The 72,089-nt window shown below is 43.5% G+C and overlaps 1 protein-coding gene and 2 long non-coding RNA genes across 6 annotated transcripts; 2 read left to right on the forward strand and 1 right to left on the reverse strand.

Annotated features, from left to right (window-relative positions):
- Nucleotides 1-12,708: 12,708 nt before the first annotated feature.
- On the reverse strand, nucleotides 12,709-21,033 carry LOC124966822 (zinc finger protein 480-like). 4 transcript variants are annotated; one of them, XM_047528554.1, is made up of 5 exons: nucleotides 21,009-21,033; nucleotides 17,585-17,672; nucleotides 14,677-14,803; nucleotides 14,144-14,272; nucleotides 12,709-13,679 (listed from the first exon to the last, which is right to left on the reverse strand). In XM_047528554.1, exons 2-5 carry the CDS (start codon nucleotides 17,651-17,653, stop codon nucleotides 12,721-12,723), a joined length of 1,284 nt encoding a protein of 427 aa, XP_047384510.1. In that variant the 5' UTR covers nucleotides 17,654-17,672; nucleotides 21,009-21,033; the 3' UTR covers nucleotides 12,709-12,720. The 4 variants fall into 4 exon arrangements, with proteins under 4 accessions (XP_047384510.1, XP_047384511.1, XP_047384509.1 ...); XM_047528555.1 differs by lacking the exon at nucleotides 21,009-21,033 and adding an exon at nucleotides 20,550-20,742 and having other exon boundaries at nucleotides 12,709-13,592; XM_047528553.1 differs by lacking the exon at nucleotides 21,009-21,033 and adding an exon at nucleotides 20,550-20,742.
- Nucleotides 21,034-27,840: 6,807 nt separating this feature from the next.
- LOC124966825 (uncharacterized) lies at nucleotides 27,841-33,032 on the forward strand. Its single transcript, XR_007105418.1, has 3 exons — nucleotides 27,841-27,979; nucleotides 31,597-31,778; nucleotides 32,685-33,032. It is a non-coding gene; the product is annotated as an uncharacterized LOC124966825 (long non-coding RNA).
- A 1,397-nt stretch (nucleotides 33,033-34,429) lies between these two features.
- On the forward strand, nucleotides 34,430-41,020 carry LOC124966826 (uncharacterized). The gene is made up of 3 exons (XR_007105419.1): nucleotides 34,430-34,706; nucleotides 39,030-39,333; nucleotides 40,973-41,020. It is a non-coding gene; the product is annotated as an uncharacterized LOC124966826 (long non-coding RNA).
- Nucleotides 41,021-72,089: the final 31,069 nt, after the last annotated feature.

Raw genomic sequence — 72,089 nt, forward strand, 5'->3', positions numbered from 1 at the left:
ACTGGTATTCCACCTTTGCGGATGCAGCCTGGCAGCAGGAGGGAGCCCGTGACCATGGGAGACACCAGAGAGAAACAGTAAAGAGGAAGAGCAGTGCTTTGTGAGCCTCGGGAGGGCTTTTCTTAAACGCAGGTCCATATTCTCATTCTCTAAGCTCAAGAACCTTGAGTTTCTACTTCACTCCAAAGGACCCAGCAGCTAGGTGAGCGGGGGATGACATCACAGCACAAAGTTTCCATTGATTATCCAGAACTCACATCAAAACAAACAAAAAAAAGTCATAAGGCATAAGACAAATGGAGGAGGAATGTTTACTCTAGGCAAAGAGAAAGAATTAATACCTGGTCAACAGATTCTTCACAAAGTGGCCTCAGACTTGCTTCAGGTAGGAGTTCAGTCTCTGACCTTGATCCAACCCCCACATGCACCATGACAGTCCTCAGGCATGCAGCAAGCTCACCAAGGTCTACCTCACAGATGACTCAGGCCACAAAGCAAGCACCAGCAGGCTAGTACAAATACATGAATGCATGTGTAAAAACTACCATTCCCATGTGATACAACCATATGTATTTGTGCTACAGAGTTGATTGGATAGAATGAATATACAAAAGATAATTGTGCAAAAATTTTCAATTTGTATGTTTTTCATAAGATTAGGGGGTTTACTATTCTGTATGCAGGCAAAACAGAACCTGGATGCACTGCAGTCTTGACTCAGGAACAGAAAGGGTGACAGCTGGGAAACACCCAGAGACTATTGCAGTCTTGTTCAACAGAAAACAATTGGGATTATAAACAAAAGCAAAACTAGCATGAAAGATGTAGGAAATTGTGTAAGAGGAGACAAAGGAGCTCACTAAGACAAGGATGGATTTGGTGACTCTTGACTCAGGACAGGACATGAAGGAGCTGCTCTTTTGGACGTGCTGCATTCTCTCCTTTTGCCTGTACAGGAAGAACACCAAGGAGCTGCTGGCCCACAGCATGAGCCCCCGCACCCCCACAGAATCAGGAAATGACACCAATGCTGCAAACAGTGAGCCTGCGGTTATGTCAGGATGAACAGCAGAACAGTATCCAAAATCCTTAAGATTGGTCATGGTTGTGTTGCTCCATTTTCCAGTCATATATATAAGATAATATTTATTAGCATATAGAGGATACAGCTCAGGAACATGGAGGAGACAACGTACTTGAGAGACTTTAATCTCTGGCTAGCTGGATTCATTGGGGCTGATGGTGAGAGCCTATAAGACACTCAGGATGCACATGGTTACAATGGACACACCCTTGACAAAACCAAAAAAATAGAAAAGCAACTTGCATCCAAAATTACTGAGAAAAAATTTCAAACTTAAGTTGTTACAGTCTGGGGAACTCCTCTACACAGAAGAGTTAACAAATTGGTCACAATCAAGTGACTAGGATTCAAGTCTTCTGGCCTTACCAAGAACCAGTGCAGGAAAGGACCAGGTAATGTAAGAGAAGAGAGGAAATGCCCAGAGCTCCAGCCACAGTCTGTGACAGAAAGATGATTCCTCTGGACACATCACTGACTGCCATCTTGTCAATTCCCTGCTGTCCCATTCAGAGGTTCCTGCAGGGGAACAGAAGGATGAGGCTGCACTTGTCCTGAAAACTAAAACCCAGCATTGTCCACTCTCCAGAGTTTCCATGGTGAAAATTTACTTCTTGTTTCTTATTTGGAAGCTGTTTATAAAAGGTTTTTATGAATATATAAAACAAGAAATAATGAATAAATGCCTGCGGAGATGGCCGCACATGGTGACTACTTGAATCTTCACAACATGAGGCAGGCATGCAGATGACTTTGCATGTGAGAAGAACTTGGACACACACAGGTAACGTGCCTGTCTATCACATATTCTCATTAAGGGCAGAGAGGGGTCTTGAAACGGGCTGAGTGGAAACAGAATACAGTAAAGCCCCAGGCTGCCCTAAAACCTACCTATCTGGGCTCTTGAAACAATCCAATTCTGTGTTTACTTTGGTTTTTCTACATACGCCATCTTATAAACTGGAGGTATTGTATAACTTCTTCCTATAATGGGATTGCATTCACATGTATTATCAATTATGAGGGAACATTTAGATATTGCAATAGCTGCAGATGCACTGAGGGAGCTGTAGTGCTGCAGGCACCTGTCCCATGGTGAGTTATGTGCAATGAGACAGGACTGGTTCCACTTCTGGAGAGCTAACCCATGACTCACATGCTGTGTGTTAGGAACAGAGTGCAATGACTCCTATCACAGGAGCTGGTCACAATCACATGCCATGTCCTAAGCCTTGGGGAACAAAGTACCAACACTGAGAGAGGAGGACATGGTAGAACCAAATTAATGCTGGTTTCTGGTGGCACATTTTAGGGTTAATCAATACCTGAGTTAAGTGAAATTCTTAGCAAGAACCAATATTGGTAAGTGACATTGCAACAAGAGTGATATGCACAACTTGCATATGCACAGGATGAAATCATAAGCATTTAAAAAATGAGAGTAGGTTTTCATTGTGATTCAGAAATAGACATTTACTAGATTTTATTCTTTAGGACAGATTTAGGTTCACAGAAAAATGGAGCAGAAGGTGAAGAGATTGCCCATGTGCCTTGACCTTACCCTAAGTCTGCTCCATGATCTTTCCTTAGCCAGATGGTGCATTCTTTACCCTAGGAGAATATTTTTAAAGGAAGGCATGGTGATAGTCATCTCAGCAGTGATTGTGGAAAATCTGTCATGATTATGATCACTTTTCCACACATGTTCCTTACTACTTTAAGGGTGAAGTAGCCTCACCATAAGCATGAACCACGGAGGGTTTCAGACTTGGTACAATTACTGTCTCCATTAACTGCACCACACCCAAGGTTAGAAACACTTTCTGCTCAAACCCTCACCATCAGATCACTGTCTACACAGGACAAGAGGGTTCATGTAAGCTCTTCCTACTCCCTACAACAAACATGGAGAGATTGTAAATCCAGCTCTAGAAACCCTGAAGACTTAGGCTAGGATTCCTGTCATGGAGGCTGAACTGCAGATTGATCCTTTTCAGTTTTGAACTTATTAGGGCACTATAGTTACTGTTACTGTTGAGATTCGTTTTGACATAATCACACATGCATGGAATACACATGCTCCACTTCAGTCCCCATAAGCTCCCTTTACCTCCACTCCTTCCTTCCCATTCTCCTCATTCTACTAGTTTTCCCCATTTTTATTTATAGTGTTTTATTTAGGGCTTTACAGATATATGGAAAAGTACAATCTATGTGGTGCATGCACATAAACCCTCCTCCTCATGCACACTGAAAACCACGTTCATTTTCACTAGGATTAAACCACAGCAACCACTGTCAGTGAGGATCACATTGAGTCAGTACAGAGCCACCATGCTCTGGCACTGAGGCAGGGACCCCATTTACCTTTACTACCTAGAGCCCAGTCATCAGCAACTCTTCCTCTGCCCATATGGCTCAGGGTTCAATCCACATCCCTATTCTCATGTGATCACACCCCAGACTCTTGACATGGCTTTACTCTCACAGATGCTGCTCTCAGAACAACATCACATTATTCACAGGCTCTTTCTCTTTGCCAGGATGGTGATCTCAGTGTAGAGGCCTCTAGACCAGGACACGTGATGAAGGGAAGCAGCAGGTCCTGAGATAGGGGTGTGTGACTCTGTGACCGCACTTCCCATTGGACCTGCACTTAGCACTGTGCCTGTAGCAGCAATGGGCTTGCAGGCTTGGGGAGCTGAGGACACTGCTGAAAACTTTCTCCCCAGGTGACACTAACCAAACCAAATATAGATTCTTGTTGGCATCTCTAGGGGAACACTGGAGCGTTTCGGGATCTTCTTTCTTATTCATGATTCCTGGAGGCAGACTGGGTCTCTCACAGAGGTGGCAGGAAATACTGAGGTCTGTCAGGTGAAGGACTGGCAGTGAGCTACGCATGTCCCATTGTATTCCTTGCTTCCCTGAGAAGTTTTCTACATCAAATGTAGTTGCTTCCCATTCTTCCATTTCTTAAGCAACACCATCGTTTAAGGTATTAGCAGATGAATGGAATGAGACAAAGTATCTGGGAAGCATTTTTAAGCCTACACACATGCACACACACACAAAGAATGTGATGCTAATGATTCACCTTGATGTCATTGGACTCACCTGCACAAATAAGAGTCAATTATCTTGGAAACATTTGAACAACTCAATGACAATGTCTAAATTTTGTAGGAAAATATACTCTCCCACCTTTGACTCTCATCAGTAACTGAAAAGAGACTAACCATAGAAGAAACAGAGTGTTGGGGGCTGTGCCATGTGGACGGCGCCAGAATGGCGCCTGATCACATCAGCATGAGGAGGTTAATTAACATAAGGACACTCAGGTGATTTATCACTGGCCATATTCAGTTAAGTCCACATGCACAACGCGTGCTCAGGTGTTCCGATTGTGCCTGCTCAGGCCTGCTCATTTTAACCCTTGCCATGATAGGGCAGCTGCCTCCTCACCTGATCGCAACTGGCGTGGCCCCGCCCTCTGCCTCCTGGAGGAAATATGAGCGGGCATTAGGTGGGGGCACGACAGTAAGGAGTAGCAGCAAGCAGAGAAGAGCAGCGCACCTTCAGCACATACTCCTAGCACGCACTTTTAGTTCACAGGATGCAGGATGCACCTTTAAGAAGAAGCTGCAGAAGCCTAAGAAGAAATAGATCTCTGATAAACGTAGAAGCCTTTCTTTCTCTATGTTTCTCTCAGTCTCTCTCCCCTCAGAGATTCTTTCTTATGCAAAGCCTTTCTCTCTCTCCCCAAGAAAAGCCTTTCTTCCTCTATAGTCCAGGGAACAAGCAAATAAGCGAGAAAGCAGCCCACTAAAGAAAGATAGTAAAAGTAGTTCGTCCCAGTCCACCACCCATAAAGACCCGCACAATAATTGTTGCCGCGGGCAGTAATAAATATCCGCTGATGGCAACACAGAGAAAGCTCTAGAAGGATCCCACATGAATGAAAGTGTGAACCAGACTTGTCGGATATCTTGGTTTTCATGGGTATCCTAAAGTTAGCAGTGAAAAATAGGCAAATTAGATTGAGTACAAATGGGATTGTTAGAGAAGACATCTGATAAATTGACACGGTTAAGAAAACATCAAATGCTAAATACAATTCAAGCACTCTAGGCTTTTTTTCCATATTTGGTGCATTGACTATGTTCTTTTATAGTGCTGGTAAATGAGAAAAACAGTTTAAGTTTTCTTTGATTTTGGGTCTTCACTAAAGTCAGCTCACTAACAGTTAAGATTCCAACCAAAGTGTATCTCTATTTGTAAGGAGTACAGAGGGTTCCAGCTGTGCTTTGATTAAAGTTCTGTAAAATGCATCCAGTGTTTTAGCTTGTACAAAGGAGTCAAACTATGGAACCAGCCAAAGTGTCCATCAACAGATGAAAGGATAAAGAAAGTGCGGTGTATATACAATGGAGATTAATTCAGGCATAAAAATTAATGAAATTATGTCATCGCAGGAAAATAGATAGCACTTGAGAACATTATATTAAGTGAAATAAGCCAAATTCAGAAGAGGGTCTTTGGCTTTCTCTCATAGATGGAAGTAGAGAAAAAAATGGAAAAGAAAGGTGGGGGGCATGAATCTCATAAAAAGTGAAACACACTTATAGAGGAGACCAGGGGAGGGAGAAGATGGAGATAGACATGGCCTCTGGGCCTGATTGAAGTTAAGATGGCCAAAAACTTTATGATTATGAGGAGACACATTAATAGATGGGAGATCCATATACATCTTCAGTTCCACTACACACCAAGTAGATCTCCCATACTGACACTGAACACTACACCAGAGGGCAGCACAAAACATGACTCATAAAATACATGATCTATCACAATGTACACACGCATTCTACTATCATGTACAACTAATAAGAACAAAGGAATGAGAAAAATAAAAATTAAAAAAATTCACAAGCAACACCTACATGATGTTCCAGAGATTATGTCACAAATATTAAAATTTAGTTTTAGAAGCTTGAAAGCACCTGAATTTTCTTCATGTGCACAATGGAATAAATACAGAAGTCAAGGCAGAAGAAAAATTAACACCTCCAAATATGGTGCAATAAAACGCCTCATTATTAAACATTCAATGGTAACAACAGGAAAAAGATTCAGAAAACATCTGAAACAAAAGCAAAATGAAAATGAATATAACAAAACCCATGCAATGCTGTAAAGAACAAAACAAAAGGAGGACACTCGGGTAGTGAAACTTTACAAGGACAAAGAAACCCAGGTTAACTATCTACACACCTCAAGGGGAAAAGAGCCAACTGAGGACAACAGAAGCAAAAGGAAGGAAAAAGTGAGCTCTAGAGCAGAGAAGTGGTGTAGAGGACAGAACACCCGCCACACAACAGGCTCACTTTTGAAAAGGTCAGCACCAATGACAGAGAATCCCCAGGACTTTGCCCAGTGGCACCTCCTGTTGGGTTCCCTGCCAAGGTGCACAGTAGGATGGAATCTCAGTGGATAGGAGAGGGGCTGAGAAAGGCCCAGGAAGGTGCAGACACACCTGTCAGACAGGAGGCTGCAGTCACCTGAGGCCAGCAGCTCCCTGGACCAGTAGTGCAGAAGGTGAAGCCAGAATTAAAGGCAGGCAGTTAGTGTGGGATAGATAATAGGGTTGAATGCAGAAAATGGATGCTGATCTGAACATGGGAAGTTGGAGACCACCCCTGGGAGAATGGAATGTCAATGTCTCCAGAGGGCTTTGATTACCAAGATTACCTGTCTATACTACCCTCCCAAATGTTGCAGACAGGGAGTTGATAATTCATGCCCCCTGGGCTGCTACCTGCCTGGATCACTCCATTTGGCCTTTCCCCCTGCCCATCTGCTTCCCACCTTTGGTGACCACCAGCATCTCCTGGGCCTAGTCACGGTGGCAGGAAGGAGAAAGATAATTGGAGAGAGAGCAAGAGAACAAAGGAAACTTTAGTCTATGAAAGAGGCAGGACCATGCTGGGATACCAGAACACCAGCCATGGCCTCCTTTTGCCTCCCAGGAGAAATCTGTGTTGCTACCTTTAAATAAAGTCTGCTTCATATGCTTGCCTCAGCATGCCTCTCTAATGTTCAAACTTCAACATTCAGGGAGTAGAACTTGTCACCAATGGTATCAAAGGGTCTCAGGACCACCTGAGAACATCACTTTACCTCAGTGACAGCTATCCCTGTCTCCTTTTCTTTCCTCCTGCTCCTCAGGGCTGCTTCCAAAGGTAACATGGGTCTTTAGAAGTCAGTCCTGGGTGCTAGAGACACACCTTTAAGGCTCAGAATAAACACACTCCCTTGCTGTGCCACAACACACACACACACAGGGAGGACCTCAGCATGGGGAAGACCATTGGTTCATCCCTGGCTGCCCACCACCACAAGAAGACACAGGCACAGTAAACTCCTACAGGGAGGCCCACAGCAGACTTCTCTGACTCCTTTCTTTGGAACTCATTTATTTGCTGGTGAAGCACACACACAGGCTGCAGCAGTGGGGATCTGGACAGCACTGGGCTCCCCTTCAGAGCATAGCCTGGCCCTGACCAAACTGAACCACAGCATTGTCCCCCTCATGTCTCCTGGGATCTCAGGCTAATCTTAGCCTTCAGAGTGGAGGACGAATCTCCAGGAACTCCATGCTGCACACAGAAGAGAATTATCCATAAATATTTTAAAGCCTGGACACTAGCCTGACTCCATCAATGGAGTGTCCAGGGAGTGGACAGACTTACAGCGAAATGCCTCAGCACTCTCATGGAGCAGGGCTGAACACCTTACCAGAAGTCAAGGATCATGCCACCCCACCCATGCCCTTCCACCATGAGCAGAACATCATGGGCCTTGCCTCTGGCCCAAAGCAAGGCAGCTAGCCAACCATGTGCTGGAACCCATGAGTCTGAAACTGAGTTAAAATAAATCTTTCATCCTTTTTCTCAGGTATTTTGTCACAGCAACAAAAAACTGACTAACACAATGATCTGGTAAAATTGTTTAATCCTATTTATTGTCTACAGGACATTTCCAAACAATAATTTTCATGGAACTTCCATAAAAATGGGAGGTTATCTGTCTATAAACAGTATTTCAGACACATTTTCAACATACTTTAGAATACAAACTACATGTGCATCAGGAAATATAGTATATTATTGGCATACAAAAGTTGTAAGTTGCTCCATGACAACTGAGAGGCTAGGAGTATCAGGAATGAGCACTCAGGGTTGTGCTGTAGCTGACCATTCTCATGTTTACCATTGACACTGTTCAAGTCTCACTACTCCCTTTCCGCTGTGCCCATCTGGGCAAGCTGATGACAAACCCTAATTGGCCCCTTCTTTTCACAGCAGCTGGGTATTCTGAGGGCCAGGTTCCCTCAACAGCACCTCCCAGGACCCCCTCACATGAGGCAGTCACTTCTGGACAAGTGTAGGAAGTCCACCCTGCTTCTCAGGAAGGCCTCCTCATGCTGTGGACCTTCTGTGATCACCTCAATGTACAGCACAATCATTCCCGAGAAACCAGCAATCTGGGTGGGGTTCAATCCTGAACTGGGAGGGGTGCAAATTAGCAAAAATGTTAGGGACAAATACATGAGTTTCTAGTTTTTTTACAAGAAAAATTCCATTGAGGATGTTCATTGTGAACAGGAAACTCATGAACGTTATTCAGGAAGTCTCACAAGCACTTCAAGGACAAAAGTGTATTTTTATCCTTATTCACTGGGTTTTCTTATATTTTACATTCTTACTGTAGTTCAATTTTCACTTCATGTGAATTACGATTCGTTCTATGTGTGCAAATTTCGCTCAAAATGTATCACAAATCTCATGTAATGAAATTTACTCTCCTTTTTACAATAGTAAATTAATAATTTCCTTTCAACAACAATCATGTCCTCTCTTCATCGGCACAGAAGAAAGAGGCATTTAGAAACATGACACAGGGCATGTTCCTTAACAGTGAAGGCAGGAGGTCAGGATGAAACTGCACTGTGTGTTTTCATTATACACAGTAAGGATCCTAGTTAGACTGCAGAGAGGACAGATAACACAGCATTTCTACCAGGGATTGCACCTCTGTAAGTGGTAGAAAGAAAAATAACTGTGAACATGAACAATCACTCCATGAAGGGAAATACCAGGTATTCCCAGATGGATAGATGAAGGGGAGAAAATCAGTGTCGTGTGCACAGTGAGAGGAGCACGAATGTCATCTGACCCTGCCAGGGACTCTGCATGAGCAGGAACCCCAACCTCCAGAGTGGCAGCAGAACCACCTGGGACTGGCCACAGATCGCCTCCTGTCATAAACTCCAGCTGGAACCTCACACCCTCCTCTCCAACTACCATTGTGTACACATGACTTCTCCAGATGCTGGTTAAGTTTGCAGGCTGACACTCAGTCATCCCACACAGAGATGCCAGCTCATCATCCAGCACCATCTCAGCCCTCTCAAATCTGTGCAGGGGTGAGCAGGCCCTCCTCCGTCACTGTAGCGCTCCTACTGACTCCTAGTAATCACCTCCATGTCATGAAATCTACTTATGATAAAGCACCTTCATTTGTACCCTTCAACATTTCACTGGAATGCAAATACAGGAAGTACGCACTGTAGAATGTGCATTACAGTGATGGGGAAAAGGGTGGGAAAAATACATATATGAAACAATTATTTTAGACTTAAAAATAAGCCATATAACGTATTGTCTCATATCATTTTCTGAAAGTGAGAACTTATCCCTCAGGAAAAGTATTCTTGTAAACATCTTTAATCACATGGATTACTCATCATTTCCAAACATTTTCACTGAAGTAGTATGAACATGGGTTAGGTGATTGATCTAAGCAGTATTTCTAAAGCATTTCCAAAAAACTCACTATGAAATGGGAGCTAGGTGTGTGAAAGGAGAAGGAATATGGTAAACCAGGAGCATGAAGAAAAATGGAGCCTCCCAAACCAACAGGTGAGGAGAATCAAGACCAAACATTCAGGGACCACAGAGCTTGACTCTCCTTTGATACGGGACTGTGTACACCCGTCCTCACCATGGCCGCTCTTCTTCTCACAGGGTAAGGGGTTGTTACAGCTGAAGTCTGATGCAAACCCAGGTGCCCACACTACATCCTGTCACAACATAAGCCAGTCTGCATTCCCTGTCTACTTCACTTCCTCACAAAGCCTCATTGTGTGGTGGGCACTTCAGGCTATGGCGTGAGCATCCTTGACAAAACAACAAGAAAGTGGATGCTGTTTAGAAAGTTCTAGTCAGGAGATCAGAAGTACAAGATAACAATCCTGTTAAGAGGATGAGAGGGCAAACCTAACAAATCCCATGATGTATGCTCTCTATGAAGTTTGGTGACATTCATCTTGGCAAATTATTCAAGAGAACTCCAAGACAGACGGACAGAGAGAGAGGATGCTATTTTATCTTTAGTGCCCACGTTAGTACAAACCCTTACTATATTTTTATTTTTGCTTTATGGAAAAAGGTGCCTTCTATGTGTTTTGCTGGGAAAACAAGAGAGGCATTTAGAAACACATTAACAATGGTGGTGTATGCTAGAAATCCCAAGGACTGGTGAGATTGAGGGTGGAGGATCTACGTTGAAGACCAGGCTGTGCAACTCAGCAAGGACCTGTCCCAAAATTGAAATAAATAAAACAAAATAACATAAATAAAGGGGATAAGAATGTCCCCCAATGTTAAGGCAGCTTGGACTCAAAGCCCAGTACCTTGGGAAGGGGGAGAGGAAACGGAAGTATGAGATACACATTCATCAACAATGATGCAAGAGCTCAGGTGTCCAGGTCGCAAGCAGCACTTCTCTGGGACATTCATCCTTCCACATACTTACCTAGGGCAGAGCACAGAATAACTCAGGTACTAAGCATGGTTACCTGTTCCCAAGGTTATATGTTATTCAATCTACCATGGAAGAAAAATCTGTTAGAAATCTCTTTGAACCATAAGTAATTAATGGTGCATGGTAAGTTTCCAGTATGAAGAATCCCACTGAGGCAGAACAAAACTGTGTTGTAGAAGAAACATGATTCACAATTTCACAGTTTTGTGAAAACATTAAATTTTATTAATTACCTTATGAAACATATGGTATATTCTAAATAACTCAGAAGTAAACATAATATCAACAGGTAAAGGTGATTCTTCCATAAGAACATGATATTGTGGTTCTTTTCGTTAATCTCTTCTGATACTTTTTCAATTCTGAGAATAAGATCAATTACTCACCAATTGTGCTAAACAACATCTGTGGCCATTAAATGCAGCAGGTGGCCACCATTTCCCTGCATTCTTCCTGGACATAGTCAGTCCCAAAGAACACAGTCCTCTCCTCCAATACAAAGCCAGTCCCTAAGGACCTGGCAGCCCTTCTTCAGGCAGTTGGTAGAGCATTTCTTACCCGCATCCAATAGTGGACAAGGGTGCACTGACCACAACTATCAGGACTACCAACATCCTAATTCTACATCCTGCTCAGTCCCTTCCAAATGCTCCTTGGTGCAGACACTACTGAATTCAAATAGGCAGTGTCCTCCTCCTCCAGTGCAAGGACAGCAGCGATCCTCCTCTCATGAAGTAAGGCCTTGGCTCCTGTGGTCCTTTCTGGACACAGCTGTGAAAGCCTGTAAGGAAGGCACAGACCCAAGGCGAGCAAGGCAGCTTTCCAAGTCATCTCTACAAATGAAACACTTTACAACCTGAAGGGAACTGGTGCTTTACAAATGTCCCTGCACCTTTGACATATCGTGAGTTTTAACAGGTTCTGACCTGTAATTCTTCCATAGTATGCAAGACCAGAAGCTAATCTTGGAGACACAGAGACCTTTATTCTTCCTAAAAATTCTCAGACATGAAGTATTGTGTGAGATTGGGAGAAATAATGTATACACCAGTACATCTGTTAGAGTCCTTTCTATTATGGATTTGTTGGTGAATGCTAAAGGACACTCTCTTGGTGAATGAAATATCCAGGGTCACAATGTCTGTCTGATTTCTCGCCAGAACAAATCTTCTAAGGACAACAAAATCACAAAAAAATTTGACTAAAAAAAAGCTTATTCCTTAAACTTGGATGGCCGCTCTCTGGGTCAAGTGCTCTGTTCCAGGTTTTGAGGAAAAGTCACGCACATGACTTTTGCTCAGCTTCCGCAAAGATGTCCCTCTGATACCTACTGGATTCTGAGGCCTGGAAGTCTCTGTCCTATGTGCTGTGATTTTTACAGATGCTGCTCGTACCCTCCCTGCTTGTACTCATGATATGGGGATGCCACCCTCCTTGCATTCAAGTTCTACCTCCAGCAGATCTTCTTGAATGTTGTGCAACCTGTGAACTGTGCCAGACCTTGGTACATGCAGACATATCCATGATTTCTCTCCAGCGAGGATCAACGATGTCCACTGAGATGGGAGCACTGAAGAAAGTCTTGGCCAAAATCATTATGCTTCTGTGCCTTGCCTGATGTGTACAGAAGACGAGTGCCTGCTGATGATTTTCCACCCTCAGTACATTTGTGAAGTTTATCTCCAGTTGTGAATTCTCTGTTGTGCAAGGTTTGAAATGTGACTGAACTCCGTCACACACTTAATAGATTTCTAAAGTTTTTCTCTAGTATGAATTCTACAATGAGTTGTAAGGTTTGATTTTTGACGGAAGACCTTTCCACATTGATTGCATTGGAAAGGTTTCTCTCCAGTGTGCAATCTCACATGATTCGTAAGGCATGATTTTAAACGGAACACCTTGCCACACTCAATGCACTTGAAAGGTTTCTCTCCAGTGTGGATACTCCGATGCTGTGTAACCTGTGCACTCTGTTTGAAGAACTTTCCACATTCATCACATTTGTAAGGTTTCTCTGCAGTGTGAATTCTACGATGACTTGTAAGGATCGATTCTTTATTGAAGACCTTGCCACACTCGTTGCATTTGTATGGTTTTTCTCCAGTGTGGATTATCACATGTTGAATGAGGTATGAGTTGCGGCTAAAGACCTTTCCACACTCATTACATTTGAAAGGTTTCTCTCCAGTATGGATTCTACGATGACTTGCCAGGTGTGAAGTCTGACTGAAGCCCTTGCCACATGCATCACACTTGTAAGGTTTCTCCCCAGTGTGAACTCTCCTGTGGGTTTCTAGGTAGGACTTGTAACGGAAGACCTTGCCACACTCATCACATCTGAAAGGTTTCTCTCCAGTGTGGATTCTCGAGTGCTGTGTAAGGTGCGAACTGTCATTGAAAACCTTGCCACACTCGTTACATTTGTACGGTTTCTCTCCAGTATGAATTATATGATGATATGTAAGGTTTGATTTTTTATTAAAGAGCTTGCCACATATATCACACATAAATTGTTTTTTTCCGGCATTAATTACCTGATGTCTAGTACAGTGTGAGCCTTGAATAAAGGATTTTTCAACCTCATTAGATTTGTCAGATGCTGGAGGAATGTCTGTTGCTGGTTCTGGTACAAATAATAAGGAATCTTTAAAATCACGTTCATATTTATGACAAATGTCTGCTTTGACATTACAAGGAATTCTTTGGTGGGCTGGAAGCAAAGAAATATTGAAATAAGTGAAATAAGCCAGATAAAAATTAAGGGTCAAATGGTTGTTCAAACATATACAAACTAGAACAAAATAAAGCAGAAAAGGTCATTGAGGAGGTGACCAGTATCATAAAGATACAGGGAATATCAGTGGAGGAGGAGGAGAACCAGAGGGAAGGAGGAAGAAAGTGGGGGGAAAATGGAATGAATTTAACAAAATCATGTTACATTCCCATGTAAAGATACCAAAAAGGATTTCACCTGTATATACATACATAGAAGAAAATGTAGTACGCAGAGGAGGGTGGGAGGAAAGGAGGAAAAGGGGCAAATGGAGTTGAAATCAAAGTCCTTGCATATAAACCTCAGGCAATCAATTCACCTTCTCTCTGACCCCTCCTACTGCCAAAGTTCCCCAACACTACTTGATGGGCAGCTGCCCCTCTGCCCACGTGAGCTCTTACCTGATTTCACACCTGCCACACATGCCCACCCATTTGCTGTGCTGGATATTTCCACTCTGCCATCCACAGGACAGGGCTCCCTTCCTTGCTCCAACAAGGACACGATACTCAGGTCTACAGGACACATTCCTGCTTGTAAAGAGAAAAGAAGGTGACGCACTCTGGCTTTTCCAGAATCCAGCCCTATCTGTACATGAGAAGGAAAACCTTACAGAGCGATACAGAGAATATTTCACGTATAGCTATCTACCTGTCCTCCAAGACCCACTGAATCACAGCACAAGGACAGAAAATGGGGAACTGGGTACTTTAACAGTTGGCCATGGGCTTTATGCTGTACTTCAGCCCTGGAACCACCACTGCAGGACCATGAAGGGGGCAGAACCTCTGAAGAAAGGGGACAGACCAGGTACAGAGGCCACACTGTGGAGCTTTCAATTCACAGGCAGCAGGGCTTCAGTCACCAATGCAGAGCATCCCAAAGACAAAGGGGTGACAGGGCAGACCCAGCCTCAGGGGGAAGTCCAGTTCACCTAGGGAGACCACGTTCCTGTAGGTCTCCAGCATCACCTCCCTGTACAGCTCCCTCTGGGCAGGAACCAGGCACTTCCACTCCTCCTGGGAGAATTCAATGGCCACATCCCTGAATGTCAGCAGACCCTGAAATGAAAACAGGCTTCACAATGGGGCAGTGGGGACAGATATAGTCTTCATGTGAAATGTGAACCAGAGCAGCCAGGCATGGTGGCACATGCTTGTAACCCAGCTGGAACCCAGGCTGAGGTGGGAACATTGTAAGTTGCAGGCCAGACTGGGACACACAGCAAGATCCTGAGAATGAAGAGCTTAAGGAGGAGGGATGTAATGGTGGAGGGGTCCTAGGTTCAATCCCATTACTGTGAATAAGTAAATTAAGAATAAATGAGAAATATGGTGATTCCTAAGCATCCAACTGATTGAAGTGAGCGAGATCTGCACTGTGAGGTTATAGAACACACATTTGGTAATTGTCTGCTTGGTGATATGTAGCTTACCTGGAATTCCTGGAGTGCTAAGAAAGATTTCTATGCCAGTGGGAAGACAGGTGACTGGAGGCTCCTAGAGAACTACAGGAAGGGGCTGCTCCCCAGAAAGACTCAGGCAGGAGAGGCAGTTGTAACACTCAGTCCTGCCACCTAACCTCCAAGGAAGGGAGAGGGACTCAAGTCCCACTTGATCACCCACACCCTAGATATAATCAATCCTGCCTACGTAATGAGGCCTCCCTAAAAACTCAAGAGGATGGAGTTGAAGGGATGTTCGGAGGAACACAGGGGTTGAGGTTCGTGGAGGGAGACCCACCCAGAAACATCGCATGAGCTCCACGTCCTTTGCCACACACCTCAGCCTACACATCTCTTCCATCCTTGGCTCAACTGCAGGCTTCTAAACATGAGTTACAACAAAGGCCAATGCAAGTAAATTGCTTCATGGTTTCATGAAAGCTCTTTACCCACTTTTTGAATATGAAGATGGGATGAAGGACACCCCTATTTACAGCAGGTCATTCAGAATCACAGGCCATACTTTTGCCTAATATTGGCAAATACTGAACAGGGGGCACTGTTGTGGGACAGAGACCTTAGCTGGTGGGATCCACCACACAGCTTCATGGACAGTGTCAGGATGTGAAATGACAAGGTGTCCTCTGAAGAGCTGCTTGCCTGGTGTATAGGAAATCCCCTAACTCATCTGGGATCACAGAAGCTTTCTGTGTGTGGTGCATAAACAAGGAGAAACTGAGCTCACTTTTCCTGTGGTCTCACATGTTCTGGTATTTTTGAGCATGTTATAGCTCCTGAGTTGTGTTTTCTTACACTTTTCCTTTAGACATGGTTCTCCACAAATCTGTATAGATTTCTCCCTTGTGGACAACACAAGAAACATAGTAGCTGAACGTAGCGATACACACTTGTAATCCCAGACCCGGGAGGCTGAGGTAGGATCTGAAGCAACCTCAGTAATGCATCAAGGCCCTGATTACTATTTAAAAAAAAAAAAGAAAGAAAGAAAGAAACAGGGATTGGGAATGTAACTTGATGGTAGATGGTAGATGGGCCTGGGTTCACTTCCACTTATAAAAGAAAACAAGAAACACACAAATGGAGGCAAACACAGGCTGTGTCTGTGAATTGAGACCCAGTGTTAAACTCAGCAGGTAATGGTCAGCATCTAGGTGAGCCAGACTATGACCTGTGTCCTGAGAAGACCAGTCCACCCTGGCTGGACAACAGCAGAATCTCAACAGCACAGTGACAATTGCAAGGTTAGTGACGTAGGTGGTGACAATCCTGCGTGCATGAGTTTAGGAAACTCACCTTGGTCCACAGAGTGCAAAATGGCAGAGAAAAGCCCAACCCAGGTGTCCTGGAATCAGAGCTGAACCTGAGCAATCAGAGACTTAGGGACAGGGACTGTGCAGTGAAAACTGACAGCAGGTTTCCTAAGTGAGATGTGGAACAGGTCAGGGCACCATCATGGATCTGAAGGTGCACAGGCAGGGGCAGGAACAGGAAGGTGCCCCCATTACTGCCAGCACATTCCTAGCCCAGCACAGAACCAACCAGAGGCCTGGGGCAAGGCTGAAGGTACACACCTAACCTTAAAAAAGCATAAAATGGATTTCCATTTTCAATGGGGCTGAACATGGGTACTTCACCACTGAGTGACACGGACAGCAATTTTTTTTTACTACTGGGATTGAAACCAGGATGCTTGACCATCTACCCAGCTCTATTTTTTTTCTTTTGAGACAGATTCAGTCACAAATCTCAAAATTCAGTTTCAGAAGCTTGAAAAGATCCCAGTTGTGTTCCTGTGGACAATGGATTAAATACAGAAGTCAAGGCAGAAGAAAAATTAACGCCCCAAATATGGGGAAAGGAAACACCTTATTCTTAACCAACCAATTGTAACAACAGAAAAAGGGTTCAAAAATATCTGATGCAAAAGAAAGTAAAAATGAATACACCAAAACTCATGGAATGCAGTGAAGGAAAAGTCAAAAAGAGGACATTAGGGTAGTACAATGAGGACAAAGAATCTCAGGTCAACTAACTGCGCACCTCAAGGGGAAAAGAGCCAACTAAAGACAACAGAAGCAAAAGGAAGGAAAAAGTGAGCTCTAGAGCAGAGAGATGTGGTGTAGAGGACAGAACACCCACCACGCAGCATGCTCACCTGACAGAGGATTCTCAGGACCACACCCAGGGCACCTCCTCAGGGGTTCCCTGACACTGGGTCACAGTGGGATGGAAACTGGGTGCACAGGAGAGGGGCTGAGGGAGGCCCAGGAGGTGCAGACACACCTGTCAGGTGGGAGGCTGCAGTCACATGAGGCCAGCAGCTCCCACGCCCAGCAATGCAGAAGGGACTAAGGACCACCTGAGAACATCACTTTACCTCAGTGACAGTCTTTCCTGATTCCTTTGCTTTCCTACTCTTCCTCAGAGCTTCTTTCTCAGGCAACATGAGTCTTTAGAAGTCAATCCTGGATGGTGGAAACAAACTGTTTAAGGCTCTCATCAGCACACCCACTTCTTCTGCCATAGACACACACACACATGAGGATCTCAGCATGTGCAAAGATGGTTCCAGGTTTCAAACTGCACCAGAGAGACCCAGCATAGACAGCTCCTGCAGGAAGGCTCACAGGAGACTTCTGACTCCTTTCTTTGGACCTTATTTTCCTGCTGGTGAAGGCCACACACAGGCTGAGGCAGTGGGAAGCTGGGCAGCACTGGGCTCCCCCTCAGGGCACAGCCTGGTCCTGACCAATCTGAACCACAGCCTGGCCCAGTCACCTCTTTCCAGATCTCAGGCTAATCTAAGCCCTTGGGATGGAAGACACAGAGCAGGTACTCAGTGCTGCACCAAGAAGAGAATCAACCTTAAGTATTATTAAGGCCGGGCACCAGCCTCACTCCATCAGTGGGATGTCCAGTTAGGGGACAGACTCATCGCAAAAGGCCTCAGCACACTCATGGGAAGCCAGGATTGAGTACCTCACAGAAGGGCAAGCCCAGCCCACTATACACCTTCTGGCTCTGGCCCTCTTGGAGCCTTGTTCTCACCAGGATCTAGACAGTGGACAGCGAAGGAGCAGAAGGAAACAGGCAGAGCGGGCTGCATGGACCAGAGGTGGGGCAGGGTGAGGCTGGAGTGTTCCAGGAGCTGGGGAGGTCACAGGAGTCTCCATGGAGCAGGTGATGTCATAATAAAGACCCTAGGTGTTGGCCACCTGCACTCAAGGGCCAAGGAGGGCTAGGCAGAGGGACAGAACCCAGTGAAGGCCCAGAGGTAGGAGCAACCTTGTGCCAGGAAAAGGAAAGAGGCCTGTGTGGCTGAAGGTGAGTGAGCAGAGGACACAGCAGGAATGAGGGCAGAGGCCCTGGGGAAGCAGAGCAACCAGGACCCAGGTCTTCCCACGTCTTTCTCACAAGCCTCAAGAGTAGTGTGAACTCTAGTATTCTTGCCCCTTCAAAAACGTCATTTTTTTCTTTCTCCTCTAAGGTGTAAAACTAACCAATATCATAATATACAGTATACTTTCAATGTATGTGGAGGTGTCCAGTCAAGCCCCCTCAAGTACAGGATCACCCTGTCTGAGATGTCCACGACCATGGGGAGAGCATCTGGGGTGGGTGCCTCCCCACCATGAACGTGGGCCTGCCTGCAGAGGAACCGCCTAGTGGTCGGGGAGGAGACACAATGAACACAAGCAGAGTTTTCAGATCAGTATGATGTCCTCAAAGCCAAGAAAAAAGAAGGGGGAGTCAACAACCATGCAATGTGCTACTGACAGGAAAAGAGATATGAAGACAAGACATTTAAAATGGATTTAGATATGGTGAATCACAAAAGACTGTGAAAATTAAACTATTAGATTAGGCTGGATGAGAAAGCTTGATTGGAAGATGTCACTCCAGACTGAGAATACAGCATATAAAGAAATTTTCAGAATATAAATGTACTCTAAAAGGGGAATACATATTACAGAGAAAAATGTAATCAATAAAGTATTTCATGTTTTAGAGACAGAATGGGAAACAAAAGAAAGCTTTATTTCCTGTGTTTGGAAATGTTTAATGGTAGTGTTCTGGGGACAATGACCAAATAATTCTGTGTGTGGAAAACTGATCACACACACGGTAAGCATGCCACACCATTTTCAGACTGTGTGACAGGATGGTAGGTGCATGATCAAAGGGTCAGCGCCAGCCAGGGGCAAGGACATACCCACTTCAGGCAGCAGAGAGACACAAGCTTTAAGAAGGGAGGACAGGTTGGACAAGATCTCTTCCTTTTACTGTCTAATACAGGAAAAATCCACCCTGTTTCGTCTGCTTTGACATTCAACACACAGTACTTCCTCTCTATTCATCAAAATATAGAATTATGTGGTTTTTCCAATAATGACCAGTTCTCTGGCAGACTCCTCCCTGATAACTCATGGTTCCCTAAACACCCTTCTTGCATTCAGTTAATCTTTAGCTGGGCTCTTCCTAACTGCCTGTTCCTCTGTACCTGTGTGTCACTTTCTTCATAACAAGCACACAAACAAAAGTGCAATGTTTCCTTCAGGGCTGTGAACTCCTCTAGCCAAATAACAGGGCCCGAGCAGGGGGTCCCAATGGCTTAAGGTGACTGGCATGCCAAGTGGGGAGCACTGTAGGAGAAAGCTCTGTGGCATCTGAAGCTAACTCCAGGTTATAACTGCCAGATCTGAATATAATTCCAGAACGCTAATTTGGCAAGTGACACAGAAATCCTTTGTTGATGGGAGAATCCCCAGACATTTGGGAGATGGGGTGTGAAGAATTGTGTGCCCAGTGGTCACAGTTGCATTCAGTGTGAGAAAAGGAAAAACAGGTTGTGCTTTCTATCTCATACATTCCCTACATGACATCACAAATCAGGCAAGGAAGGAGGGTGACCCTCAACACAGTTCACTCACTCTCTTTGGGCTGGATCAGGGGGCTATCCTGTTACCCCCAGTAACTTTAAAATAACAAGCCTCATAGACAGTAGTTTGCAGTTTCTTTCCTCACCTCTATTCTGTTCCTTTACCAACTCCCACTGGGGGTTCCTACTCACTCTGCTTCCCTCCCCCCTCCTGCTTTCTCCCCCTCTTACTCTATTCCTTCTCTCCACCTGGTCGTCCCCATTCCTGCTACTCCCTTCACCTCTTGTCAGTCTTTCTCCCCAGGCTCCTGCTTGTCCCCAACCTCCATGTATTTCTGCCTCTTTCTTCCCCACCCACACTCTCCCCCTCCCCTGCCTGCAGCAGGCCCCTGTCCCCATGCTCTGGACACTCACATCCCTAGGCTCCTCCCTGAACTGCTCCTCCCTGGGCTCCCCTTGTCACCTGTTATGCCTCTTCTTGTCCCAGCACCACCGCTGCCCTCTGCCATGCCTGCTGATAGTCTGTCCTCTGCTCCCAGGCTCTGCCTGAGGTCCCAGGTAGCAGGCCAAGGTGGGGTAAGAACAGGGCAGGTAAGAGGACATGGCTGGGCGAGGAAAGGATCGAGTGAGGACTCGCCCAGGTGAAGAAGGACTTGACTGAGGAGGACAGGGCCAGGTGGGGAGGACAGGGCCAGGTGGGGAGGACAGGACTGAGGAGGACAGGACCAGGTGGGGAGCAGGGCTTGGCCTGCAGAGCAGAGGCCAGCGAGCTCCGGAACGCTGCCCAGGCCGGGGAGGGAGCGGCGCCGAGCGGGGCGTCCACGCGGCCGAGCCCCAAACCCGGCGGGTCCGTGCCGGGCGCCGGGGCCGCAGTCCGACCCGACTGTCCCGAGGAGACGGGGCCACTGAACAGGGAACTCACTCGCTGCGCTGCCACCCGGGCTCCGCGAACCGCTTCCGGGTCCAGAGAAGCAGAGCGCCCGCGAGAAGAGGGGTTAGAGACCCCGAGGGTGGGCGGGGCCGCGGGGGCGGAGTAAGGGGCGCGGCCAGAGGGACGCGAGGCGCGAGTACCGCCCCGCGGTGGGTGGGGCGACACGCGCAGGGGCGGGACCTGGGGAGATTTGGCTCCTGGGACCTGGAGCCCCTGCTTCTGGAGCCACAGACAGGTGAAAGGGACGCAAAGTAATGCGAAACTGTCTCAGTGGATGCGCAGTCTTCGCTGTTTCCCTAAAGCCAAGCACAAATTTTCTTTCCACTCCCAGTGCACCTGAAGGTGACCACTCACCTGTGCTCAGCTTCAGAGACCCTCCCAGGACCACATCTGGGTTGCGAGGCGAGCAGGGCTAAGGCCAGTGGTCACTCACATCACCATGTGCTGCTTAACCACAAAATAAAAGACTGTGCTTTAAAACAGTAGATGTTTTAAAATGAAAGTTACTGGAGATCATTGCTATAGAAAAGGCACATGCAGGGGGCCCCAAAGTCAAGATGAAACATTAAAACGGAGTCTCCAGCTGGGGCTGATTGTTCTGCTTTCGCATTCCTCAAATCTCTTGGATGCCTGTGGAGCGGGTTGACTTCTCTAGGTTGGAACTTAATAGTTCAGCAAGTTCTGGTGAGGGATTAAAGGTGGCTGTGAAGGTCACTTGTGTTGGGAGCTGATACCATTTTCCTCCCAACTAGATGAAAACTGATGAGTGCACACTCTTTTTGTCAATGGGTGGCGTTCGCAAATACAGTTAAAAACAATTTTTTCTCATAACTCAGAAATCCCCCTTGTAGAGACATGTTTTAGCAGCTCTAAGATGGCGTTGGGCCAAGAGGTGGTGCATAATTAGTGTTCACATGGCATGATCTACCTTTGCCTGATTGGTTAATGTCTCTTCTGCGCTAGTGGTCAACAGATGTTCCTCATTCTTTCTTGATTGGTACCATGGTAAGTGCTCCAATCGTTCTACTTAATCCTAAGCTGATTGGCTGCTTGAGTGTAACACACCTCTAGATCCCAGGACGGAGGACTAAGCAGACACCTCCAGATCGCAGAATGAAGGACGCAGGACGCACCACGCAGGACGCACCACTAAGAAGCACTTCTGATATCATGCACTTGTAGCATGCACCTCTAGCACGCACTTCTAGGACATGCCTCTAGCATGCACCTCTAGGACGCAGGATGCAGGACGCACCTCTAAGAAGCAGCAGCAGAACTCTAAGAAATAGTTTCTCTGAAAGCGTAGCCTCTCTGATAGGCGGAGCCTCTCTGAAAGCTTAGTACCTCTGAAAGCGTAGCAAGCCTCTTCCTCTAAAAGCAAGCAAGCCTCTGTTCCTCTATAAACTAGCCAACAAGCAGGCAAGCAAGAAAGCAGCCCACTAAAGAAAGATAATAGAAGTAGTTCATTCCCAGTCCACCTCGGATTCTTTCCCTTCCCGCGGGATTGTTGCTGTGGGCGACAACACCCCCTCAACAGGGTAGGAGAGATAAAAGAAAATTTGTAACTGAATAAAGAATTAAACTGGAATGTTGTGGGTAACACAGACAATGCACTAAGAGATTCCAAAGTCCAGCAAGATGCCTGAAGAGTCAGGTACCTACCCTGCCACAGTTACTGGAATTTTCCAAGAGATGGCTTTTAGGTTCTTGAAAGCAGACAACACTCCTATTCAGTGTTCAAAAGAATTTATGTACATTTTAAACACAGGAGAAGATAGTTTAAACTTCAAATTTTCAACGTGAAAATCAAAATTGGAGGAGCAGAGAATTCCTTTCCTTGTGTTTAACAGGAAAAATTAATTTTTATTTGTCTTGCTATTGAAGTCCTAGTGATACCGACAGTTACTGGTGATGAGTTCTACTTCCTCAAATGTTGAAGTTTGAAAATGAAGATGCATGCTGAGGCAAGCACATAAACTAGGTTGTATTTAAAGTTAGTAACAGACTTCTCCAGGGAGAGAGAAGGGGGGCCATGGCTGGTATTCCAGTATCCTAGAAGTGCAAGCACCCTTCCCTCTTTATAGATGGAAGTTTCCTTTGTTCTCCTGCTCTCCCCGCTTTTCTCTCTCCTTCCTGCCTGCATGACTAGGCTCAGGAGATACCAGGGAGATGATAAAAATGTGAGAAGCAGATGAGTGCAGGGAAGGGTCAAATGGAGTGATCCAGGCAGGTACGAGCCCAGGGGGCATGAATTGCCAATTCCCTGCTGCAGCCTTTTGGGAGGGGTAGTGTAAGCAGGTAAACTTAGTGACCAAAGGGCTCTGGAGACATTGATGTTCCATTCTCACAGTGGCTATCTCCATCTTTCCAAACTCAGATGGCTTCCCTTTTCTGGATTTGACCCAATTCCCTCTTTTACACTAACTGCCTGACCTCAATTGTGGCTGCACTAGGCCAGAGGTTTGACTTGGGAATTCAACAAATCAGGTCAGGACAATACCCCAAAAAACAAAAAGAAAAATAAATAGTGAAAACATGAAAGGAACTTAATCACCCCAGCTACATTGGGAATAGAAGAGTACCCACTTCCTTAGCCCTCTCTTCAAGAGGCTGACAATGACTTTGAGGTTTTATAGAAATGGGAAATGAAGGGATTGGAGTTATAATTTAGGTGGTGGAGCTAGGATTCCACTAGCACATGTGCAAGGCGCTGAGCTCCATCCCCAGTGGCAAGCACATGCCAACACACACACACACACACACACACACACACACACACAAAATAAAGAAAAGGATAATGAGGGCAAGGGTTGGGGTTTGCACACTGGAAGACTTTTTACTGCTACCAAGGCAGGTAATCTTCTGTAGCTGTGGTCTTGTCACAGGGGAAGAGATGTCTTCAAAGTAGGGTCTGAGGAGGTCCCAGAGAGAAGGAGAAACTTGAATCAGGTGTGTTCTTGACATACATGATTGAAAAGAATTTCAGCACATGCCAAAGGTATACACAGAGGTTGATTTAGAAAGTAGATACATATTCAAGAAAGAGTAGGAGACTTCTCCAGAGGACCTTCCTCTGAGATACAGCAAGGCATATGCATATAAGGGAGAAGGCTGGATATTTCTGGAGGAAGGGACTAACCCCTGGATTGAGGGTGGTAATACTTATAGTGGGACAGTTGCTAGCTGCTGGACTAGAGGTGGAGCCAGGTCGGAGTTACCCAATTCCATGTTTTTTCCTTGTGCTCGAGTATTGCCTTTCTGTTACAAGGGTTAAGGGCATTGGCCAAGGGCATGTCACTGCTGTAAGCTCATGGCCCACAAATGGCAGGAGATGGGAAGCAAGCCTCTAATCAGCAAACTTCCCTTTTTCTGCAGTGAAGTCCATTGATCAGTCATGGGAGCACCCATTTTCTGGGTATGGAGATGCCCCCCTCTGGTTACAGAAGGAGTCTAGGTTTTTATACTTTCATTGGAGACTGCGGACAGGCAATTTGGACAGTCAGGGGCTAGTTGTTCAGGTTAGAACTTTAACTTAGGAAGGTAGTTGTAAAAAGGTTGAAACTCATTATTATCTGGGGAGATAGGAGTCCAGATCCTGAGGGATGAGTTCTCAAATCTCACCCATTGATTTTCTTTCTCTGGGATCCATTGTTTCCAGAGTTTCAATATTTGCTGTGCCTCCATTTAGGGCTAATTTGCAATGGGGGAAAGTCAAAGTCCAGGGCCCAGCATTTCAGTATTTGCCTCCTTCCTTCAAGATGCAGTGGGGTTGGGAAGGGGTAAATGTTTGCTTTGGGTGGGGATGAACCTGGGAGGGGATGAAAGTTTGCTTTTCCCCCTCAGGGCCCATTGTTATTGAGAAAGGGTGCACTGAGAGAGGTTTAATGTTTGGCCAATTTCCTCTCCCTCCTCCTGAACTACATAGTCCTTCTGTTTTTCTTGGGGAACTGTCTTGTAGGAATATTATTTTCCATAATCCTTCATCTGGGAATTGTAATTTGTTTCACAGGTGCTTTATGCATTTCAGGGGTTCTGAGGTTGCAAAGCCAGGTCCCGTTGTAAAATGAAATTGAAAAAATGTTATCCTGATGAACCAATGCTTGGGGGAAGGGTCTGTGCCCCTCCCCTTCTGCATCCCTTCTTCAGGAAACCTAATTAACTATGGATCCTTACCTTTTGGATGCTAAATAACTATCTCTAGGAGTCTGACTTCTCCCCTTTTGAAATGGCAACACTCTTTGGAGTCTACAAACAAGGCTAGTGATTTATGGGAGGCCTGTGAAAAGTGAAATGAGCCAGTTTCTCTTATCACTTTTTGCTTCTGCAAATACACTTTCAGCTAGAAAACTCCATGCAAGACCTTCTGTCATGTAGACCAGAAATTTTATGGCACCAAATTGACTGTGGATCAGTGCTCAGAATATGGAGTTTGTTCTCCTCTGGGCCTGCTGGTGCAAAGTAAAGTTGTAGTTCTCCTTCTCCCTGAGTGCTGCTTGCTGCTTCTCAACCTGTTCCATAACAGTTCACAACCTTTGAGACTAGTGTCTTTCCCTTTATTTTCAAATCCCATCTCAATGTGGTCCATCTTTATCTCAAGATTAGCCAGGTGGAGCCTGGTCCTGAATAACAAAGTTGCCCTTGCCTGGTGGGCAGGGTGGGGTCAAGACAAGATGTTTGTCTGGTCAGACCTTATTTGTGGAATCCAAGGTGACTTGGAGCAAAGGAGCTAGATATAAAATGGAGGCAGAGATGCCAAGCCTTTACTCCTGCTGTTAGCCACCTATTGGACATTTGCAGGTCAAAGTGAAGAGTCTAAATTCTTGTTACATTTTTGCAGTGCACATGTATATCCTGCAAGTGATTCTGGTAAAACTCAGATGTATGAACTGGGACTTAGTGCTGGGGGGCAGCTGATGGCCCATTGTGTTTGAGGTCAGGAATTTCTGAGTCTTAGAACATATTAGGATTTCATATATAGCTGGGTATGTTGATGCACGCCTATAATCCCAGTGGCTCAGGAGGCTGAGGCAGGATAGAAAGTTCAAAACCAGCCTCAGTAACTTAGTGAGGCCCTAATTCACTTACTCATTGTCTCAAAAAAAAAAAAAAATTAAAAAAGGCCTGAGGGTGTGGCTCAGTAGTGAAGTGTCCCTGGTTTCAATATATCATTACAAAAAAAAAAAAAAATATATATATATATATGGTCTGGGGACACACTATCTAATTCTATCATCTTAAAATGCAAAAGAACCAAAGTAACACCATTTTGTTCTGATCTGACTCCATTGTGTGCAGGCTTGTAATGTTTTCCTTTCAACCTTCTGAAGCTGTATCTATGTTGAGAGTACAATGGGATCTTCCTGCGTCCCTGACTATGGGCCTGATATTATTGGGGTTCAATATCGACCGATCCCCAGAGAGTCAAAGTGCACACTCGGCAATGCAAATCACACAACAAGGTTTTATTGCAAGCTCCAGCCTGGACCCCAACCACCCTCTCAGACCACTACCATGGCTGAGTGGGGAGCGGCCCCGAGGGACAAGAAAGCTCTCTACTTAAGAAATTTCCACTCATTCACATACAAAGATCTGTACATTATTGGTTAACATTGGAACAGCTAAACATTTGTTCTCTTTTGGTTGGGTTCCGCCAATTTATTTGAATCTCATTGGGTCCTGCCAAAACTGAACAGTGCTGGAGGAAGAAGGGAGGAGGGAGGGGGTGAACTATGCAGGAGATGGATGGGGCTAGGCCCCCTCCCCTGTCCTTGATAGATAAGGTTTCCTGGCAGCTGCCCATTTCTTGGACAGATATCTCCTAACAGCCTTGATAAACCCCGGGGGCCCAGTACGTCCTGTTTATCCTATATTGGCTCTTGAGGGTAGTACCTGTGCGCCGTTTCCTGGGGGGATGTTTTACGGGCCAGTTCGCGAAATGGCCTGTTCATACAACATGGCTGCATAGATGTCACCTTGTTCTCAACAATGTATAACAAAAATGACTCTGAAATGTGTAATCAAAACTATTCTCTAATGTAATCTTCCGAGAGCCAGTCACAGCAACTCGAAGGGTCCCTGGAGGATGGGTGGAGTCAGCGCAGAGGAAGGACAGGAACCCCTGGAGCAACTTGAAGCAAGTGCTGCTCAGATTTATTTTAGCTCTTCTTTAATAGTATTAAGTAAAGCAGGATTAAACAAGATACAAGTTATAGAGAAATAACCACAAGATTCGTCATTAAACACACTTTCCTTTTTCTCTTTCCAGCAGGTTTCCAGCACATAGAGGGTACGTTAAGGTCGACTGTCTATATTTACTTAAAATCACTTACATAAGCATATTACAGTGAAAGGTATTTTCCTCTCTTCATCCTCTTTACTGGTCTTTGCTCTTTGGTGTCAGACCTATCATCAGCATAATGACTCTAATTTGTTTTAAGCTAATTTTACTGAACTGCTCATATTATTATGTTTTTTATTTAACCTTAAAGGTCTACTCTATTACATAAAAAAGCTCATTTAAAACTAAGTTAGGTAATTTACTGCCAAACAACCCAGCATCGCAGGAAGTCTCAACTCCCTCGGTCATGGAAAGCGGGACATCAGGATAATCGAACCACGGGCCTTGCCAGGAGCTTGCCCACTAGGACCCTGCGCCTTTGGGTCATGCCCAGGTCCTGGACCACCGCACTCCCATGCAGGACCGCCTCAACCCCACTCAGCTGCTAGCAAGTCTCTCCCCAGCACCGGCTCTCCATTCCCAGCACATCGGAAACCCCCTCCCACCCGTCCCTGGGCCAGAGTTTCCCCGCCCAACCGGGTCTCCCCAACCTCCCGCCCCTGCCCGTCTATCCTTTCCGAGCCCGCCCGCCAGCTCCAGTTCCCGGCTCAGGCCTGACCTCTCAGTGCGCCCGCAGCCACCTGGAGACCAGAAGCGGATCTCGGAGAGAGGGTCCGAGCGGCGCGTGAGTTCCCTCGCTCTGGGTTTCTGCGCCGCACAGTCGCTGGAGAGTCCATAGCAGAGACCCGGGTCCCAACAGACCTCCGTGTCCCTGTACCGCGCCCTCTACCCTTAGTTCAGTGGCCGCGGTGGAGGGGGTCGGCCCAAAGCCCCGGCGCGGAGGTCAGTCGGTGTGCGGCTGGGCCGCGTGGACGCCCCGCTCGGCGCCGCTCCCTCCCCGCCGACCGCCGCCTCCCGGAGCGCGCGGGTTCTCCGAGGAGGCGCATACTGGCCGCCCTGGTCTGCAGTCCAGCCTGCGCCATCCCTGAGCTCCCCTGGCCCTGTCCTCCTCACCCGACGATGTCCAACCTGCAGGGCCCTGTCCTCACCCATCCCTGTCTTCCCCGGCTGGCCCTGCCCTCACCTGGCCTTGCCCTGCCAACTGGACCTCACTGAGCCATGTCTCCTTGCCTGACCCTGTGTCCTGAGCGTCTTATTGACCAGGAGTCGGTTGGCGAGTTTAACTCATTTTATTACTCATCACAGAAGGTCACTTCAAACCTATTCTAAGCTTTACCTATTCTCCTAGTCCTGATCCAGAGCACGCTTCCCTCGACATGTCTTCCTCTAAGAGCTGTAGTACAGTTCCTCCTGGGCCATGGCGGGGATCTCAGGGGAGCAGACCCTCAGGAGTTCTCTCATATTGTCCGGTTCTGCTGCTCCAAAGGTTTGGGGTTTAGCGCAGTTTATAAGTTCTGGTTGTGGGTTTCCAACCCATGGTTACACCCATCTTGTGTAAGTTGGACTTAGCCTGGCCTTGCCCATTCAATCAAACCCGTGCTCTCCATAGTGTCCAGCATAGGAGTAGATGATAAGCATGCTCTGGCCTAACACTATTTCTAACATGCTCACTGCATCCTGTCCCCACGCAGCCATGTCCTCCCACCCATCCCTATCTTCCCCAGCTGGCCCTGCCTCAGGGCTGAGTCCTCAACTGTGTTGCCTGCACTGGGTGTGTTCCTGCCCCAGCTGTTACTGACTTTGGGATCCTGTTCTTGCCAGCCCCACCCAGTGTTTTAGGGTTCCTTATTCCTCTGCATCACCAGTTTAACCACAGGGAGTTGTTTTGGTCATTGTCCCCAGACAGGTACCTCTTGAACATTCATACACACACACACACACACACACACACAAACTAAAGTCTTCTTTTGCTTTCCTCTCTTCCATCTTTCATCTTTTTATTGACTGAATGTCGTGGCACTTGAGTGTAATCCCAGCAACTCAGGGGACTGAGGCCCAAGAATCCCAAATTCAAGGCCCCTCATAGCAGTTCATTGAGGTCCTAAACAACTTAATAGAGACCCATCTCAAAAAATAAAAAGGACTGGGGTGCTGCTGAGTGGTAGAGTGCCCTTGGATTTAGTCACTAGTACCAAAACAAAATAAAGCAACACAAAATACTGTGTTAATTATATTTCTCCTCATAGTATAGAACCCTCTTTTATTTTACATTTAAGAACTGAAAACTTGTTAATATATTCTGCAGTTTGTTTCTAATTTTGGAGTGACCCCTTTAATCAAACTTTGACATCTGCCTTCTCTGGTACTTTGGTTTCAGAGTTATCTTTGACCTGATTTCTGCCTTCAGGGTTCTGATTGTGGTGGTGGTGTTTTGTAGTCCTGCAGTTTCAACCCAGGCCCTCACACATGCTAGACAAACACTCTACCTCTGACTACATCTCCTGTTCTTTATAAAACTTTCTCTTTCTTTAGTATTGGTCCTGGGATGAACCCAGGCTCCATCTGCCACTGAGCTACATCCCCAGCCCTTTTTATTTTTATTTTGAGAGAGTCTGGCTAAGTTTCCCGTGTTGGCCTTGAAGTTTCCATCCTCCTGCCCAACCTGAGTAGGTGGAATTGCAGGTGTACACCACTGTGCCTGCTTAAGTGCACTATTAAATTTTCCCTTTTTACTTCTCTTTTCTTGTGGGTAGCACATTGTGCAGTTGATGACTCCCTCTTCTTTTTTCTTAAAACTCTGCTTATATTTGTTCTGTCCTCCTCCCTGACCACATTGACAATCCTCTGCAGGCAGGCCCACACCCGGTTCTCAGACCGTGGGCTGCACCCCAGTTGACCCTTGCTCTCTGCTCAGCCTGTCTGTGCCCACTGTCTCCTCATCATTTCACTCCACAGCTTTGACACCATTCCGGTCTCCAGTTCTCCTGGAAACCTCTCCCTTGAACCCTAGAGTCTCATGGCCAGTGGTCTCAAGTCCATGCTGGGATGTCCAGTGGGCCTTTCCACCGTCATGGACCACCTGTGAGCTTATGAGCTCCCCAGTTGCCTCTCCCCGTAGTCCTCAACATCTCAGATAGGGTGATCCTGTACTTGTGGGGGGATGTGACTGAAGACCTCCACATATATTGAAAGTGTGCAATACACAATGACATTGGTAAGTTTTATACTTTAGAGGAGAAAGAGAGAGATCATAAGACTTTTTCAGTCAGGCCAGGAAAACAGAGCCCACGCTGTGCTTGAGGCTTGTGAGAAAGACGTGGGAAGACCTGGGTCCTGGTTGCTCTGCTTCCCCAGGGCCTCTGCCCTCATTCCTGCTGTGTCTTCTGCTCACTCACCACTAGCCACACTGGCCTCTTGTCCTGCCATGAGATTGCTGCAGCCTCTGGGCCTTCACTGGGTCCTGTGCCTCTGCCTAGCCCTCTGTGGCCCTGGGTTGCAGCGGTCACACCTAGGTTCTTTTTTCTGATATCAGCTGCTCTGTGGAGACTCCTGTGACCTCCCCAGTTCCTATTACAGTCCAGCCTCACCCTGCCCCACCTCTGGTCCATGCAGCCTGCTCTGCCTGTTTCTTTCTGCTCCTTCACTGTCCAGTGTCTGGATCCTGGTGAGAACAAGACTCCAAGAGAGGGGCAGAGCCAGAAGGTGGGCAGTGGCTGGGCTTGCTCTTCGGGAAGGTACTCAGCCTTGGCTTCCATGAGAGTGCTGAGGCATTTTGCAATAAGTCTTGCAGTAAGTGATGGAGTAAGGCTGGTGTCCAGCCTTAATGGTACTTCGGATTGATTCTCTTCTGTGTGCAGCATTGAGAACCTGGCTCTGTGTCTTCCATCCTGAAAACTGACATTAGCCTGAGATCCCAGTTGAGGGGAGGGGGGCCATGCTGTGGCTTAGTTTGGTCAGGGCCAAGCTGTGCTCTGAGGGGGAGCCCAGTGCTGCCCAGCTCCCCACTGCAGCACTGTTTGTGTGTGCTTCGCTACAGTGAAACAAGGCCCAAAGAAAGGACTCAGAGAACTCTCCTGTGGGCCTTTCTCCAGGAGTTACTGTGCCTGAGTTTTTAAGCATGGTAGGCAGCCAGGGACTTCCCAGGCTCCCTGTGTGTGTGACTGTGACATAGGAAGAGGGTGTTGACTGCGATCCTGTTTTTGTAATGTTTGTTCTATTTAGTTATACATGATAGCAGAATTCATTGTGATTCATTGAACACAAATGGGATACAACTTTTCATTTCTCTGGATGTACAGATGGCCACACCATTCATGTAATCTTGCATGTACATAGGGTAATGATGTTTGTTACATTCCACCATCTGACTGTGCGCCTTACACAGTATGTTTCCACCACTAGGATTGACTTCTAAAGACTCATGTTGCCTGAGGAAGCAGCCCTGAAGAAGAGGAGGGAAAAAAAGAGGTAGGAATGACTGTCATGGAGGTAAGTGACATTCTCAGGTGGTCCTGAGTTCCTTCTGCACTGCTGGGCACTGGAGCTGCTGGCCTCATGGGACTCCACAGCCTCCTGCCTGACAGGTGTGTCTGCACCCCCTGGGCCTCCCTCAGCCTCTCTCTTGTGCACTCAGATTCCCTCCCACTGTGACAGGGTGGCAGGGAACCCCTGAGGAGGTGCCACTGGGCAAAGTCCTGGGAATCCTCTGTCATTTGTGTTTATCTTTCAAAAAACATGCTGTGTGGTGGGTGTTCTGTCCGCTGTTGCACATCTCTCTGCTCTAGAGCTCACTTTTTCCTTCCTTTTGCTTCTGTTGTCTTTAGTTGGCTCTTTTCCCCGTGAGGTGCACAGTTAGTTGACCTGGGATTCTTCGTCCTTGTTGTAACGTCTCACTACCCGAATGTCCTCCTTTTGGTTTTTTCTTAACTGCATTTCAAGAGTTTTGGTGTATTTGTTTTCATTTTGCTTTTGTTCCAGATATTTTCTGAATCCTTTTCTTGTTGTTACCATTAGTAACCACTCAGGTGTTTCATTTCCTGATATTTGGGTGTGGCAATTTGTTTTCTGGGGGTGGTTTCTATATTTAATCCATTGTGCACAGGAACAAAATTGGGGTCCTTTCAAGCTTCTGAAACTGAATATCAATATTTGTGAATTAATCTGTCTCAAAGAAAAAAATAAATAGAGCTGAGTAGTGACTTTGTGGCTAAGTGTCCTGGTGTCGATCCCAGTGGCAAAAAAAAAAAAAAGTGACTGACAGTGTCACTCAGTGGTGAAGCACCTGAGTTCAGTTCCCATTACTGGAAATCCATTTTCTGCTTTTTTAAGGTTAGGTGTGTACCTTCAGCCTTGCCCCAGGCCTCTGGTTGGTTCTGTGCTGGGCTGGGAATGTGCTGGCAGTAATGGGGGCACCTTCCTGTTCCTGCCCCTGCCTGTGCACCTGCAGACCCATGATGGAGCCCTGGACTTGTTCCACTTCTCTCACTTAGGAAACCTGCTGTCAGTTTCCACTGCACAGTCCCTGTCCCTAAGTCTCTGATTGCTCAGGTTCAGCTCTGATTCCAGAACACGTGGGTTGGGCTTTGCTCTGCCGCTTTGCACTTTCTGACCCGAGGTGAGTTTTGAAGGATATCTTTGACTTGGTTGTGTGATCAGGATGCTGGACCTTTCTTCCTCTCCTGGGCTGTTGTTTTTCTAAGTTAGTGTGTGTAAAGCATTTAGAGAAACATGGGCACATGGAAGTGTCACCCCCGAGTCTCCGTCCTTGCTTCCTTACCATGCTGTTGAGATTCTGCTGTTGTCAATCAGGGTGGACTTGTCTTCTCAGGACACAGGTCATACTCTGGCTCACCTAGACCCAGAGTATCACCTAGTGTGTGGACACAGCTTTCTTTTTATAGACACAGCCTGTGTTGGTCTTTCATTTGCATGTTTCTTTCCTTTGATTTTTTTAAAATGGGAATTGAATGGAGGCCCCTCTAAGTTGAGTTTCATACCCAGTCCTGTTTTGTTTGTTTTTTGTTGTTGTTTTTGTTTTTGTTTTTAAATAGACAGGGTTTTACTAAGCTGCTGAGCCTGGCATTGAACTTGTGACCCTCCTCCCTCAGCCTCCCGGGTCTGGGATAACAGATGTGCACCACTGTGCCAAGCGACTATGTTTCTTGTGTTGTCCACAAGGGAGAAATCTGTACAGATTTATGGAGAACGATGTGTAAAGGAAAAGTGTAAGAAAACACAACTCAGGAGGTGTAACATGCGCAAAAGTACCAGAACATGTGAGACCATAGGAAAAGTGAGCTCAGTCTCTTCTTGTTTACACTGCACACAGAACCCTTTGATCCCAGGGTTGTGAGTGGTATTCCCCACACAGAAGCAAGCACTTCTTCAGAGGGTACCTTGTCATTTCACCTCATCCTGATGCTGACCCTGGAGAAATGTGGATTCCTTCAGCTGAGGTCTTTGTCTCACAACAGTGAGATGCCTGTCTTAAGCAAAAATATGACCTGTGATTCTGAATGACCTGCTGTAAATAGGGAGGTCCTTCATCCCATCCTCACATTCAAAAAGTGGGTAGAGAGGTTCATAAGATTGTGAAGCACTTACTACATTCACTTTTGTTGTCTTGTACATTCAAAAGCCTGCGTGTGGAAGAGATGTGTAGGCTGCGGTGTGGGGCAGCGGAAGTGGAGCTCACATGACTTTTCTGGGTGGGTCTCCTTCCACGAACCTTGACCCCTGTGATTTTCTGAACATCCCTTCAACTCACTCCTCTCGAGTTTCTAGGGAGGCCTCATTACGTAGGCAGCATTGATTACATCTAGGGTGTGGGTGATGAAGTGGGACTTGAGTCCCTCTCCCTTCCCTGGAGGTTAGGTGGCAGGACTGAGTGTTACAACTGCCTCTCCTGCCTGAGGCTTTCTGGGGAGCAGCCCCCTCTTGAAGCTCTCTAGGGTCCTCTAGCCCCCAGTCTTCCCACTGGCATAGAAATCTTTCTTAGCACTCCAGGAATTCCAGGTGAGCTACATATCAGCAAGCAAATACCAAATGTGTGTTCTATAACCTCACAGGGCAGATCTCGCTCACTTCAATCAGTTGGATGCTTAGGGTTCACCGTACTTCTCATTTATTCTTAATTTACTTATTCACAGTAATGGGATTGAACCTAGGACCCCTCCACCATTACATCCCTCCTCCTTAAGCTCTTCATTCTCAGGATCTTGCTGTGTGTCCCAGTCTGGCGTGCAACTTACAATGTTCCCACCTCAGCCTGGGTTCCAGCTGGGTTACAAGCATGTGCCACCATGCCTGGCTGCTCTGGTTCACATTTCACATGAAGACTATATCTGTCCCCACTGCCCCATTGTGAAGCCTGTTTTCATTTCAGGGTCTGCTGACATTCAGGGATGTGGCCATTGAATTCTCCCAGGAGGAGTGGAAGTGCCTGGTTCCTGCCCAGAGGGCGCTGTACAGGGAGGTGATGCTGGAGACCCACAGGAACCTGGTCTCCCTGGGTGAGCTGGACTTCCTCCTGAGGCCGGGTCTGCCCTGTTGTCCCTTTGTCTTTGGGATGCTCTGCATTGGTGACTGAAGCCCTGCTACCTGTGAAATGAAAGCTCCACAGTGTGGCCTCTGTACCTGGTCTGTCCCCTTTCTCCAGAGGTGCTGCCCCCTTCATTGATACTGGTCACCTGCAGGGGTGTCCGGAATTCCATCCAGTGCTTGACAAAAATCCTCTGGAGGATGATTGCAAAGGCTCATCCTAAAAGGAATTGCCAGATATTTTGCTCCGGAGCATGATGTTTTTTCTGCTGTGTTTTTCTGATAATATATTACTCATTTCAGTCTGAACGGATTGCTTAAGGGGATGAGGGGAATACAACAAAAATTCCAGAAAATACTACCTACAATCTGAAAAACAATGGGTCTTTACCACTAACAAAATTAAAAATAATTTTGCAAACATGCAATGAGTCCCTGAAAGCCTCTGGAGAAAGTAGTTATAGATCTGCCATTGTCTCCAACAGGCTGGTTAAATTTTAACGATGATTTTGTTTATGTGTGGTGTTGAGGTAAGAGAATAAGGTTTCACAACATTCCTTCCTTCCTACAAAGAATATGTCATCCCTATAATAAACGTTGGTACACAATAACCATTGGGACCGCTGCCCTACTGTAACCCTTAACTCAGCAATTCAGATATTAACCAGATGAACCTAGTAGAGATAGTCACATGAGATTACTTGTCTATCGCTTTAACCACGAGAATAATAAGAATAGTCTTAGGTCACATAGAGTTTAGATATTTAAGGAAATAAACATTGTATTAGCTCATCGATGTAGTCAGATATTCTTAAAACAATTGTGATTATGTAAGGATAATCTGTAAGGTTGCTGTTTTCTGCCTATGCTTTGGAAACTTCTTTAATATTAACCACAAGACTGCCATTATAGCCTGAAAAGAAAAATGTATATAAACCCAGCCTTCCCCAGAATAAAGTGGGATTGATTGCACCAGAACTAGAGTCTGTGTCTTTCATTCTCCATCCATCACCGACGCTGTCTCCCCATGTCCCGTTTACCTGTGTGGAACCCATGGACTCCTGCTAGGGCTGGACCCCGGCAAGTGGCGCCCAACATGGGGCCCTCTGGTAAATCCCCCATTTATTAATATTAATTTCTTTCTTTTTCGAGACAGCTAGGATCCTGCCTGGGGTGCCGCGGACCCCTCGGTAGAGAAGGCCAAGAAAGGAGAGGCAGGGATAGACAGAACAGCTACCATGGGAGGTAGTGAAAGCAAAGAAAGAGCATTATTTATTGATACTGCTAAGAACTTTTTAACTAAAAGAGGAACGCATGTAGGAACAGCTCAATTAAAAAGATTTTTTCATTTTGTGCAAGAATGTGCCCCTTGGTTTCCTGAACAGGGTACTTTAGATGTTAAAACCTGGAAAAAGGTAGGCGATGCTATGCATGCGCATCATAGATTATATGGTAATGAAAGAGTCCCCGCCGACGCTTTTGCATTGTGGAATCTTTTTAGGAACTGTTTAGACCCTAGACATGAAAGTGAGCAGCTAAGTAAAAGGGTAAGATCTCCGGACAGAACATCAGAAAAGGAGCCTTTGCTGACAGCCTCGGTTAAAAAATATACAGAGGAAACTCGGAGTAAAAGTGAAAGTGAATCAGACGATGATAAAGATGGGAAAAAGGAGAAAGGTCTACCTGATCAGCTCTCCCCGTCTGATGAGGAGGACTTGGAAGAAGTGGTTTTCAGATATCATAATGAGGATCCACCTTTGGCTCCTGTTGTTCCGGCCCTTCCTAAACCCCCAGATAAAATAAAAAGGAAAGTCCAAAAGGTAGGATTTCTAGGTGCTGTTAGTGAGGCACAAAAACAGGGAGATGTTAGTATTTGTTGCCCTATAGTATGGGCTATAGATGAGGGAGGAGAGCCTCATTGGGAGCCTCTCTTTTAAAATGTTAGAAGAACCAAAAGCAGCTGTAAAAGATTTAGGACCTACTTCCCCTTATACTCTGCAGCTAGTGAAGAATGTCCTTCTCCTGTGGCTGTCCCTAAAGACTATCATATTATAGTCATTGATTTACAAGATTGCTTCTTTACTATTCCTTTAGCTAAACTAGATAGATGGCGTTTTACTTTTAGCTTACCATCGCCTAACTTACAAAGGCCTTATCAAAGATTTCAATGGAAAGTATTACCTCAAGGAATGAAAAATAGCCCTACATTATGTCAAAAGTTTGTAGATCAAGCCTTAATTAATTATAAACAAAAGTATGGAGACTGCTATGTGATTCATTATATGGATGATATATTGATTGCACATTCTCAAAGCCATTTGTTACAAATAAAATTACAGGATTTAATTAAAGATTTACAGAGGTGGGGTCTGATAGTGGCTCCTGAAAAAATTCAACAGGAGCCTCCTTATAATTATCTAGGAAGAACTATAAAAACAGATTGTGTCAACTCTCAAAAGTTACAAATTCAAAAAGACAAACTATTAATGTTAAATGATTTTCAAAAATTATTGGGAGATATAAATTGGATTAGAGCTTATTTAAATCTCTCAACTAATGATTTAAAACCTTTGTTTGAAATACTAAAGGGTGATTCAGATCCTAACTCAAGTAGAGTATTAACTAAAGAAGGAGAACAAGCCTTGCAAGTTGTTGAAACTGCAATTCAAAAACATTACTTGCAACAAGTTAATTATAACTTGTCTTGAGTTTTTATTGTGCTAAAAATGAAACATACTCCAACAGGTTGTTTATGGCAAAATGATCCACTTGAATGGATACACTTACCAGTATCAGGAAAGAAAATACTAATGTCTTATCCTACTATGGTAGCTTCTTTGGTATTAAAGGCCACATTTAGAAGTAAAGAATTGTTTGCTTGTGAAATGAATGAAATAATTATTCCTTAAACAAGAGAACAATTTGACCAATTATTACAAATTGATGATCAATGGGCTATTGCATTTCTAAATTTTACAGGAAAAATTTCTTTCCACTTGCCCAATAATCCTTTACTACATTTTTTACTTCAAACAGAAATAATATTTCCTAAATGGTGCTCCTCAACTCCAATTAACAATGCTATGTTAACATTTACAGATGGGTCATCAAATGGAAAAGCAGTTACAATAATTAATTCTCAACCCACAGTTCAATGGACACAAGAAACTTCTGCACAAAGAGCTGAATTAGAAGCAGTCATCTATGCTTTCAAGATTGTTGCTTGCTGCTGTTCCTAGATATTCTGAATTCCATTTTATCAATAAAGCTTGATTTAACAAACAAAAAAAAAAAAAAAAAAGATTGTTGCTTAACCCTTTAACTTGTACACAGACTCACTATACATTGTTAAACTGTTTCCAACCATAGAAACAGCAACACTCTCCTTTTCATCTAAAATTACACATAGGCTACAAGAACTTCAATATCTAATTCATAACAGAACTTCACATTTCTTTATAGGTCATATTTGGGGACATTCCGGATTACCTGGTCCCCTTGTTCAGGGGAATACCCATGCTGATCACTTAACTAAAAATTTTATTTTAACAGCTATAGAAGAAGCTATTATATCACACAAAAATCATCATCAAAATTCATCTGCCTTACAAAAACAATTTCATATTTCTAGAGAAGAAGCTAGAACTATTGTTAAAAATTGTCATGTTTGTCCTAAATTTATTCCTTCTCCACAGATGGGAGTTAATCCTCGAGGACTTTTACCTAATGTCTTATGGCAAATGGATGTAACTCATATATCAGAATTTGGAAAATTGTCTTATGTTCATGTTACAGTGAATACCTTTTCTCATGTTATTGTGACCTCAGCCATAACTGGGAAAGCCTACAAGGATGTGATTCAACATTTATTCCTTTGTTTTTCTGTTTTAGGAATGCCTAAAAAATTAAAAACTGATAATGCTCCTGCTTATACATCAAACCCATTTAAAGATTTTTGTTCCAGGTTTAATATTTCTCATTCTACAGGAATTCCTTATAACCCACAAGGACAAGCAATAGTAGAAAGGAGCCATCAAAGATTAAAAATAAAAATAAATAAGCTAAAAGAGGGAGAGCTTAAATACTCTTCCCCACATCATATTTTACAACATGCTTTATTTGTTTTAAATCATCTAAATACTGACAAGGAGGGGAATACTACAATGATGAGACATTGGGAAAGTAAAAGGTCAAAACAAAGTTTAGTAAAATGGAAAGATTTATTATCTGGTAAATGGAGAGGACCTGATGTCTTGCTAACATCCGGTCGAGACTATGCTTGTGTATTTCCACAGGATGCTGAAACATTGTGGATTCCAGACAGATTGATACGTCACTACAATGAGCCCTATTCGAAGGAGGAAGAACGAAATGTATTGAATCCCTTACCAACCCAATCAGATGGATGAAGATGGGCTAGTATTTAAGATGAAAAAGTTGCGCCTTGCACAATCACTTGCAACTCACAACTCAGACCTGCTGACTGGGGGACAAGTGAAACACCTGACTGCGGCAGCTGAACACATGGTGAACAGCTCCGGAAAACCTAAAACCCCAGAGGCTTTGTTTTTTGCATTGATTGCTCTCATTTCGACTCAGGTACTGCCTATTCATGCTTATGATAATAAAGGGAAAGTTACTGGACCTATTTTCCAAATCCTCCCTTACTGCATCCAACTACTTAGAGCAGATCTAATATTAAAGTATTTACTAATGAGCCTCAATTACTTGGAGGGATTTCAGATTCTTTAATACCACATAAAATAGCATTTACAATTACATTTCATGGAATTACTGAAGAGACACCAATGTGCTTTAGTAAAGATAATCTACATGTGCCATTGGGATGTCTCCCTTTAAGTTATAGGATTTACATTACTGATTCTCCAGGAGAAGAAGACAACAAAAGAGATATATGGTCCATAGAGATAACCTCACTTAGATATGCTAATTATAATGATACAAATATTTCAGTGGATCTACCACCTCCTTTTAAACTGTGTGACGACTTTAACAGTCGTAAAGACAGATCTTGGAATCTACTCAATTTAGAAACAGATTTCCCAAAATGGTTTGAATGTGGTTTTCATCATACTGCACTACAGTTTAAGCCACAAGGCTGTGCTACTAGTATTACAGATTATTCTGTGTCTTCTCCTGATTTTGATTATAAACTTTGGTTAAAGATAAGATGGAATAAAATGGTACATTTTAATTTTAACCCTTTTCTTACCAATGAGCCTATTCATAGATGGTTTACTCCTGGATGGGTAACACCCATCTATCGGAGTGACCTTATAAATGGTAAATTCTCTTACTTTCCTGACTTGTATAAACTATTAGCAGCTACTAATATAGTATTATTACAAAGACCTAAGTTAAGAAAACCTAATGACTTTGCAGTACGTGCTTGTATAAATGCTCCTCATGCTATTCTTATGTCTACCATAAATAATTTCAATATCACTAAAAATAAGGAAGCTTATAACATTTATTGCCATGATTGTGTTCTTACTAATTGTATTAATTTAACCATGTCTACAGATTTAAAGGTGTTTTTAATTGTACATCAGCCTAATTATGTTATATTGCCAGTCAATTTTACAGAATCTTGGTATGATGACCCAGGTGTTGAAATTTTAAAAACAGTTAATGAACTTTTAAGACCAAAAAGATTTGTTGCAGCTTTGATCCTAGGAATAACAGCTTTAATCAGTATAATCACTTCCTTAGCTCTCTCGACCACAGCGCTTGTACAGGAAATTCATACTGCTTCACACATAAATGATTTATCTCATAATGTCTCTGTGGCTTTAGCGGCACAAGAACTAATTGATAAAAAATTAGAAACAAGAATTAATGCTCTTGAAGAAGCTATTCTCTTTATGGGAAATGAGATTCAAAATATTCAAACTAGAATGACCACTAGATGTCATGCTAACTACAAATGGATTTGTATTACTCCCTTAAAGGTTGATAATAATACTAATTGGGAACAAGTTAAAACTCACCTTAAAGGAATTTGGAATAATACCAATATAGCACCAGATATCAATGCTTTTCAACTACAAATAAACATGTTGAGTCAGGCTCATCTCTCAGTTGTTCCAGCAGATAATTTGGCCTCCCAAATGTTTCATAATATAAAAACAACTATATTTAATAGTATGTTCCTAAATACAATATTACAATATGGCTTGATTGGAGTATTATTTTAATTTTAATTTTTGTCTTCCAGTCGTCCTCCAAGTAATCCTCAGACTAGTCAAGAAAATAAAAATTCAAGAAGGCCTCTTCACTTTACAAAATAAGAAAGGGGGAGCTGCGGGGGCATCCGGAATTCCATCCAGTGCTTGACAAAGATCCTCTGGAGGATGATTGCAAAGGCTCATCCTAAAAGGGATTGCCGGATGTTTTGCTCCGGAGCATGGTGTTTTTTCTGCTGTGTTTTTCTGATAATATATTACTCATTTCAGTCTGAATGGATTGCTTAAGGGGACGAGAGGAATACAACAAAAATTCCAGAAAATATTACCTACAATCTGAAAAACAATGGGTCTTTACCACTAACAAAATTAAAAATAATTTTGCAACCATGCAATGAGTCCCTGAAAGCCTCTGGAGAAAATAGTTGTAGATCTGCCTTTGTCTCCAGCAGGCTGGTTAAATTTTAACGATGGTTTTGTTTATGTGTGGTGGTTTCACAACATTCCTTCATAGCCTGAAAAAAAAAAAAAAATGTATATAAACTCAGCCTTCCCCAGAATAAAGTGGGATTGTACCAGAACTAGAGTCTGTGCCTTTCATTCTCCATTCATCGCCGACGCTGTCTCCCCACGCCCCATTTACCTGTGTGGAACCCATGGACTCCTGCTAGGGCTGGACCCCAGCAGTCACCTCCTCAGTGACCTTTTCTGCTGTATTTTATTCTAGTTTGTACATATTTGAACAACATTTACCCTTAATTTTTGTCTGGCTTATTTCAATATTTCTTTGCTTCCAGCCCACCAAGGAATTCCTTGTAATGTAAAAGCAGACATTTCTCATAAATATGAACATGATTTTAAAGATTCCTTATTATTTGTACAAGAAACAGCAACAGACATTCCTCCAGCAGCTCACAAATCTAATGAGGTTGAAAAATTCTTTATTCAAGGCTCACACCATACTAGACATCAGATAATTAATGATGGAGAAAAACAATTTATGTATGATATACATGAGAAGGTCTTCAATAAAAAAGATCAAACCTTACATATCATCATAGAATTCACACTGGAGAGAAACCTTACCAATTTGATGAGTGTGGCAAGGTTTTCAATGACAGTTCACACCTTGCACAACACTCGAGAATCCACACTGGAGAGAAACCTTTCAGATGTGATGAGTGTGGCAAGGTCTTCAATCAGTTTTCACATCATTGTAGAATCCAAAGAAAGGAGTCAGAGAAGTCTCCTGTGGCCTCCCTGTAGGAGTTTACTGTGCCTGTGTCTTCTTGTGGTGGTGGGCAGCCAGGGATGAACCAATGATCTTCCCCATGCTGAGGTCCTCCCTGTGTGTGTGTGTGTGTTGTGGCACAGCAAGGGAGTGTGTTTATTCTGAGCCTTAAAGGTATGTCTCCAGCACCCAGGACTGACTTCTAAAGACCCATGTTACCTTTGGAAGCAGCCCTGAGGAGCTGGAGGAAAGAAAAGGAGACAGGGACGGCTGTCACTGAGGTAAAGTGATGTTCTCAGGTGGTCCTAAGACCCTTTGATACCATTGGTGACAAGTTCTACTCCCTGAATGTTGAAGTTTGAACATTAGAGAGGCATGCTGAGGCAAGCATAGGAAGCAGACTTTATTTAAAGGTAGCAACACAGACTTCTCCTGGGAGGCAGAAGGAGGCCATGGCTGGTGTTCTGGTATCCCAGGATGGTCCTGCCTCTTTCATAGACTAAAGTTTCCTTTGTTCTCTTGCTCTCTCTCCAATTATCTTTCTCCTTCCTGCCACCCTGACTAGGCCCAGGAGATGCTGGTGGTCACCAAAGGTGGGAAGCAGATGGGCAGGGGGAAAGGCCAAATGGAGTGATCCAGGCAGGTAGCAGCCCAGGGGGCATAAATTATCAACTCCCTGTCTGCAACATTTGGGACGGTAGTATAGACAGGTAATCTTGGTGATCAAAGCCCTCTGGGGACATTGACATTCCATTCTCCCATGGGTGGTCTCCAAATTCCCATGTTCAGATCAGCATCCATTTTCTGCATTCAACCCTATTATCTATCCCACACTAACTGCCTGCCTTTAATTCTGGCTTCACCTTCTGCACTACTGGTCCAGGGAGCTGCTGGCCTCAGGTGACTGCAGCCTCCTGTCTGACAGGTGTGTCTGCACCTTCCTGGGCCTTTCTCAGCCCCTCTCCTATCCACTGAGATTCCATCCTACTGTGCACCTTGGCAGGGAACCCAACAGGAGGTGCCACTGGGCAAGGTCCTGGGGATCCTCTGTCATTGGTGCTGACCTTTTCAAAAGTGAGCCTGCTGTGTGGTGGGCGTTCTGTCCTCTATACCACTTCTCTGCTCTAGAGCTCACTTTTTCCTTCCTTTTGCTTCTGTTGTCCTCAGTTGGCTGTTTTCCCCTTGAGGTGTGTAGTAATTGACCTGGGTTTCTTTGTCCCTGTAAGGTTTCAGTACCCCAACGTCCTCCTTTTGTTTTGTTCTTCCCGGCATTGCATGAGTTTTGGGGTAATCGTTTTCATTTTGCTTTTGTTCCAGATGTTTTTTAAATCTTTTTCCTATTGTTACTGTTGGTTGCTTAATAATGAGGTGTTTTATTTCACCATATTTGGAGGTGAGAGAGAAAGCCTATGAGAGAAAGTCAAAGACCATGGTCTTCTGAATTTGGTTTATTTCACTTAATATAATGGTCTCAAGTTCTATCCATTTTCCTGCAATGACATAATTTCATTAATGTTTATGACTGAATGAAACTCCATTGTGCATACACCGCACTTTCTTTTCTGCCTTGACTTCAGTATTTATTCCATTGTGCACAGGAAGAAAATTAAGGTGCTTTCAAGCTTCTAAAACTAAATTTTAATATTGATGACATCATCTATGGGACCTCCTGTAGATGTTCCTTGTGAATTTTTTTTTTTTTTTTTTTTTTTTGGGTGCTGGGGATCAAACTCAGGGCCTTGTGCTTACAAAGTAAGCACTCTACTGACTGAGCTATCTCCCCAGTCCCGTGAATTTTTTTAATTTTTATTTTTCTCATTCATTTGTTCTAATCAGTTGTACATGACAGTAGAATGCGTTTATACATTGTGATAGATCATGTGTTTTATGAGTCATGTTTTGTGCTGCCTTCTGGTGTAGTGTTCACGGTCAGTGTGGGAGATCCACTTGGTGTGTAGTGGTATTGAAGATGTTTATGGATCTTCTATCTATTAATGTGTCTCCTCATAATCATAAAGTTTTTGGCCATCTGAACTTCAATCAGGCCCAGAGACCATGTCTATCTCCCTCTTCTCCCTCCCCTGGTCCCTTTCCTCTATAAGTTTCTTTCACTTTTTATGAGATTCCTGCCCCCCACCTTTCTTTTCCTTTATTTCTCTACTTCCACCTATGAGAGAAAGCCAAAGACCATGGTCTTCTGAATTTGGTTTATTTCACTTAATATAATGGTCTCAAGTTCTATCCATTTTCCTGCAATGACATATTTCATTAATGTTTATGACTGAATGAAACTCCATTGTGTATACACCGCACTTTCTTTATCCTTTCATCTGATGATGGACACTTTGGCTGGTTCCATAGTTTGACTCCTTTGTACAAGCTAAAACACTTGATGCATTTTACAGATCTTTAATCAAAGCACAGCTGGAACCCTCTGTACTCCTTACAGATAGGGATAGACATTGGTTGGAATCTTAACTGTTCATGAACTGACTTTAGTGAAGACCCAGAAACAAAGAAATCTTAAATTGTTTTTCTCATTTACCAGCACTATATAAGAACATATTCAATGCACTGAATATGGAAAAGAAGCCTAGAGTGCTTGAATTTGTATTTAGCATTTAATGTTTTCTTAACCGTGTCAATTAATCAGATGTCTTTTCTAAAAATCCCATTTGTACTCAAACTAATTTGCCCATTTTTCACTGCTATTTTTAGGATACCCATGAAAACCAAGATATCCGACCAGTCTGGTTCACACTGACATTCATGAGGGATCCTTCTAGAGCTTTCTGTGTCTTCTATGGGTAGTGTCTCTTCAATTACTAATGAGAGTCAAAAGTGATGAAGTACATTTTGCTACAAAATTTAGATATTGTCATTGAATTGTGTAAATGATTCCAAGATAATTGACTCTTATTTGTGCAGGTGTGTCTAGTGACTTCAAGGTGAACCATTAGCATCACATTCTTTGTGTGTGTGTGTGTGTATGTGTGCATGTGTGTAGGCTTAAAAATGCTCCCCACTTTGTATCATTTCAGTCCTCTTCTAATACCTGAAATGATGGCGTTGCTCAAGAAATGGAAGAATGGGAAGCAACTACATTTGATGTAGAAAACTTCTCAGGGAAGCAAGGAATACAATGGGACATGCATAGCTCACTGCCAGTCCTTCACCTGATAGACTTCAGTATTTCCTGCCACCTCTGTGTGAGACCCAGTCTGCCTCCAGGGATCGTGGTTAAGAAAGAAGCTCCCCAAACACTCAGATGCCAACAAGAATCTATATTTGGTTTGGTTAGTGTCACCTGGGAAGAAAGTTTTCAGCAGTGTCCTCAGCTCCCCAAGCCTGCAAGCCCATTGCTGCTACAGGCACAGTGCTAAGTGCAGGTCCAATGGGAAGTGAGGTCACAGAGTCACACACCCCTATCTCAGGACCTGCTGCTTCCCTTCATCACGTGTCCTGGTCTAGAGGCCTCTACACTGAGATCACCATCCTGGCAAAGAGAAAGAGCCTGTGAATAATGTGATGTCATTCTGAGAGCAGCATCTGTGAGAGTAAAGCCATGTCAAGAGTCTGGGGTGTGATCACATGAGAATAGGGATGTGGATTGAACCCTGAGCCATATGGGCAGTGGAAGAGTTGCTGATGACTGGGCTCTAGGTAGTAAAGGTAAATGGGGTCCCTGCCTCAGTGCCAGAGCATGGTGGCTCTGTATTAACTCAATGTGATCCTCACTGACAGTGGTCGCTGTGGTTTAATCCTAGTGAAAATGAACTTGGTTTTCAGTGTGCATGAGGAGGAGGGTTTATGTGCATACACCACATAGATTGTACTTTTCCATATATCTGTAAAGTTCTAAATAAAACACTATAAATAAAAATGAAGAAAACTAGTAGAATGAGGAGAATGGGAAGGAAGGAGTGGAGGTAAAGGGAGCTTATGGGGACTGAAGTGGAGCACGTGTATTCCATGCATGTGTGATTATGTCAAAACGAATCTCAACAGTAACAGTAACTATAGTGCCCTAATGAAAGCATGAAAACGTCCTAAAATTTAAAAATGAAAAGGATTAGTCTTCAGTTCAGCCTCCATGACAGGAATCCTAGCCTAAATCTTCAGGGTTTCTAGAGTTGGATTTACAATCTCTCCATGTTTGTTGTAGGGAGTAGGAAGAGCTTACATGAACCCTCTTGTCCTGTGTAAACAGTGATCTGATGGTGAGTGTTTGAGCAGAAAGTGTTTTCTAACCTTGGGTGTGGTGCATTTAGTTAATGGAGACAGTAATTGTACCAAGCCTGAAACCCTCCGTGGTTCATGCTTATGGTGAGGCTACTTTACCCTTAAAGTAGTAAGGAACATGTGTGGAAAAGTGATCATAATTATGACAGATTTTCCACAATCACTGCTGAGATGACTATCATCATGCCTTCCTTTAAAAATATTCTCCTAGGGTAAGGAATGCACCATCTGGCTAAGGAAAGCTCATGGAGCAGACTTAGGGTAAGGTCAAGGCACATGGGCAATCTCTTCACCTTCTGCTCCATTTTTCTGTGAACCTAAATCTGTCCTAAAGAATAAAATCTAGTAAATGTCTATTTCTGAATCACAATGAAAATCTACTCTCATTTTTTATGTGCATGAGAATTCATCCTGTACATATGCCATATTGTACATATGACTCATTTCAATGTCATTTACCAACCTTGGTTGTTGCTATCAATATTACATAACTCAGGTATTAATTAATGCTAAAATGTGCCACCGGAAAACAGCATTAATTTGGTTCTACCATGTCCTCCTCTATCACATGTTGGTGCTTTGTGCCCCAAGGCTTAGGACATGGCAAGTGATTGTGACCAGCTCCTGTGATAGGAGTCATTACACTCTGTTCCTAACACACAGCATGTGAGTCATGGGTTAGCTCTCCAGAAGTGGAGCCCGTCCTGTCTCATTGCACATAACTCACCATGGGACAGGTGCCTGCAGCACTACAGCTCCCTCAGTGCATCTGCAGCTATTGCAATATCTAAATGTTCCCTCATAATTGATAATACATGTGAATGCAATCCCATTATAGGAAGAAGTTATACAATACCTCCAGTTTATAAGATGGCATATGTTAAAAAGCAAAAGTAAACACAGAATTGGATTGTTTCAAGAGCCCAGATAGGTAGGTTTTAGGGCAGCCTGGGGCTTCACTGTATTCTGTTTCAACTCAGCCCATTTCAAGACCCCTCTCTGCCCTTAATGAGAATATGTGATAGACAGGCACGTTACCTGTGTGTGTCCAAGTTCTTCTCACATGCAAAGTCATCTGCATGCCTGCCTCATGTTGTGAAGATTCAAGTAGTCACCTTGTGCGGCCATCTCCGCAGGCATTTATTCATTATTTCTTCTTTTATATATTCATAAAAATCTTTTATAAACAGCTTCCAAATAAGACACAAGAAGTAAATTTTCACCATGGAAACTCTGGAGAGTGTACAATGCTGGGCTTTGTTTTCAGGACAGGTGCAGCCTCAGCCTTCTGTTCCCCTGCAGGACCCTCCGACTGGGACAGCAGGGAACTGGCAGGATGGCAGCCACTGAGGTGGCTGTAGGAGTCATCTTCCTGTCACAGACTGTGGCTGGAGCTCTGGGCAGTTTCTCTCTTCTCCATTTCCTGGTCTTTACTTCACTGGGTCCAGGATAAGGCCACAGACCTGCTTCTTCAGCTCCTGATTGAGGCCAGCTCGTTAGCTCTCCTGTGTGGAGCACTCCCCAGGCAGTGGCAGCATGTAGTTTGGAATTTTCCCTTGGTAATATTGGAGGCAAGCTGCCTTTCTGTCTTCACAGGGTGACAGGATGTGTCCATTGAACCCTGTGTCTCCTGAGGGGGAAGCAGCGGTCCATTGATGACACCTTCTGTAGAATTTTCTGTGTTGATTTCTACTGTGTTATTTCCACAATATATATTTCATCTTTTGAAAAATGAATCAGAATTTAAGATTATGAAATGTATTTTCTGTCCACCTTGATAATATATGTTAGGTGCTACTTTATTAGTTACAAATATTTTTTAAAGTACTGCTATGTACATTCAAAGCAGTTTTATGTACAAGTCAGGCATGAATTTTTCAATGAAATTTTACAAGAAACACACACTTTGCATTCGGCTTGTACACCAAAGTACAATCCTGTCAGTCTCAAAGATTCCTCTTTGTGCCTCTACATAATTATCTTCAAGAGGGACAAACATGTGACATCTAAGACCATAGATTACTTTTTTTGTATTTTCTGCAAATGAAATGAAATTGTTCAGCATGAACTCTTTTCTGTTGACTTTGAAAATCTCATACACATTAAAGTCTGTAAATTCACATGTGATTGGAGATAGAATTCTACTACAGTCATATTAAATAATTAAATTGTGCCTTCCTCTTGGCACACAAGTGCTATGATGTGGGTAAGATTGGAGTTCTCCCGCCCCCAAGTTTCATGTGTGGGAAGCATTGCCCCCAGTGTAACGGTGTTGGAGGTGTTGGAACTTTTGAGAAGAGGATGCAGGTTCAAGGTTGTTGGGTCCTGGGTAGGTTACCCTTGAGGGTATTGATTATGATCTCCTGGAATATATCAGTTCCCATGAGAATGGGTGGTCCTATGGCAAGTCCAGGTATCTCTGCTGCCCCTCACTCCCCGTCCTGCCCCATGATCCCTACTGAACTTGCTCCTACCATTGTGATTCCATCTGCTATGAAACCCTCACCAGGCTGAGCAGCTACTGGCTCCATGCTCTTGAATCTCCAGAATGGCAGCTCAATAAATTTCTTTTTCAAGTACCCAACCTTAGGTGTTTGGTTATTTCAAAAGAAAAAGATAAATATAATGTGATCATTTTTCAGTTTGCAGTATCATGATGAGAAATTGTGTGTTGTTTCACAATTTGTTTGATAATAGTGGTAAGAATTTCTGCTGATAATGCGTGTACTGGTGACTTCATTGGTCATAGTTTTATACCTACTTCTTTTAGGATATATTGCCAAAGAGTTTACCAAATGTATGAATTTCAACCAATACAGCCCCTATTTTAATTAATATCTTTTGATCTATCTCTCTTTAAAGTTCATAATTTCTATTCTGTTAAACATGGTTTCCTTTTATAAGACTTATGAGATGTTTTTCTCAATTTCTTCAAAGACTTCAATTAATCCTTTAATATTTACATCAGCAGAGCATTCATACCCAGATTTTTATATATGTTTATAATGATTTCATTTTAAGTGATTTAAAAATAAATAAATTAGCTGGGTATGTTGGTGCACTCCTGTAATCCCAGTGGCTTGGGAGGCTGAGGCAGGAGGATCCCAATATCAAGGCCAGTCTTGGCAATGTAGGCACTACGTGACTTAGGGACACCCTGTCTCAAAATTAGAAGGGATGGGGTAAAAAGCACCTGGGTCCAGTCCCTGCTGCTGCTTCTGTTGATGCTGTTACTATACTACTAATAATAAAAAAAATAATTAATTAATAATTTAAATCATCATTTCTTTCTCACAGTTTCATTGAGTGTCCACATACTTACCATCTCCAATGCCAGTTTTATATGAAAAATTCCTCTCATTCTTTGTAGAGGTTCAGGGTATGTCAAAGTACAGAGGAGAATAAATCCTTGAGTGAACAAACTCCTCAGGACAATAAGGCCTTGTGAATGGCTTAGAAACACTCTGGAACTCTGTCCTTGAGGACTGGAGACATTGTCTTATTATAAAAACATTTGGTACTAGTGGACTCTGAGAGGCAAGCAACATGATCTGCACAAGCACAAAGCTAACTGCACTAATGTAACCCTAGGTAACTTGATATAAACCTGGAGTAGATAATAAAATTGAACTGTCTTTTCCACAGGAGTCATTTCATGCTGTACGCCAGCCTGTGTGCTTGCCTCTATTTACTCTCCCCTTAACCTTTACGGCAGGACTCTTTAACCTTTACAGTACTTCACATCTCTGACCATCTGTTCAGCTGCATCTCTCTGCCTTCTGCATTAAGGGTCCATGTAAACACACTAGGTCAACCAGATTTTCCGGGCAATCCCAATCTTAAGATCAGGCGATCAGCATCTTAGTACCATCTTTAAAACCCATGTAACCTAACATAAGCTCAGGAGAGGGGACAGGGATATAGCTCAATTGGTAGAGTGCTTACCTTGCAAGCACAAGGCCCTGGGTTCAATCCCCAGCACCGCAAAAAAAAAAAAAAAAAAAAAAAAAAAGAAACTTCCATAACCTCAGGAGAGACTATGAGACCACGCTCCAGGTCACCTTGGAATGACCCTGTTCACAGCCCAGTTTTCACTTGTAGTTCTCAGGAGAACTGCAGAATGTGCTGAGAAGGTAACATAAGATAGGAAGGGACTAGGGGGAACAGCACAACCTCTGTCCTAAATTTCCCTGGGTTCAGGTCACCTTTTAATGGTTTAGAGAGTCATGTGATTCTAGGGCATAAAACCCAGGGTGGGCATCTTTCTGGGGTCCCTCAGCTGTGGTGGTAAGTGGAGCACAACTGGATGGAACTGGGTCTTCTGTGAGGAGCCTTCATGAGGACTGCACAGGCTGGGAATGAGTCCTAAGCTTCTGCTGTCCCTTGCTACCCATCTGTAAGTAGAAAACCTGCTTCATGTACCTAGGTTGTGTGGGTGTGCTATTTCACCAACTAGGAGCAGTCAGTATCCAGTCCATAGTGAACTTGCTTTACAATAACATCCAGGTTATTAATTTTCTATTGTACGATGATACACCACATGTTTTTGCACTGAAAAAGTTATTATATATACTCTAAGTACACCTACAAAAATTTTACCACTGATATTTCCTCCTGAAAATTATGCTTTTAAAGCAGGGGAAAAACAGATTTATACTTTTCACTTGTTTTATTTTTATAATAATGCTTACATGTAGATAGGGAAGCTCACAGAGATTAAAATTATGATATTTAGTTTTTCTGCTCTATCGAATTATAATTAGCAAAATTGTATTTAAGGAATGCAATGATACATATCCCCATGTATGTATATGTTTATATATAGTATATATATATATATATTATATGGGTATTCATGGGTATATGTATGTATATATATTGCATATGTATACATATTATTGCATTCCTTAAACACATACACTGACCATGCTCTACATCAGTCTCCAGAGATTATTCATGCTTTAACTGAAAGTCTGAACCCTATGATGAGCCTCTCCCACTTCCCCACAGTGTGACTACTGGGAAGATCCTCTCACTCTGCTTGCGTGAGTTCAACAGCCTTAGGTTTTGCACAGAAGTGGGATTGGGTAGCATTTGCTGTTTTGTCTGGCATGCTACGCCTACCATGGAGACCTCCAGATATATCCATGGTGTTGCAAATGGAAGGGTTTTCTTCCTTCCTAAGGCTGAATAGTGACCCAGGTATTCCTCATGCATTAGTGCATGGATGAACATCTGGTTTTTTTCCACATATGGCTGTGTGAATATTGCTGCAATAGTGAGGGAGTTCAGATGACCTCTGGAGAAACTCTTCTCCTTCTTTAGGCTCTGTACCCAGATACAAGATTGCTGGATCACAAGGCATGTCTGTCTTTCATTGTTTCAGGAAATTCTGTGGAGTTTTCCTTAGTGATGGTACCAGAATACCTATTCAAATGTATACCAAGGTTTTATTGACTAACATTCTCACCAACTAATATCTTTTGACCCGTACTAACTATCCTAGTGGGGTAGGGTGCATCCCACTGGCATTTGGATCTGCATTCCTCTGATGGTTAGTGATGTGGAGTGCTTTTCACATATCTATGTCCTCTGGGAAATTTTTATTCAAGTGTTTCACTCAATTGCAATGGCATTATTTTTAGTATTGAGTTTCATGAGTTTCTTCCACATTTTGGATTTCAAACTCTTACAGGATATTTGGTTTACAGAAATTGTCTCCCATTCATAGCATGTCTTAATGTTGCTGGTTTCTCATCAATAGTGGTTTCCAGGGGCTCGGGAAAGAGAGAGAAGGCAGATCCTGACCAGTGGGCATACACTTTCAGTCAAGCAAAATAAATAAGCTCTAGAGAGCTTCCTTACATCATGGCACCTATGGTCAATTGTAATGTGCTCTACGTTTACTGATTTGGTAAAATGATAGAGCTTAAGTGTTGTTATCAGAGGAAAGATATGTTTTAAAAATCAATACAAGAAAAGCAACAAAATAAAAGAGAGCCATGAGGAAAATGTTACTGGGTTCTCCTTTCCTCTCAAAGCCTTTTAATTTTAATGTAGCTCCACTGATTCAGCTTTTGTCACAGTCCATATTTTGTTCCATATAAAAATCTGTTGTGAGGACAATGTTATACCTCTTTACTTCATGTTCTTAGAGTAGTTATATGGTGCCAGATTTTACATTTCAGCCTTTCATCCATTTGAAAGAGGTTTTTATGTACAGTGGAAGAAAAAGATCCCACCTCATTTGTTTGTATGTGGATATGTGGTTTTCCAAACTCCATTGATCATAGAGATTATGATGACCCCCTTGAAAGTTCTTGCCATCTGTGTTATAGATGACCATATATGTGAGGCTTGGTTCTGGGTGTTCCATATTCTATTTTGTTGGTATCTAAGTCTTTATTTATGTTAGCATCATACTGCTTTCATTCCAATGACTTTGTTGTATATGACATTAGAAAGTTGACATCTCTAACTATTGTTTCTCACAGTACATATAAGCTGTTGGGGTCTTCTGCGATTTCATGCCAATCATAGGTTTGTTCAGTGCCACGACCACAGTGACCAAACTCTCAGTTCTGGCAAAGGGAAAAGGAGGATTGGAAAATAAAGATTCACATACCAGATTTTGAAGATTAAGCTGAGATCAGGTGGATCTGTGCTATCTGATGGAGATGCAGACCTAAAGAGTTACACCAATCTTTATATATGTCTCATTATCAGGATAAATATTATGCAACCATTATCCTTTGTATTCAGGAAAGTTACAGAACTAGGACATCTATATAGCTTTGCCACAGTTGCAAAGTGCAATTTTAGAAACTCTGTGTTTGTGTTCTCAAAAACTCCAGAGTTAAAAGTTACTGTAAAGCAGGCAGGAACAGAAATGTAGCTGGTGAAACATTGAGGTTTTCTAACATAAGGATTCCTTCCTTCCTGGAGCTGTGTGCCTGAGGTCAAAGTCAGAGCCCAGGACGCTTGCACAGCCTCCTCATGCAGGGCATTGCCACAGCAGCTGAGCATCCTGTGCCCTTGCAGAGGAATGCCCCCAGGCACCAGGCATGCCACAGCCTTGAGGTCATCAGAGACCCCCAATCTCAGCCACTGTTCTCCCATCCTCTGTCACTACTCTCCACAGTTCTGTCTTATCGTGTGAAAAATGCCAAGGAGATTTGAGAGAGATTCCATTGAACCTGTAGAACACTTTGGGTAGCATGGACATTTAATCAAACTGTGTCTCCTGATCCATGAATGTGGGATACCTTTCATTTATGTGTGTTTCCTCCAATGTCTTTGATCAATTTCTTAAGTTGGGGCCAGCAGATCATTTACTATCTTGATGAAATTATTCCCTAAGCATTTTATTCCATTCGAGACTATTGTAAATATGATTGATTCCTTGATTTTGTTTCCAAAAAATTTTTGGAAGATAGACACAGGTGATTTTGATATGAAAATTTTGTCATACCATTCATTTTATTCAAATATTTAATGTGTACAATCAGGTCATCTTTAAATAGTGAGACAACTGTTTTTCTTTACTTTGTATTTGGAATCCTTTTCTGTCTCTTCTTGCATAATTGCTGTTTGCAGGACGTCTAGTACTATGGCAAACAGAAGAGGTGACAGTGACTATACTTTTCAGGTACTTAACAGACAAGGAAAGCTCTGGGCTCTTCAAACCTGAGTACCCCGTGGTCACTGGCCTCAGTACATTTGTCTAGGTACTTCACAGAAAGAAGTTTTATCTCCCTGTTTGGGGCTCACCAGCATGACACCAACATCAGCTCACTTCCTCTGAGGCCCCTGGATGACTTGATGGCAGGAATATCTGTAAGAGGGGGAGATGACGTGGTCAGATGGGAAGCCAGAGAGCAGCCAGTGCCAGGCCTCTCTTACATAACAACCCCTCATGAGAACTCACCAGGGTCCTATGAACTACCTGAGCCCTTTCAATGGACCAAGGCCCCAGTGATCTGTCAGCCTCCACCAGGCCTCACCTCATGAGGGGCCCACTACACCTCACATTGCACACTGGACACCAAGCTTCCAAGAGAGAAACCCCTTGTGGACACACCACATCCAGTGGGAAGGAAATCAATTCCTGTCACAGAAAAGACCAGTCTTTCCAAAAGTTCTCTGAAATAGAAAGTGAGGCACAGGCATCAATGTTCCATCCTACAAAAGAAATAAATAACTGAGAATGACTTGGCAAAATCATTTAAATCAACACCAACTTTAGTACCAAAAAAATTCACATAAGCCATGTTGTTGATAAACAAATGGGGAAGACCTGGTCTACTACCAACAAGAAGTAGAGAGAGATCAAGAAAACATGTAATTCATAGAAAAGCATACCTATCTGGAGATGTCAGTGAAAGATACCAACAATAAATATGTAATATGTAGGATATTTTGTTAGGATCCTGTGTTCTAGTTGGAAGATTTGCAAATGAGCAGATTGTAACTGTTCTTCACATTGGGTAATATGTGGGAGTCCATGTGATTTGATGTATTACTTCCTTTGTTCCATTCTAGTGACCATCTAACTGTCTCTTGAGGCATCTTGTTATCTGATATAATATACGCAGTACAATGTTTATTTTTTTCAAAATTGGTTAAGGTAATTGAGGTGCCATCTTTCTAAACAAGACATAAAGTGACCAACAGATACCTGACAGAGTGCTCAAAATGAGAAATCACCATGTAAATGCAGAAAACACAAAGATTATGTCCCAACTTATTAGGATTCTCTAGAGGAACAGAATCAACAGGAAGTATGATTATAAAAGGGAATTTATTCTATTGGTTTATATGAACAGAAGCTGAATAGTCCAAATTAGATTTCTGTAGATGGAGAGCTGGAAGAACCAGCAGGTGCACAATCCAAGACACAGAAGCCCCAGAACAAGAAAGAGAAACAGTGCTACCCTAGTTCAAGACCAAGGCTTCTGGAAGCTACCTGGAGAATCACTGGCAGAGTCCACTTTGGAAGAGTGACAAATCAAGAGTCGATATCCTCAGACAATCAAAGCAGTGATCAAAAACCTGTTCAAGAAGAAATGAGTTTATGTCTGCATCTGCTTTCTTGTTCTTCCAGCCTTTATTCCATCCTATTGGGTGGTGCCACACACATATACGGAGGGGCTCCAATTCAGTTCACTATCCCACATTCCAGTCATTCCCAGACCTGCCCTCATGGACACACCTAGAGTACTCTCAATCATTGGCATCTCTTAATCCAATCAAGTGGACAATTCATATTAATCATTACAAGTCCACCCCTTGTCAGCTTGATATCCAAAATTGATTCTTTACATCATGCTCAATCTTCAAATGAACACATTAACAGTTCATAATTCCACCTAACAGAACTATCCTTCATGCAACTGAAACCATACTAGTTTGCTCTCCAGAATAGAAGGAAAAACAAACATTACTGATGTTAAATCAATCAATACTACATTACATGATGAATAACAGGAGAGTAACAAACATTTCCTCTTGATGCATGTGTAAGTCTATACAAACATTTTTAGCGTAATAGGGAAGAATTATGAATGGCAGATTACAATCCTCATTTCTGTACTGGTCACATGGCAGTAGTTGGTATTTATGACTTCCTTCTACTACTTCCTATTCTGTATTCCCTCTATCTTCAGCAAGCACCTCAGCAGGTCTTGGTCCTTTACCTGGAGGTGTGACTCACACCTTCGTTCCTGAAGGGTCTGAGACATTTGTTGTCTTGCCTGGATTGGGATATAGTAGTTTCCCTTTGACCTTAATAACCGGACAGGGTAATATCAAGAGACACCCCAAGGGATCTCCTGCACTCCAGGAGTATGCTTCCTTACATCCATTGGGGAGTAACAGTCCAATGTCCCCTTAGTGCTTGTCACTCACCTCCGCCAGCACCCTAACTCCCTTCATAGCCCGTTGACTCAGAGGCATGAGGAGCCCAAAGTGGCCAGGGGGAAGTTTTAACTTCCAGTTTAATGAAATCCTTGTTGCATTTCCCGGCTGAAACTTTCCTCCTTCTGGAACTAAGACTTCTACACCTGCAGAGCATAAGGTTGCAGGGACAGGAAGCAAAAACTTTCCTAGTGAGAGGTACCATTCCTATTTCCACTCCTTGATTCCTGGACCCATGAATTCTAACAATAGGAGAGATAGTACCATATAGTGGATGTTGATTCAGAGTCTAGAAAGCCTTCTGAAGAACTTTGCTCCAACCCTGCAAGGTATTGGCAACTAGGTGGTGCTGTAACTGTGTCTTCAAGAGTCCATTCCATCGTTCTCTCAAGCCAGCTGCTGGATGGTGGGGAACATGGTAAGACCCAGAGTTCTCTTAATCATTGGCATCTTAATCATTGAATCCCATGATCATGAGTCCATTGACTCACTTCTTTGGCTCACTTCTTGGTTCGAAGGAATGCTGTGCAGAATACCATAATGAAGGATAACACATTCTCTAAGTCCATGGATGGTCATTTTGACTGAAGCACTACTTGGAGGGAAAGCAAATCCATACCCAGAACAAGTGTCTATTCCATTAAGGACAAACTGCTGCCCTTGCCATGATGTAAGTGGTCCAATATAATCAACCGGCCACCAGGTTGCTGGCTGATCTCCCTGGGGAATGATGCCATTTCGGGGACTTAGTGTCAGTCCCTGCTGCTGGCAAATTGGGCACTCAGCAGTGACTGTAGCCAAGTCAGCCTTGGTGAGTGAATGTCCATGCTGCTGAGCTACATGCATAACTGCCATCCCTGCCACCATGACCACTTTCCACTTTGTTCATGAGCCCACTGTGCAATGACAAGGATGGCTGGGGAAAGAGGCTGACTGCTATCCTAGATTGGGTTATCCTATCTACCTGATTATTAAAATCCTCCTCTGCTGAGGTCAACTTTTGGTGGATATTTACATGGGACACAAATATCTTCACATCCTTTGTCCACTCAGAGAAGTCTATCCACATACTTCTTCCCCAAATGGCCTTGTCACCAATTTTCCCATGATGTCTCATCCATTGGCTATGGCCCATGAGTACAGTCTCACATCTGGATATTTTTTCCTTCCAGATACAATGCACAACTAGATGCATTGCCTGAAGTTCTGCCCATTGTGAAAAATTCCCTTCTCCACTGTTCTTCAGGGTTGATCCAGAAAAGGGCAACAGGGTTGCAGCTGTCCACTTCTGGGTGGTACCTGTGTATTGTGCAGAACCATCCATGAACCAGGCCCCAGTCTTCTCTTCCTGTTAGTTGTTCATAAGGTACACCCCATGAAGTCATAGGTTCCTGCTGAGGGACAGAAGGTACTGCAGCTGGAGTAGGAATCATGGGCATTTGGCCATTTCTTCATGCAATTTACTTGTACCTTCAGGTCCTGCCTATGAGCGATCATGTGTGTACCACTTCCACTTGATGATGGAGTGCTCTTATGCACCTCCAACTTTATGACTTGGTGGGTCAAATAACACCCAGTTCCTGATGAGCAGCTCAGGTCACATAGTAACCTGGTGTCCCATAGTCAAGTGTACAGGTTCCACTAAGACCCAGTAGCAAGCCAAGAGTTGTTTATCAAAGGGAGAGTAGATGTCCAAAGATGACGGCAGGGTCTTGCTCCAAAATCCCAATGACCTTCTCTGTGATTCACCTATGGGGCCTGTCAAAGGCTCCAGACAGCATCCCTATCTGCCACTGATACTTCGAGTACCATTGAATCTTCTGGGTCATATGGCCCAAGTGGCAGAGCACCCTGCACAGCAGCCTGGACCTGTTGCAGAGTCTTCTCCTGTTCTTGATCCCACTCACAACAAGAAGCTTTCCTAGACACTCGGTAGATGGACTGAAGTAACACCCAAGTGAGGAATGTGCTGCATCCAAAACCCAAATAGGCCCACCAGGTATTGTGGTTCTTTCTTATTTTAGGAGGGGTCAGATGCAACAACTTATCTTTCACCTTAGAAATAATATCTCAGCAGGTGCCACACCACTGGACTCCTAGAACCTTTACTGAAGTTGAAGGCCCCTGAATTTGAGTGGGATTTATTTCCCATTCTCAGACATACAAATGCTCCACTGGCAAGTTAAAAGTGATTGCTACCTCCTGCTCAGTTGGCCCAATGAACATAATGTCATCAATATAATGGACCAATGTAATACTTTGTGGGAGAGAAAGACAATGAAGGTCTCTAGAAACCAAGCTGTGACACAGTGCTGGAGAGTTGACATACCCCTGAGGAAGGACAGTGAAGGTATATTGCTGGCCTTGCCAGCTGAAAGCAAATTGTTTCTGGTGGTCCTTATGTGCTAGGATGGAGAAAAAAAGCATTTGCCAAATCAGTAACCACATACCAGATACCAGGAGATGTATTAATCAATTCAAGCAAAGAAACCACATCTGGTACAACAGCTGGGATTGGAGTCACCACCTTATTAAGCATACACTAATCAACTGTCATTCTCCAAGTCCCATCCGTCTTCTGCACAGGCCAAATAGAATAGTTAAATGGGGGATGTTGTGGGAATAACCACCCTTGCATTCTTCAAGTCCTTGATAGTGCACTGCAATCCCTCCAGGAATGTGGTATCACTTTTGGTTCACTATTTTCCCAGGTATAGGGAACTTCAGAGGCTTCCATTTGGCTTTTTCCACCATAACAGCCCTTATTCCACTTATATGACCAGAAACTAGATATACAAATTGGCCATCTGCAACTGGAGAGCTGGAAGAACCAGCAACTGCACAGTCCAAAACACAGAAGCCTCAGAACAAAAAAGATAAACAGTGCTAACCTAGTTGAGATCAAGGTTTTTGGAAACTCCCTGGAGAATCACTGGCAGAGTCCACTTTGGATGAGTGAAGAAACGAGAGCCCTATATCCTCAGAAGATAGAAGCAGTGATCAAGAACCCCTTCAAGAAGAGCCGAGCTTGCATCTGCATCTGCTTCCCTGTTCCTCCAGTTTTTATTCCATCCTATTGAGCAGTGCCACCCACATGTAGGGAGGGGCTCCACTTCAGTTCACTATCCCACATTCCAATCATTCCTAGACCTGCCCTAATGGACACACCCAGAGGCCACTTAATCATTGGCAACTCTTAATCCAGTCAAGTTGACAACTCAAATTAACCATTATACCAGCTGTTTTCATCACTAATATCAAAAAGAGAAGAGATAACAAGTGATCTAAAGAATGTGTTCAAAACAGCACCATGAGTATAAATGGGCACATACTCATGGAAAAAGTACAAAGATTCCCCTGAAACCTCAAAATCAAACTAAAATACCACATAGCAACCACACTTCTGGGTCTAGTCTGAAGGAACAGATTCACATCTCAAAGAGACCTGCTCATGGCAGCACTGTTCACAGGAGGTGATGCATAGAAACAACCAGAGAGTACCTGTGGGTGAACACGACTAGAAGGCATGACGTGTCTCTTCTGATGGGCGTTATGGAGCCTCCTAAGTAGGAAGATCCTTCCACTGTGGGGACACACATGAACCTGGAGGGCATAATCAAACATTGATACTATTTGATCTAACTCACATGAGGAATCTGAGAACTCAACCTCATAGAAACAATAGAACCATGTTTGTAAAGGGTATGTGGTAAGGGATGTGGGAGAAGTTGGTCAGAGTCTGAATTTCTGCTACCACATGCATATATTCTGGGGATATTCTTATAGCATGGAGAGCTTAGTTAGTAATACAGTGTCAAGCATTTGAAATGTGCTGAGAGGTCCTCAGTGTCCTCACCACACACCAATATGAAGGTAACGATGTGAAGTGACAGTTATGGTACCTAAATGGTTTGTGAAAATCATTCCACAATGTGTATTTATCAAGTGTTCTTGGACTCCTTAAATATATTCAAATTAGTTTTTTTTTCATACCGCAATAAAACAAGGTGGAGAAAGTTGTAAGACTACTCCCTGTATCATACAGGCCAGCCTGGATCTTTACCCTGTGGCTTATGATCGCCCACCGCCCGCAGGCGGTGGGCAATCACAACGCATACGCTTTTCTTCATCACAGGAACCAAAAGGGCTTTATTCCACAAGTCTCTGACTTATATTGAGAACATCAGCCTATCAGAGAGTACACTACTAGGAAAGTCAGCCTATCAAGGAACAGTCTCCAGGCAGATACCAGGATTACCTCATGTACAACAGTCAACCAGAGTTACTTCCTAAAACTTGTATATGAGTGCAGCTATGTCTGGCAAGCTGCCAGGCGCCATCTTAGAGATCAGGCCACGGAGCGGCTCTGGGGCCCTCAGAGCCCGCCCCTGACATCTCCCCCTTATTCTTTAAATAAAGAAAAGATGACTTGGGACTATGCCTGTCTTAGGTTGTCCATGGCAAATTACATCCTTACCTGTCATTGGAATTCTGACCTCCAGCCATCAGAACCCTGTCTTATGTTGGTATGCATTTCCACGGATCTTACCCGTCTTTGACTACTGGTCCAGCATGCTTAGCCATACTTGGGGGGATGTGCCTGTCTCAATGGCTGACAAAGTCTGTACTATAGCCCATCGATGATGTCGGGCATCTTGGTGAGCTCTGATTTGGCTGCGTATAACATAGGCTGTCCCTAAGCAGAAAATAATCAGAACAGCTACTGTTCCAGCCCACTGTTTTGTCAATCCCAGGGCTTTAGATAACAAAGAGAACATCTCGGATACCGATGTAACTGAACCCTGGTGGCATTGACTCTGAGTATCAAACGTAGATGACCATTTACCAGTAAGGTAGACAGAGAGATTTTTAGATAACATAACCACAGAGCTAAGGTTATTATAAGCAATAGGGGTGACACACACTGCTCTTAAAGGATAAACACATCCCAGTCCCAAAAGTTCTTGCAAGATATCCACTTGTTCTTGTAGTAAGTCCACTCTTTGATTTACAAGGAGTAAGCCTGCTGTTAGATGTTGGTTTAGGGTCTCTTTAGTCTGTAAGGCTGTAGCTGTATTTTCAGCCAAGTGATTTACTGCTGTTGCTGTAGGTATGGCAGTTGCTAGTGCTGCTGTTGCAGAAACCACTACTGCAGTGACCATAGCCGCTGTGATGCCAAATTCTCTCCTGTTTCTTGATAACCCTTAATCCTGGTTAGTAATCAATTCAGGTTTGGATGCAGAAAATTGTGAAACAATTATCTCCCAATATTTGTGGGGACTGGGGCTACTATATCATACTCCTTACTAGGACATGCCACTGATGGTTGGGCTGGTTACTCCCTCAACACCGGCATATGTGGGACCTCATGGCAAGAGGACTAGGTGAGCTGGGTGGGGCGAAGTTGGAGGAGGAGAAGGAATTAGCATAGAAGCGCAAGAAAGAAGAGACTTGAAGATAAGGAATCCCTTTTCATCTGCCCGCTCGCTTGCGGAAGCTGTGTGCCAATATCTTTGGTAACCACAATCCACCTTCCCATGGAGCCACCTTTCATCCCTGCACAGGCCAATTTGTTATCGGTAGTCATTCCTTCCCAAACTAACATTTTAACATTTACCAGGAAGGCCATACAGGGAGCGGGGAGGTTAGAGTTTGTGAGTTTCTGGAAGGAGATGCAACGGGGAGGAGCCGGTGGTTCTTTAGGCGGCAGCTCTTTGGGGAGAAACTTGGAGCCCCCTTTGGGAGGTCCTGGAGAGAAGCAGGCCTTAAGGGCGGATAACGTAGGGCAGACTCCTAATGGGGGACCCTCCCCTAAACTGATTTCCCTCTTCCTAACAAGTTGTTCCTCACACCCAGTTTCATTTTCCTTGTCTGTCTCTGATCTTATTGACATCCTTTCTGATGCTTTAGACCTTTCCTCTTTTATTTCCTCCAAAACCTCTTCCCCTTGTTTTATGGCCTCTCTGCATTTGGTTCGGGCTGTTTTAGTTTCAAGAGGAATTCCATTGGGCCGGAGCAAATCTTTTAAGGGACCTTCCATGCGCATTCGTGACATTTCAGTGCCCATATTTCTCTATTAAACTAACAGAATGCAAAGCACTTTAACTAGCAAAACAAAAGCGAAAGCACTTACAAACAATCTCCTTCGCTTAACCCGCGAACTTTAACTCCGTTGCTTCCCGCGAACTTTAACTCGTCGCTTCCTGTGAACTTTAACTCCGTCGCTTATCCAGCGAACTTTAACTCGTCACTTATCCAGCGAACTTTAACCTGGCCAGACTGTACTTTACTTTCCCTGTATTTACCTGATCAGTTTCTTCTTTATAACTCGAGGTCCCGGTTCTCGGCACCACTTATGATCGCCCACCACCCGCAGGCGGTGGGCAATCACAACGCATACGCTTTTCTTCATCACAGGAACCAAAAGGGCTTTATTCCACAAGTCTCCGACTTATATTGAGAACAAAAGCCTATCAGAGAGTAGACTACCAGGAAAGTCAGCCTATCAAGGAACAGTCTCCAGGCAGATACCAGGATCGCCTCATGTACAACAGTCAACCAGAGTTACTTCCTAAAACTTGTATATGAGTGCAGCTATGTCTGGCAAGCTGCCAGGCGCCATCTTAGAGATCAGGCCACGGTGCGGCTCTGGGGCCCTCAAGCCCGCCCCTGACAGTGGCTGTAGACATACATTGAACCCTGACCAGCCCCTCATGTCCCTGCATCCAATTCAAACCCATATTGCCCCACACACCTGTGTCCTGTGACCTCACAGTCACTCCTCTCTGATGCCTCTCCTGAGGGCCTCAGGAGACCTATTCCACTTCTCATTACCCCACAAAACCCATTGTCAATGCCCTTCTTTCTCTTCTCTGATGTCACCTTCCCAATCCAGTGACTCAGGCCATCTCCAAGGCCTCTGTGCCCCATACAACCAAATGCCCAAGCTTTAACTCTCAGGCGTTCTCACCTCCCAGTTCACTCCACAGACTGATCACAGCCAATCCCACCATCCTGTCTTTGTCCTGGGTGGACACCTCATGGTCTTCTAACTCCATTCACGATTCCTGGTCCTGAACATAGACATGCTCATTGGCCTCATTGGTGTCTTTACACGTCCTCCAGTTACACCACATGGCTGTAGGACTGCAACCCTTCAACTATTCTTGAAATCTGGAGGTGTCCATCTTGAACATGGGTTTTCTGTTGTTCCCCTTACTAGTCTTTGTTCTCATGGCCCTCTTAGCTCTCTCCCCCACTTCCTTCCCTGCTCCTCCTATCCAGGTGTCTAGGTTGTCTCTCCATAATCCATCATCTCTCTGCAGACTCACCCTCTTGTTGTCACACTGCAGGTCTGTTTTGGACACCCCTCAGGGCAGGATCTCTTACTCCAGGTACATTCAGTATCCACAGGTGGGATTCATGCCTCTGAGACAGTCAATCTTCTGTGACTTTCACCACCCAATGACCTTTACCTCTGTTCTTACTGCCCACTCCCAGGACCACCTTCATTCCCACATGACCATGTGCCCACCTCCACACTACCTGTTAGATCAGAGGTCCCTAAATTCCCTCTGCCCTTCTACCACCTCATCCCTCAATCATAGTTGTGCACCTTAGCCTCACCTGGATATTTCATGGCCTCTTGCCTTCTCCCCATGACCTTCTCTGCACATTCCTTCCTCAGCATCACAGGATCTGCACCATCAACCTGTGCACATGTCCCCATTTCTCCATGTCACCTTTTTTCCTCATCTCACACCCATGTCTTGTCACTGCCCAAAACACACCTGCTTTCCTACAAGTCTCACCATGAATGATGGACTTCACAGTACTTATTAAGAAAGCTCATGGTAAATATTGTCCCTGCATGGTTGGAGGGATTAGGAATAACAGAGCAGACTCCATTGCTGTGGTCACCCCTTTGAGGCTGTTGACTGAATATTAGCAGCACAGGCCTATCAGAGAGCTACAGAAACATTAGGGCTAGCCTGGTTAACCATGTGACCCAGGTGCTGTCACTTATGACAGAGGTTTTAGAACATTGTTCTTTATTGCTAGGTTTCTCCTCCTTTCAATGAAAGGAGTCATATTGGTACAATATATCTATCTGTAAATGGTTTTATAAGAAATTGGCATGAAATTGAGCAAACGAGTCCACGTTAAGTTACCTGTATTTGTGCACTTGACTTCAATGGATTTTGAGTTGGATTATTAGCATAGTTTCCTTCCTTTTATTTGTGTTTGTTTTAAAATCTTCCCACATATTTTGTCACAGTCCAAATCGATCCTAGTATCTTAGATGATGGTGACACTCAGGGGCATGAACATCAAGCAACCAGATTTGGGGTAGAAAACTTCTCAGGGAGACAAGGAAAACAAAGGGTCATGCATATCTCACTGCCAGTCATTCACATGACAGACCTCAGTATTTCCTGCCCTCTCCAAGTGAGACCCTGCTTTCCTCCAGTGACCATGGATAAGTAAGAGCTTCTCCAACAATCCAGGATCTCCCTAAGAAGTTCTAGAAAGAATTTATACTTGTTTTTGCTAAATGTCACCAGGGAGAAAGTTTTCAGAAGTGTCCTCAGCTCTCCCAGCCTGCAGCCCATTGCTGCTACAGGCACAGTGATGATTGCAGGTCCCAGGGGAGGTGAGGTCACAGAGTCAAAGAACCATCTCTCAGGAGCTGGCTGCCTCCCTGCTTCACAGTCCTGGTCACAGAGGTCTCTGCACTGAGAGCACCATTCTGTCAAGGAGAATGAACCTGGTGAGTAATGCAATGTCCATCTGAGAGCAGCTTCTGTGAGCCAAGACCTACTTCAAGAGTCTGGGTAAGTAAACACATCAGAAAAGGGGATTCTGGAGTGAACCCTTAGTATGTCAGAGCCATGCAGGAAGTAGATCAATTGCTGAATGAGCTCAAGACAACAGATATATATGGGGTGGTAGCACCAGCCTCAATTATTGATTTCTCCTGATTTATTGAATGTAATCTTTGCAGACAGTGATTGATATGCTTTAGTCTAATGAAAAGGAAATGTGATTTTTATGGTGCATATGATGTTTTTTAAAGCTAATCCGCTGTTCTGTTTACAGGAATCCCATGCATATTGGACATACATTATTTCCAGAGTTTGCTCTGTAATATTCTCCATGCTTGGTGTATAGAGTGGGAAGAATTTTCAGGAATTGTCTCATCCTGTGTAGAAAATGATCTGATGTTGGTAACTGCCTGAGTAGAAAGTTTTCTCTAATTCTGGGCAGGGTGCAGCCAATGGAGACACCACTTGTAACAGTCCTGGAAGCATCCGTGGTCTTTGATTATGGTGAGGCTATTTATTACAGTTTTCCACCCCAGCTGTCAGATGTGTATCATCTTGTCTTCCCTGTTAAAATATTCTCCTGGTTGTAGCAAATGCGCCGTCTGATCTAAGAATTTGATAGTGGAACAGACTGAGTGTCCAGGGGGAAAATAGAAAATCTCTTCATCTAGTCCTTTCTGATAAACCTAAAATATCTCTAATACTAAAATATGTTAAATGTGCAAAGGACCTCAGAAAGCCTACTGTTTGAATTTTAAATGCACAAGTTTTCCTGCCCACATGTGCCAGTTTTCCTGGATGTCTCCTACTGTAATATCATTCCTCAATCTTGCATCTTTGAAATAGTTTTACTTAACATCAGTATTACTGAACCCATACGTATCCTCTACAATGAGTAAATTGTTTTTTGTGCCCCCCACACATTTATTTCATGTCATTTCTTCATTTCCAAAGCTGAGTCTTTTTCCTTTCTCAGTTGATCATCTTAGGTATTTCATCATGCGGATGGAAAGTTGACAAAGAGTTGTATGTCACCTTGTCCTGGTGGGTCATTGTATGGGCAGAAGGATTAAAAATGATGGATGGGGCTCTCTTTTCTGGCACCCAGAGATGTAGATATGTAGCTTTTCTGTATATGAACATGTCATTAAGACACACACATGGTGGCTACATACGTTATAAGAATGTGACTGTGTATATCATTAGGGAGTTTTATGATTATGAGTGGTGAGGATGTATGTGCCAAGTTCATGCACGAATGTTTGAATGTGCTAGTGACTTTGTGAACGCGAGGGACCATATGAACATAAGTATGTGAGGGTATAAATGTATTTGAGTGTGAGTTCCTACATACACATATTTGCATTTCTGATGGTGTTAATGGGTTTGTGCAGTTTGACATATACACCATTATGTTGCTTACCTTATATGTTATCAGGTTTCTGTATATATGTGACCAAAATACCTGATAAGACCACCTTACAGGAGGAAATACTTATTTTCGACTTCCTATGTGAGAAGTCCAGTCTATGACTGGCCAATTCCTTTGCTGTGGGTCAGAAGTGAGGCAGAAGATCATGACATAAGAGCATGGTGAAGGAAAGCAGCTTGCCTAGTGGAAGTCAAGAAGCAGAAAGTGGTCAAGGTGCCATCCACAAAACTACAAATCCCAAAGTTATGCGCCAGTGACCTTCTTCCTCCAGCCATGCCCCAACTACCAATAGTTACCACTCAATTTTTTCAAATTAGGATGCACCAATCAAATCAGAGCTTTCATAATCTAATAATTTCACTCCCAAATACCCCTGCATTAACACAGTAGATTCTGGGGTATGCCTCATATCCAATCCATAACATTCCATCTCTGAACCTCATAAGCTCATGTCCTTGTCACAAGGCAAAACGTGTTTAATCCACCTCCAACAGTTCCCATAATCAACAGTGTCAGCACTGCCAAAAAATTCAGGTCCAAAGTCTCATCTGAGACTTGAGACTAACTCTTGGCAGTGAGCCCATATGTAAACCAAAAGGAAGTCACAAATTCAACATACAATGGCACATAGTAAACTTTTCCATTTCAAAAGGGCAGAATCAGGGAATAAAAAGAAGGCATGGGACCAAAACACAGCTGACGAACAATTTCTATATATCTGGGGCAGATGACAGTGAGATGTCATCTTCAATGGGTTTGTGTAGCTCTGTCCTTAGGGTCTTGCCATTTGCCGACCATGGGGCCTCACTTAATCTGGCTCTGTCCATGGCTAGCAGCTTTTCTCAGCTGTCATTGCACATTACTGGTATCTCTTAATCCAGGGATCTTCATTCCAGCTTCAGCTTTACATTTACAGCTTCATGCATTGCCCTCTCAGGGGCTACCACAGGGGATTCCAACATGGCTACACTTTGCCTGTCCTCCCATGTCTTCCTTTTAAATCTCAGTGGAAGTCTCCATGGTCTCTTAATCCAATCATCCTGCATTCCTACCATGTCTTCTCCACACGGATGACTCCAAACTTTCTCAACATGTCAAGCAGTAGTTGGACCCCATTGGACTATGGTTGCAACAGTCTCTGAATGCCTGGGCATGTGAGCATGGTGAATCAAATCCTGTGAAAATGACTTCCTAAGAAGTCATATTCCATTGTCCCTATGGTCTCTTCTCAAAGAAGTTTTCGTTTTCACACCCTTGAGCCTTTGTTGGGTTGGACATACTAATTCCTGAAATGCCCTCAAGGAATTTCCCCCATTATCTCTGTACAAAGCACTTAACTTCTCTTTATTTGCAGCAATCTCTTCAATAGCCACACCTTCTTTGGTGCCAATTTTACATGTGCTTTCTGACAAAACCACAAGTTTTTTAAATCCTTCCACTGTACACTGTGGTCCTGCTTCTCCCAATCTAACACAACTTTGCCAATGCCTGAATACTGTGGTGCCTGTTAACATTCTCCACCAATATAAATGGTACATCATCATAAAATTTTGGCCTCACACAATGTCTCAGGACATGAACAAAATGTAACACACATGACTTCTAGCCAAATTCTCAGTTGGTTCTTTATTCTTCTTTGACGTTTCATGAGCACAGTTCTTATACTCTACATTCCTAGCAGCACTCTTATCTTCTGAGTTTGCACCAGAGTCTCCAATTAAGCTCCATTAGTAGCCATCTTAATCATCTCCATTCTGCATCTCCAAAGTTTTCTAAACTCCTTACCTAAAGCAGTTCCAATGTCACTAATGAGGTTTGCAATTTTCCTCCACATTTCTTGTCAATTACAAATGGTGACTTCAAGAACAAAACCAGATAGACTCTTAGCAACAATTCAAATTTCCAAGAAAAATGTTATTGTTGATGTACATGTTTTGTCTCCATCTAGAGCCTGAGACAGACTTTCTGGCTCTATGTGGCTCTTGTCTTAATTGGGGCACACTAAACCACAAGAAATAAAAGCAGAACAAGAAATAAAAGCAGAAATAAATAATTGGGATAGATTCAAACTAAAAAGATTTTTCTCAGCAAAGAAAACAATCAACATTGTGAAGAGAGCCTACAGAGTGGGAGAAAATCTTTGCCATACACACTTCACCGAATATCTACAAGAGATCAACAGATATATAAAAAAAATGTTCAACATCTCTAGTAATAAGAGAAATGCAAATCAAAACTACCTAAAAAAAATAAAACTACCCTACGATTTCATCTCACCCCAATTAGAATGCCTATTATCACTGAATGTACAATTATCAACAACAAGCAACAGTAGATGTTGGTGAGGATATGGGGGGAAGGTATATTGCTGGTGGGGTTGCAAATTGGTGCAACCACTGTGGAAAGCTGTGTGGAGGTTCCTTAGGAAACATGGAATGGACCCTCCATTTGACCCAGCTATCCCATTCCTTGGCCTATACCCAAAGGACTTAAAATCAGCATACTACAGTGATGCAGTCACATAAAATTTATAGCAGCTCAATTCACAATAGCTAGATTGTGGAACCAAATTAGATGCTCTTCAGTAGATGAATGGATAAAGAAACTGTGATATATATATATATATATATATACATACACAATGGAATATTATTCAGTCTTAAAGAAGAACAAGATTATGGCATTTGCAGGTAAATGGATGGAGTTGGAGAATATCATGCTAAGTGAAATAAGCCAATCCCAAGAAACCAAAGACCAAATGATTTCTCTAATAAGTGGTTGATGATACATAATGGGGGTTGGGGAAGGTAAGGGAAGAATGGAAGGAGGATGTTGTGTAGACAGAAATGAGGGGTGGAGATGGGGCAGGGGAAGGAAAGAATAGAATGAGACAAACATCATTACCCTATGTACATGTATGAAGATGCAAATGGTATGACTCTACTTTGTGTACAACCAGAGAAATGAAGTTGTACTCCATTTGTGTATAATGAATAAAAAAAATTTAAAAAGGAAACTTTACTTATATACATGGACTTTTGTGAAAAAAATGGGCAGGGAGTGTGTTCTATATCTGTGTACATACGAGGCAAAGACAGACTTTGAAGGAAGGTCATAGGTTAATATAGCAAATATTCTAAAAATGTACCTGGGAAAACTTCAGCTTTTCAAGACTGTGACATTGGCATCAGAGTCAAAATTTCAGTTGGCAAAGAAAGGTAAGTGATAGGTCACATACAGAATAGCAAGCGAGCTCTTCTAAATGGCATGTAAAATTATCATGATGCTGTGATGGAGAACCAGAGACCATCTGCTGCCAGGGCAAGTGGTAGTATCAGACAAGGCAGCATGACAGGGCCTGTGAGCACAGCTTTCCTGTTCTCCATTTTTCCTACCCTTAAGAATCCTTTGGGGCTATTACATTCCTCTGAAATGCAACTTGAAATTTTTGAGTGAACCTGCTCTCTCACAGAAGGCTGCCTGAGACCCAGCTGCTGCAGATAAGGAGAACACTCCCCTTCTTCTGAGAGACTTAGTGACTCAGAGATGAGCTTAATCTAGGTGACATGTAGCATGCATTTCAATTTCTATCTGCCCAGTGGGGCTTCCTCTGTTTCTCTATCACAAAAAGATGAATCTATTTATATCAATATTTCAACAAAATAATCAAAGGAATAAGTCAGGTAAGGTAACTCTCAGACCATTTTCAGTTATGGCCTTCCCTCATCTGTTTCTCTACCCCTTTTTTCTGAATTTTGTTGGAATAAAACACACACTGAGATGAAGCCTCTGAGGATGTGTCAGTTCATGATCTCCTGAGAACAGTTTGAGCATGACAGTCATGCTTACTCACTGAATGTACAAAAGAAGTTTTCATAGAGAGCCATTCAGGAAATATTTCATCTCAAAAGCTGTGATTGGGGAATTTCTTCAGAGAGAATGACCAAGGCATTGGCTTTGATGGGGTATGTAAGAATCAAATCTGTGGATTTCAAAAAGCACTCATTGTGGGAAAGCACTAAATGACAATAAAGCAGAGAAAATTTCCCAGAATTCCAGCAGCAACATGTGATAAGTACATCAGACCAATTGCCACATTCCTGGAGGTCATTTGGTCATTCAGCATATTGTTCTTTACATTATGGAAATAGTAATTTCTCAGTGCAAAATGACTGATTAAGAAGAACTGTACCCAAGCACATTTGTGAGCACCTGTATCCACTTGCTTCCTGTGTGCTAAGGCAGGAAAACCACTTGATCCCAGGAGAGTGAAGTCAACGTGAGCAACATGGTGATATTCCTATCTTCACATAATTTCTGACACCATTAGTTTTCATTTCATGCATCTGTGGGATTAAAAAGGCCTCAAGATGCATATGTTGCTGGGTAAAATAGACAGTGTTCCTTATAGGAAAATGAGCCCTGCTGATCAGGTGAGGCTTTCTTGGGAGGAGCAAGGAAAAGTGGGAGCAAACGCATAGAAAGAATTTAGCATTTAACATTCCAGAATGAACTGATATTTGCTACTCACATTGGAAAAACAACCTCATCACCATTTACACCATATAACAAATCAGTTCAACAAATTAAAAATGGATTTGTGACCTAAACTTTAAATGTCAGGAGGGGAATTTTTATAAAAGAAGAAGAATATCTCTGTGGTGTTAAGAACGAAAATGTGTATTAGAAAGCACAAACATATTGAGTATATGATTGAAATAACAAGTTAGAGTACATTGAATTTAGAATTAACTCTTATCAGATGCCATACGCAGGGTGAGTGAGTTTGATGTATCCAGTGCTAATAAGTCTTACAGAATGTACAATAGAATAAAAATAGGCAAACCTTCCCAACAGGTACTTCAAGAATAAAGACACAATTAAATGAATAGCAAACATTGTGGGGGTGTTCCATTTCTTTATTTAAGCCACTTCTCAGCATAACCACATGCCAACCAGAATTTAAAGTAAAATGGTAGGAAATATTATGATTGGCAGGGATAGAGAGAGGCCAGAAATCGTGTACACTCACAATGGGTGTGAAAATTGGTGCAAACGTGGGAAAACTTGTCCACTTTTTGGATCAGATGTAAACCTCTAGGCCAGCAATTCCAATTCGACAAATGCTCTTGCAGTCCTCCAGAAATCGCTCTGTTCATGTGGGATTTAATGAATGCAAGACTGACCCAAGGTTTAGTTCCAAGAGGGAAGAGAGAGAGGAAGAGGGAAGGGAAGGAGTGGGGACTGGAATGGAGTCAATTCTATGCCATGCTTGCATAATTATGTCAAAACGAGCCCCCGTATTATGTGCAAAAATCACATACTAATAAAAAATTTTAGATGAAATGAGAAGCAAAAACTCTCCATGAGGAACAATAACAGATGCTAGGGAGTCATGTATGTTTTAAATTTAAAAGGAATGCATGGACAAAAATCCCCTCTAAACAAAAATTTAGTTTCACAGCAGAAATATTTTTTTGGTGTCCTGAGAAACACACTCACCT

Source organism: Sciurus carolinensis, chromosome 16, assembly GCF_902686445.1.
Source record: "Sciurus carolinensis chromosome 16, mSciCar1.2, whole genome shotgun sequence".
Classification (NCBI taxonomy): Eukaryota; Metazoa; Chordata; class Mammalia; order Rodentia; family Sciuridae; genus Sciurus; species Sciurus carolinensis.

Bases quoted from the DNA above. Each gene is read 5' to 3' on its own strand.
- LOC124966822 (XM_047528554.1), bottom strand. From the start codon at position 17,653: ATGTTGCCTGAGAAAGAAGCTCTGAGGAAGAGTAGGAAAGCAAAGGAA. The intron at 14,804-17,584 runs GTAAAGTGATGT...TTTTCATTTCAG, and splicing joins CAGGAAAGACTGTCACTGAG to GGTCTGCTGACATTCAGGGA. The intron at 14,273-14,676 runs GTGAACTGGACT...CTTTACAAGCAG, and splicing joins CAGGAACGTGGTCTCCCTAG to GAATGTGTCCTGTAGACCTG.